This window comes from Protopterus annectens, chromosome 6.part0 (genome assembly GCF_019279795.1).
Source record: "Protopterus annectens isolate FY-2018-M chromosome 6.part0, PAN1.0, whole genome shotgun sequence".
In the NCBI taxonomy this organism is placed as follows: Eukaryota; Metazoa; Chordata; order Ceratodontiformes; family Protopteridae; genus Protopterus; species Protopterus annectens.
This window is the reverse complement of record NC_056737.1, coordinates 1,075,290,226-1,075,362,314: the sequence shown is the minus strand read 5'-3', so window position 1 is coordinate 1,075,362,314 and position 72,089 is coordinate 1,075,290,226. Positions and strand designations below refer to the sequence as shown.

The 72,089-nt window shown below is 38.1% G+C and overlaps 1 protein-coding gene across 1 annotated transcript; it reads right to left on the bottom strand.

Annotated features, from left to right (window-relative positions):
- Nucleotides 1–34,502: 34,502 nt before the first annotated feature.
- KCNK13 (potassium two pore domain channel subfamily K member 13) lies at nucleotides 34,503–69,558 on the bottom strand. Its single transcript, XM_044073618.1, has 3 exons — nucleotides 69,472–69,558; nucleotides 36,754–36,763; nucleotides 34,503–35,423 (listed from the first exon to the last, which is right to left on the bottom strand). Exons 1-3 carry the CDS (start codon nucleotides 69,556–69,558, stop codon nucleotides 34,531–34,533), a joined length of 990 nt encoding a protein of 329 aa, XP_043929553.1. The 3' UTR covers nucleotides 34,503–34,530.
- Between the last annotated feature and the right edge of the window lie 2,531 nt (nucleotides 69,559–72,089).

The window sequence follows — 72,089 nt, the reverse complement described above, 5'->3', positions numbered from 1 at the left end:
TAAGAATTCATTATAAGGCAGTATCTTGACCAAATGTTTAGGGTGACAACTACTCCCATATAAAAATACATTTCTATGTTCAAATTTCCTATGGAGACTAGTTGTAAAGCCATATAAGCTAATATCCAAAAAATTCACTTGTGGGCCAAGCTATATACCATCAAAGCTTAAGCCCATAGTATTCGATTGTAAGTCATCGACAAACCTAAGGACTTATGTCTGGCTTCCTTGACATAAAAAAATAAGATCATCCATAAATCTAAAATATAAAATAATTTTTGATCTAAAAAAATCATGTCTATAAACAAAATCATCTTCAAGTTTAGCCATAACTAAATTAGCATACATGGGGGCGAAAGCCACCCCCATAGCAGTGCCCTGTAATTGCTGAAAAATGTCTCCATTAAACATAAAAAAATATTTTTCAAACAACACATAAAAAAAATGAGACATGGGAGAGTCCCCCAGGAAATGAAATAAGGCCTGAATCCCTATTTCATGCTTAATGTTAGTATAAAGACTTTTGACATCCAGGTAGAGCCATAACATGTTCATATTCCAAATTTTCCCTTTTATTTTGCTCAAAAAATCCTGGCTATCCCTAATATAAGAGGCTGTACTCATTACATATTTCTTTAAGATGTTCATGTAGCAGCACACTTACGTTTTTCAAAAAGTACCTCTGTGCAGACACTATAGGTCGACCGCTAAGGTTAGGTCCTTGTACATAGCCTGCACTCATTTTACCAATGTTTCCAGGACTTTGAACCATTGGAGTACTTCCCAAATCAGCTTTCTTGGGACCTTGTGATATGCTTTCTCAAAGTCTAGGAATGCCCAGTTGGACTCTTTCCTCATCTCTAGCTTCTTGTCAACTATCTGTCTCACTGCAAACATCAGGTCATTTGTGCTGCATCCTGATCTGAACCTGAACTGCCCATCTCCCATCTTACATTCTATTATTCTGAGTATCCATTTATCAATCACCCACTCCAGACCTTTCATGCAATGTGAGAGGAGTTTGATGCCTCTCTACTGCCCACTGTTGTGAATGTCCCCTTTGCTCTTGCACATTGGCATGAGTATGCTTATTCTCCAGCCATCTGGGACATGTCTTTCTCTCCACACTGCTATGAGTACCTTCAGGAGCCGTTTTACCATAACTCATACAGTATCTTTATCATATCTGCTGCTCATCTGATCCTGCTGCTTTTCCTGACTTCATCTTCCTTAGTGCAGTTCTTACTTCTTCTAGGGTGGGCTCCTCTTCTTCTCTCATCGTAGGCTGTTTCTGGAGCAGTTCAGCTTCTGTGGGGTTTTCTTCATTTAGAAGCTGCTGGAAGTACTCCTGCCATCTGCCTTTGATGTCCTGTGGACTGGTTAGCAGGTTGTTGCTGGCATCCCTTATGAAGGGTGTCTGACTATCTTCTTTATATTTCTGTCTTTGCCTTGCAACCTGATATTGTTTCTTTGTGCCACCTACTGTATCACTTTCCAGAAGCTGATAGAGTGCCTCCAATGCCCTATTCATCGCTATTGCAACTACTTTCTTAGCTTCTTTGTTAGCCAACCAGTATTCCTTCTTAGCCTGGTCTGTCTTTTCTATCTCCACTTTTTCCTGCACTCCTTCTTTCTTTTACTGACTTTCGGGACTTCTGCATTCCACCACCTACTTTCCTTATGTACCTTATTTCCATACTTGGCTTGGCAACATATCTGTTCTGTAGTCCACACACTTGTTGTTTTGACTTCCAAAATTTCGAAACTAAAGGTTTTGTTTTGTCTGATTGTAACAAGATGGCTAAAAAGGGAATTGTGTTTATGTCAGTTTCCAAAGCATAAATGTAATTGCACATCCTATTAGCAAACTTTCTTCAGGTTTTCCCAATGTAGAACCTTTTACATCCTTTGTACTTCATTTTGTACTAGGTTATTTGCTGCCCTGAGCAGTTCCCTGAATTGGAGGAGCCCATCTCAACCCAAAGCTGAAGAGCAAAAAAAAAAAAAAACTTCCATTCTGGTACCTGCTACAAATGTAACAAGCAGTTATGACCACATCACGTACCTGCTACAAATGTAACAAGCAGCATTTTAATATAAAAATGACCACATCACTTACCTGCTACAAATGTAACAAGCAGAGTTTTACTATTAAAATGACCACATCACATACCTGCTACAAATGTAACAAGCAGCGTTTTACTATTAAAATGACCACATCATGTATCTGCTACAAATGTAACAAGCAGCGTTTTACTATTAAAATGACCACATCATGTACCTGCTACAAATGTAACAAGCAGTTATGACCACATCACTTACCTGCTACAAATGTAACAAGCAGCGTTTTACTATTAAAATGACCACATCATGTACCTGCTACAAATGTAACAAGCAGCGTTTTACTATTAAAATGACTGCATCACACAAACTGAGCACTTCAGTGCATCAGTCATGACTGCAAATGCAGTATTAGCATTCCTTTTTGAATGACATGCTGCACTCCCAGACCTGTGCTACCTGCTAATTGTGTCCCCTTCCAGGCTGCACGCAGGGCAGCCATCACCTTCACCTGACTCAAATTAAGATCTGCACTAAAGATAAAGTTTCAGAATTGCTAAAACATTTGAAGTAATATTTATTTTTGTAGGAAGAGGTGAAGTGGTCAGAACCACCGACAAGCCCTTAATAATTCTGTAAACCAAAGGAAAATGTGTCTTTTTTTATTGGAAGTCAGTCACTAGTTGTATGAGTTTCTTTATAAAAATCCCTTGATGTTCTGTGACATCTTGTTTCAAAATACTGGTCTATGCTTAAGGATGTTCTAATAAATGCTACTTCTAGTTATTCCTGATAATGTTCTTGATGGGACATCTAGTTTGAATGGGACTGCCATGGGGACTTGTACATCAGTTTCGGCTTATGTCTCTAAACCATTCCCTAGTGTACTAAAAGTCTCCTTGGTCTAATGTGAGTAATCCATTCTCTGTTTCTAAGGCTAGACTTGCCTTCCCTTACTGTAAGATGAGGTCCACAATTTTCAGTTTTGCAGGCAGATATGCTGCTGTATCTGTTGTGTAGAAATTTTTGTTTAAACTGATGGAGTTTTTTCAGTTTTGTCACAGTTGTTATGTCCGGTGGTTATGACGGCAAGCATAAATGCATTTGTCAGCATTTCTTTTCTGGTTGTCCTGGCTGCTTGTTCATTCCCTGGAGGGAGCTTTTGATCCTACTGGGTTTATGGCTAAGTTCCATGAATAATTGTGAAAATCTCACTGTCGTGCATATTTTTATATCCATGAAGTTGGTCTTATTGAAAATGGAGTTCAGGCGGAATCTGAGGAAAGCAATTTGCCTAATGATGAGCTTTGTGCGTTTCATTTTCTATACCAGCAGAATATCATCAGTGAAATTCAAATAGCCTCCCAGAAAGGGTTTGTACGTAAAGTCAAAGAAAATTTTGCTTTTTCAAGCACTTAATACTGTGTTAACAAATCCTGGGGCCATGTCTGTTAACATGGCTATTCTTCTGGTTTACTAATCTCACATTCTATTGAAGGAAAATAAATTGCTGTCTAAAAAAATGAATTTGGGGAGATTGTATTTATATTGTAAAAGAGTTATCTGATAATCTTATCAAAGAGGATTATGATCAGTTCTCCGATCGTAACATGCTTATTACGTGTTTGAGAGATGGATGCCAAGAAATTCACCTCTCGAGAACACGTAATATTAGCTTACAATTGGAGAGCTGATCATAATTCTTTGTAGTGCATTGAGATTTATTTGCTCATGGACTATTCATTACAGGAAAAAAGCACAAAGTGTTTTACTGTTTTTTAAAGCTGTTAAAGTACTTAGTGAGCACTGTCAAACAGACAGGTATACATATCAGTGAAAAGAAGTCAGGGGCAGGTTGTAGAAATCGAAAGCAGGCAGAAAATAAGTCATTTTGACTTCTGCCACTGCTGTTTGCTGGGTGGCACTGCCTGTTCTTTATGTGAGGCCTGAACTTAACAGCATTTGAAGGGTGCTTAAATATTAAGATTGGGTCTTGCTTTAATGAAGCACTTAACTGTTTTGTTTTTTTCCCAGTATTGGAGTGTAATCATGGTGCTCCATGCACTACATGGTGGTTGTAAGGTAGGACTGTGCAAAGGTAATCAACATCCATTGTCTGTAGGATACAGTCATTATCTTCTTGAACCTGATCAAGTCTCCTTTTAAAATTGAGATAGTCCAAACTGAAAGATTTAAACCGAGATGCAATGGGATTGAAAATGTGAATATATAGTGGCGGGATCACTAATCAAACCCCTCCCCTCCAGTTTAACCTTTGCATTGGCTAAAAAAGCTCACCAAACCAAATGACTATTGGCAGGCAGACTTCTTAATTAATTACTATCAGCCACATCTGCTAGGCAGGTTAGTGTCAAACTTAGGTACTAAATGGAACAGTATTCCCTTGCAATACCAAAATGCCAGAAAATGTGTATTGGGACATCTATTTTAACCTTAGCTATGTGTTTCATTTAATCTGTAGCCTGAGAAAGTTCCAAGCAGAGATGAAACAGCAGACTTGTATTCAGCTGTAAGAACAACAGATAAATTGACTTAATTTCCATGATATTTTCTAATGTTATAGTTTATTGTTCTGTAGCATTTCAGGGCTATACACAGCCAAGGAATGAGGCCATTGCCTCCTTTTTGACAAAATGTAAATAAATACCTGCACATTAATACACTTTATCTATTATTGCCCTCAATTGCAGTAAGTCTAGTCTAACATTCTTAAGTGAGTTAATAGAAACTACCATTTGTGATTGCGCACCAAAACAATCTTCTCCTCTTAACTAATACTTGCCTGTAATTCTTATTAATATTATGTTTGAAAGATTTTAAGAATATGCTGGGGCACAATAAAGTCTTAATATGTTACACTAAAGTATAAATGAAAATAGTACTGAAGCAAATTTAATTTATCATCCTAAATAATACCTCAGCTCTTATTTTATTCTGTAAATAATATAGAGCTTGTATAGGAAACTGCATATTCTGTTAATTTGATAAATTGTTCCTAGTACCCTTAAAGCTCACTAAGAAATGATTAATGGTACATTTGTATGTGAATTCAGAATTATCATTGTTACAGTATAGGTTCATAGGTTTATAGGTTGGTACTGGGCTATCTGCCCGAAGGCATATATTAGCCCAGCCATGTTGTGCAGTATTCACCTCCCCTTTAGTAGTTCCCTAGACCCTTGTACTAGCAGCTAGTACCCTTGGCCCCTATCTAGTAGTGCTGTTGGTGTGATCCCCGGTGTGAACTTTCTGTTACCCATCCACTCATCAAGGTTCCTCTTATAGAGTGATAGTGAGGGGCTCTGTCTTATGTAGATCGGGACCCTGTTCCATAGTAAGGGAAGTCTCTGCAAAGGGAATCTATCCCTCCAGCATGTTCTATTCATTGTTGTGTTGAGGTTTATATCCCTAGAGCATGTAGCTTGAGTAGATTTGGTTTTGCTAAGGTGGAGCATGTTCAACAATTCTGGGTTGGATATGGCTCTGTACATTAGACAGAGATTGCCTCTGAAAAGGCAGTATGCAACAGAGAACAGTTTTAGCTTTTTCAATCGCGCTGCATAGTGCAACTGTTTGAGGCTAGTAATCCTCTTGGTTAGGTACCACTGTGGTCTCTCCAGCTGCTGGAGATGTCTAGCCAGGTACATTCCAATTGCTGCATTGTACTCAATAATGGGTCTGATGAGGGAAGAGTAGAGGGCCACCATTACATCCTTAGATCTTGATGTGAACCCTTTCGTGATCAGATGGGTCACATAGAAGGATTTTCTAACCACTTTGGCAACATGGTTATCAAAGGAAAGCTGACTATCTACTTGGGTCCCTAGATCCCTTATTTCTTCTTCAGATTTCAGGGGATTACCTCCTATGTTGTAGTTTGTGGGTACTCCGTTTTTTTTCCAAAGGGGATTACTACGCATTTTTTGCATTTAGCTTGAGACCATAGCTTTGACACCATGCATCAGTCTTATTTAGGCCCTTCTGGAGGATCTCTATGTCAGCCGAAGACTCTGTTATAGCACCCAGTTTGCAGTCGTCCGCAAACTTAGTCAGCCACAGCCATCCATGCTTGCCTGTACTTCTGAGAAGTATATGCCAAACAGGAGGGTCCCCAGGACAGAGCCCTGAGGCACACCGCTCGTTACTGGTCTGGATTCGGATATAGATCCCGCTACTCTTACTTTATGGGTATCAACCCTCCCCGTGGTAAAAACACACATGCAGCAAAGGGTGGGTATCCGTATCCTATAACTCAGTCCCAGTACCACACTACATTCTGCACACTGTACCACTTCTGTACACAACGTTATTTTCTGTCCTAGTCTCACAAAGCACACTGTGTCCTGTCCCACTCCCACACTACTTCCTGTGTTCTGTACACTTCAACACATAACACTATGTTCTTTCATAATCCCACAAAGCACTTGTGCTCTCTCTCAGTTCCATACACCACACTATGTCCTGTCCCACTCATACTAAGCACAATATGCCATGTCCCAGTCACACATGCTGCACTAGGTTCTGTCATTGTCTCACACTGTTCACTGTACCCTCTCTCAGTTTCACACACTGCAGTATGTCCTGTTCCACTCCAAGCAATCAGTGTGTCATGCCACGGGCCCACATATCACTCTATGTCCAGTCATACTCCCACAAAGTACACTGTGTCCTGTCTCAGTCCCACATACCACATTAGGTCCTGTCATTGTCTCACAAAGCACGCTATCTCCTGTACTGTCCAACATGCCACACTATGGGTCATTGTAGTCCCATGAAGCATCTTGTGCTCTCTTTTAGTGTTCCCACACCAAACTGTGTGCCACGGTAATCCCATGGAGAACCTTGTGCTCTCTGTTAGTCCCTCCACACCACACTGTATGCCATCATAGTCCCATGCAACACACTGTGCCCTCCTTTAGTTCCACACATCTCACTATGTCCTGTCCCACTCCCAAACAAATCACTGTGTCCTGTCCCAGTCCTGTATACCACCCTAAGTCCTGTCATTGCTCCATAGTTTCATTTCCCAGTCCCACCCACCACACTATGTCTTGTCTTAGCCCCACACAACACATTATGGTCAGTCTCCGCCCCAGACAACAGACATATCTATGTCCTTTCCCAATCCCACACACCACATTATGCCCTGCTGTTATTCCACAGAGCACAATGTACCCTGCTGCAGTCCCACATACCATACTGTGTTCTGTTCCAGATCCACAAACCTATCATTGCCGCCCAAGAACACCAGATCCTGTACCAGTTCCACACAGCACACTGTGTCTTGCCCCATGCCCACACAGCATACTGTGTCCTGCCTCACTACCAAAAATGATACTGTGCCCTGTCAGCACCCAAACAGCACACTGTGCCCTATCCACACCCAAACAGCACACTATGCCCTGTTCCACTCCCACAAATCACACTGTGCCCTGTCCCACTCCCACAAGGTACTTAATGCCCTGCCCAACACCCACAAGGCATACAATGTCCCAACCTTATCCCACACACCACACTGTGCCCTGCCCCATGCTCATGCAGCACACTATGCCCTACCCATGCCCATAAGTACACTGTACCCTGCTCCATGCTCATGCAGCACACTATACCCTACACATGCCGCTACAGCACACTGTACCCTGTCCCAAGCTCATGCAGCACACTATGCCCTACCCATGCCCATACAGCACACTGTACCCTGCCTCATGCTCATGCAGCACACTATGCCCTACCCATGCCCATACAGTACACTGTACCCTGCCCCATGCTCCTGCAGCACACTATACCCTACCCATGCCCATACAGTGCACTGTACCCTGCCCCAAGCTCATGCAGCACATTATGCCCTACACATGTCCATACAGTACACTGTGCCCTGCCCCAAGCTCATGTAGCACACTATGCCCTACCCATGCCCATACAGTACACTGTGCCCTGCCCCATGCTCATGCAGCACACTATGCCCTACCCATGCCCATACAGTACACTGTACCCTGCCCCATGCTCATGCAGCACACTATGCCCTACCCATGCCCATACAGTACACTGTACCCTGCCCCAAGCTCATGCAGCACACTATGCCCTACCCATGCCCATACAGTACACTGTACCCTGCCCTAAACCCATGCAGCATGCTATGTCCTACCCATTCCCATACAGTACACTGTACCCTGCCCCATGCTCATGCAGCACACTATGCCCTACCCATGCCCATACAGTACACTGTGCCCTGCCCCAAGCTCATGCAGCACACTATGCCCTACCCATGCCCATACAGTGCACTGTACCCTGCCCCATGCTCATGCAGCACACTATGCCCTACCCATGCCCATACAGTACACTGTACCCTGCCTCATGCTCATGCAGCACACTATGCCCTACCCATGCCCATACAGTACACTGTACCCTGCCCCATGCTCATGCAGCACACTGTGCCCTACCCATGCCCATACAGTACACTGTACCCTGCCCCAAGCTCATGCAGCACATTATGCCCTACACATGTCCATACAGTACACTGTGCCCTGCCCCATGCTCATGTAGCACACTATGCCCTACCCATGCCCATACAGTACACTGTACCCTGCTCCATGCTCATGCAGCACATTATGCCCTACATATGTCCATACAGTACACTGTGCCCTGCCCCATGCTCATGCAGCACACTATGCCCTACCCATGCCCATACAGTACACTGTACCCTGCCCTAAACCCATGCAGCATGCTATGTCCTACCCATTCCCATACAGTACACTGTGCCCTGCCCCATGCTCATGCAGCACACTATGTCCTACCCATGCCCATACAGTACACTGTGCCCTGCCCCATGCTCATGCAGCACACTATGCCCTACCCATGCCCATACAGTGCACTGTACCCTGCCCCAAGCTCATGCAGCACACTGTGCCCTACCCATGCCCATACAGTACACTGTGCCCTGCCCCAAGCTCATGCAGCACACTATGCCCTACCCATGCCCATACAGTACACTGTGCCCTGCCCCAAGCTCATGCAGCACACTATGCCCTACCCATGCCCATACAGTACACTGTGCCCTGCCCCAAGCTCATGCAGCACACTATGCCCTACCCATGCCCATACAGTACACTGTGCCCTGCCCCAAGCTCATGCAGCACACTATGCCCTACCCATGCCCATACAGTACACTGTACCCTGCCCCAAGCTCATGCAGCACATTATGCCCTACACATGCCCATACAGCACACATATGTGATATGTATAGAGTCTCAGCATGTATCTAGGGAAACAGTGAAAAGACTAAGTATTTTAAACATCTAATAAACAAGGAAAATGGTGTGATGTAAAGTGAATAACCTTCTTAACTATCACTCTCTAATACTGCATAATAGATGCACTTTTACTGAAACTACGTGACCTTTGGTATGTCACTGCTTTCATGCAAAATGGCAGTTTTCAGTCAGGTTACCTTGCAGTAATGCAAGTCAGTCAGTATCCCTTTTGAGAATTAATCTCTTTTTCTTTCATGAGACCATATACAGTTATGTTACAAGATATAATGCTTCAAGCAAATCAACAGATTTTGTCACAAAACACAGTTAAAGAATTACAGAAGGAATATGCTACATGCATGAAATAAGGTAAAGAATACAAAGAATGCAAATTGGCATGAAAACATTTATTTTTGATCTCATATGGGACTTCTAATTATTTGCATAAAATAATAGTTATGTGATGCAGAAAACACTTTTAAAATTTAAGTAATTTGTGTTGAGATAAAAATTAGGTGACCCAAGTTAGTCAGATTGTTTTATACTCCATGTTACTAGCTTCCATCACAGGGAGAATTTTTCCAACTAAATTAAAGAATTACAAAACAAGCGAAGAGAACACTGGTGTATTGCTGCCTGTTTTACAACAGCCAGCACACTGAGGCTAAGTTAATGGAAGTCTATAAGGGAGCCTGAACTAAGTTATGTAGCTGCATTTTAATGCAATATGTATATAGACTAATTAACACCAACCACTGTACATGTGAGGATGAAAACTCTAGTAGTAGTAGTAGAGGTATATTTTTTGTTTAAATTCTATGTGAAGCTGTCTGAACAACTAACCCAGCTAATCCAGTCAACTAAGAACAACTATGGATTGAAAGGAAAGTGGTGGGTGTGTATGTGTGAGAGTATGCATGTCTATCCACGTGAGTGTGTGTGTGTGTGTGTGTGTGTGTGTGTGTGTGTGTGTGTGTGTGTGTGTGTGTGTGTCTGTGAGTACATATATGTACATGTGCATTGCATGCATGTGTGCGTTGTGCTGTTTGTGAACACACATTGCCAAATATTTAAATATCTTAAGTTGTTAGAGTTGTTAAACTGCTACATTTTCATATCTCAGTATTGGGTATCTCGTTACTTTGTTAACTATTCAGCCCTAGATAGTATATAGCTGACATCTGAAATACTAAGCTATGGAATTTCAGGAAGCAATATAGGACATGCTATGTTCTTAAAATGACATCTTATCCACAAAATCAGTTGTGATGTCATGTGATGTCATGTCACGCAGATGCAGGGTGTAGAAATCCTCTCATTGAACTTCAAGACCTCCTTAAAACATATTAAATTCCATGAAATGAACCAGTGAAATACATTTTTTTGACTCAAGTGCAGTAGCTGAACAGATATTTTTTTATGTTCACCATACAGAGATATTGTTTAACACAAGGCAATAGGTATCCCAACAAGACAAAGGCCTGGAGTGAATGTGAAGTCAATGCAGTAAAAAAAAACCACCCCAAATCCACTGTTCAAAATACAATTTAATGTAGTAGTCAGGACAATTTAATGTAGTAGTCAGGACAATTTAATGTAGTAGTCAGTATGTGAACAGCATAAATATCAGCAGACAACAAAGATTTCAAAATGTTTGATAAAATCATCCAGCCATGATATATATATATATATATATATATATACAACAGCACAACCAATCAAAATTCAAATTTACTAATAACAATTAATAAATCTTCCCGGTGCAGGTGATAAGCAAGAATAAAATTGCCAAAGATTCCAAAGACAACCACAAGGCATTCTATAACTATGTCAAGTATCTAAATGGCAAAGCTCAGATCTGCTCTGAACTACAACAGAATGACATTAAATATACTGATCACAAGGATATTGCCAGTATCCTGGCAGATCGATTCAGTGCCAACTTCACCCCCTAAATGGCCCATCTCAATACTGGAAGATTGCCAAATTCTGGTAATAACGGCCACACAGGTAAAAAAATGCACTCTCCAAAGCTAAGAATACAGCATCCATGGGACCAGATAACATCCCGGGCTGTGTACTACATGAACTACAAAATGAACTGGCACCTCACCTAAGTGTCATATTTAATCATACCATCACCTCAGGCTTCATGCCCACTGAGTGATGCACATCTACAGTTATCGTACTCCACAAGGGGGGATCCACCTTGGATCCTGGGAACTACCACCCCATCAGTCTGACGAGCCTGATCTGCAAGGCCATGGAACGTATTATCATGATACTTATAAACAAAGACATTGGCAACCTTAAAACATTGGACCCCACCCAGTTTGGGTTCGTGAAGGGCCAATCTTGTCTCCTGAACCTGATTGACTTCTTCGAATCAATCTCCAGAGCCGTGGACAAGGGTAAGGCAGTCCACACAGCCTATCTGGACCTCGCCAAGGCATTTGACACCACCACCCACTCTGGAATCATAGATAAACTTACTAAGCTGAGCATTAATCCCTACATCACTTGATGGGTTGCCAGCTGGCTTACTGACAGAACCCACACTGTGAAAGTAGCTGACTCCAAATACAGCTCCAGACAAGTGACAAGTGGAGTACCTCAGGGTTCAGTCCTGGGACCTCTCTTGTTTGGCATCTACTTCACTGAAGTACAGGCCAACACTAAAGGACTCTGACTAACAAAGTTCGCAGATGACTGCAAACTGGGAGCCATTACTGAATCCCCAAATGATGTGGATACTCTACAAAAGGGCCTTACAGAAACAGATGTTTGGTGTCAGAGCCATGGGCTCAAGCTCAATGCCAAGAAATGTATAGTTATCCCCTTTGGGAAAAAACATGTACCTGTGAATTACCACATAGGTGGCAGTACACTAAACACTGAATGTGTGATAAGAGACTTAGGAACACAGGTGGACAGTGGTCTCACCTTCAATAACCACATTGCCACAACAGTCAGGAAATCCTTCTATGTGGCACACCTCATCACTAAGGGCTTTTCATCCAGAGAAAAGGAGGTCATTGTCCCACTGTACTCATCACTCATTAGACCCATTATAGAATACAACGCCTCATTTGGTATGTACCTCTCAAGACATCTGCAACAACTGGAAAGGCCACAGAAATACCTCACTAAAAGAATCACAGGCCTAAAGCAGATGCCCTATGCTGACCACCTTAAAAAACTCCAGCTATACTCTGTCGCATATCGTCTACTCCGAGGTGATCTCTGCTTAACATACAAGGCCATCTCAGACCCAGAACTGTTGGACATGCTACACTTAAAGAAATCCCAATCCCTCAGAGCCACATGCTCCAGGGATCTAAACTTTGTCATCACAATAAACAAAACATGCTGGAGGGATAGGTTCCTGACCCAGAGACTCCCCAGACTCTGGAATAGACTGCCCATACATCAAGCAGAGCAACTCTTTGGCCCTCTTCAAAAGGAACCTTGATGACTGGATGGGAGAAAGGAAATTCACCCCAGGGATCACGTCAGTCACCCTGCTAGACAGGGGTCCAGGGAAGTAAATAGTGTGGGAAGAAATAGCCAGGGAATTGTTATGGCTAGGCTTGTATAGGCCCTAGGGCCGATAGCCTAGTACCAACCTATGAACCTATGAGATTAATAAATAAAACTGAATTAGCCAAGTATAAATGGATTAATTTTTTTAGAGCAGACAATGCACCAGGTTTGAATATTAATAACAGTATAAAAGCTACTTTGAAAGATAAACATGATTTAATATAAGTATGTGTTGTTTTTATGAGATCTTGTTTTAAGTAAGTTGCTATAAGTTAATTGTCTTATTAGACATGGTGCACTTTAAAGAGCTAATTGATATTAGTAAATTTGAATTTTGATTGGTTGTGCTGTTGTATGTATGTATATGTCATGGCTGGATGATTTTATCAAATACTGAAGAAGAGTTTTACTCGAAAGCTTTGTTGTCTGCTGATATTTATGCTGCTCACGTACTGACTACTACATTAAATCGTCCTGACTACATTAAATTGTATATTGAATGGTGGTTTTGGTCTGTTTTTTTTTTATTGCATAGCTGCTTTATAATGGATGTTGGTATTATGCATGAGTGTTTGCTAATGCTACTATACACCTTAAGAAAAAAATGTAAATTATGTTCTTAAATTTTCATTTCCTATTGCATTTAATTCAATTCCAGGTTGCTTAAAGATTATTTGTAGATCTATCTTACTTGTACACCTAACCCAGTGTGATAATTTAGAGTATTACAGTTAAATATAATATTCCTCATGTTCTGTTGCCAATTTGCATTTTGCACTGCAGTGTCTTTAGAAACTATAGTACAATGACATATTTTGTAAGTAGACAGTGATTGACAGCAGAGTCTGTCTCATTATGCATTTAGTGCCATAATAAATGCAGTATATAAACGGCACAAAGCCATTAAAATGCACATTGTTACCATTATTGTTAACTTACTTTAAATGAAGAATTACTTATTCAGCTTGCCTTCAGCTTCTTTAAGTGTCTACATACATTTAAGATCTGAAAATATACCTGTAGATTACAGGCTGAGACAGTCTGGCAATTCATATTTTGTATGTGTCAAACATGTAGTGTAAATAGTCTTATAAATTCATTATAAACCCTGAACATGGAAATCATTTTTGCAAAATGAGCCTTGAAAGTCTTACGAAGTCATGTTTGAAAATATACTAAGAAGTAAACACACTTGTGGTGATGAAGATAGAAATACACAAGCCTGCAATAAATTCCAAAATGTGATCATATGTTTGAAAATATAGGTTAAGAGTTTGGCATACTTTTGCCATATTCAACAGGTGTTGGGTCCCTTTTAATATACATATGATTTCAAACAGCTGTTGGATATGTATTTTGTAAAAGGAATGACAAGAAATATAATCAGCTTTATAATTCTGAATTCATAAACTGAATCAACCTACGAAAAGTCACAACAAGTTGCATCAGAAATTAGGTTTTTTTTTTTTTGTTATTGTTCTCATTACTTAGAGGGTTTGGTTGGGACCACTTTCTCAGTTCATGAGTCTTAAAGTGTTGCTGATGTAAACAAAGAGCATTATTTATGCATGTCATGTTGAGAAGCATGGTACCATGACATTTTTCTTGGAGACAAAAACAATTGCCTTGGCATCACTGAAGACTTTGGCCATGATGCCTCACTACCTAAACAAGTGTACAGGCTACTATATGTCCATGTTAATTGGAGCAATATGAGTCTTACTTCCTAGCAAGACAAGTTTTAATGTACGCCTTGTATTTGGAATATTTTACATTGGAAATTAATATATATGCTGATGTAGAATTGAAACTGCAATGTAAATAAAACACCTATCTAGAGAATGTGGTTTTGTTTACCCAGAATGGCTTGCAAAGGTATGTAAATACTTGTCTAATACCTTCCATGACATCATTTTGTGGGTGTGTTCATAGACAAAAACTGAGCAAATTATGAAATGAACACATTAAAAACATACTATATATTTTTTCAAACACTGTGTAATGCTAACACTAGAAACAAAGCTGCATGGAAAGTATAGCAATAGTATGGTAAAAAAATAGTAATGGACTAACATCTTTTGTTCCACTTATGAGATGTGTTTCTTCTAATAAACACCAATATCCACAAGGACTGATTAGAGAAGACCACTGGAAAGTCATCTGCATGAGTGATTTACTTAACCCCTTTCACAACAGCAGCAAACAGTCTGCTCAAAACAGTACCTTTTTAGTTCTTCCATCACACTTAATGCACCTAGTGATGGCAATACTATACAGACGCTGACTGCATATTTACAGTACAGCTCTAAGAGAGAGGTGCTCAGCAGGGCAGCAAGTAAAGTATAACAGCATTTGTCATTTTAGCAGTAGCTGCACAGCAGGGACATGGTACTTTGCATAACTATATTGTGTGGTGCTGAGTTAAAATATTCAGAAATATGGTGTATCCATTATCTAATGTAAATGTTGCAACTAGTGTTACAGTTACAAAAGTTGTCTTACACAGACACAGTGACAGTAGATAACATATGTAGCCATGCACTATTCTCTCTTTTAAAAAGTTTTAACAACAGCAGTATAAATGCACAAGTGATTAAACCAGCCATGAAAAACATTTTGCAGATTTTTATAACCAGTTAGGGAAAAACCCTCTGAACAGTACTAAGGGTTTTAAAGGGTCTTTATTTAATGCTTTGTATGATAAGGTAAATGTTTATCACTTACCTGCAGAAGTTGATGCAAAAATGAAGCATTAATTTTATCTCCAGAGAGGGTGTTATCCATTTCATGTACAAATTGGAGACTGCAAGTGTTTGTACCTTACATGATATAGCAGTCAACAATGTGTCAGCTGAGAGCAGTTAGTTTAGTCCAACAGAAGTTTCATTATATAGAGGACATGGTCAAGATGGCTAAATGAAAGAAGCAAATGGTGAAAGCTCTGTGACGGAAAACATTTCTATGAAAATATAATCAAAAAATTAAATTTGGAGATAGTAATTAGCTAATTTTATTAACTAATAGTCAAAGAAAAGATTTATAGCTTTAAGGCCTTTAAAAGCTATAACTTTCCTGAATTTCAACTGCTTGGTTAAGACAGAAGAGACTTCAACATGAGCTATTCAAGAAATGGTACTCAGGGTTCTTGTATTAAGAAATACATTCAGTAATTAAAATCTAGTATGCAGGGTGTATTACTTAAAATGGACAAACTGGATATCAATAAAGAACGTTTCAAAGAAGAGACAAGAAAGAAGAAGGAACATTTAGAATATTTCTGAAATAACAAAGTACACAAATCAGCAGTATGGAAGAAGCTTTAAATGATCACAAAGGGAGAATAACTGAAGGTGAGTCTCAGGCTGAATTTCTTTTAAAATAAAATAACTGTCTCACAGATAAACTTGATTATTTAGAAAATAGACTAAGACAAAACAACATTAGAATTTATGGTATACCTGAAAAGTATCTGTTGAATTCTAATAAAGTTCCTGCTGCAAGTAGAAATGAAAATGCTCAATGTATTTACTAAATAAAGTTATTTCTGGAATTTTTATTTATTGAAGTTTTCAGCCTCTGAATTTTGGAATTGTGTCCAGCTAAGGCATTACACACATGTGTGTGTCAATTTGTTTTTACTGTGGTTCCAGTTTGTTTTACTTGTATACCATATAATAAACTTCATACCAATCTGCCTGGCTACATAAAACATTAAATCTACCTGAAACGTTCCACCATATTCAATTATAGTTAGGTTTATGTCTACATTAGAAAAAAGATCAAATATTAAAAACACAATGGCCCAGTACACCTATTAAAATAGGTGAAATGTAGTCAGCTTTGGCAATGATTATCTCAGTAAATTAATGAGTAAAAGAAAATCCTGCTTACCACTGATCAAGGGACTTAAATATATCAATATTAAAGCCACTTTGATGTTTCCTGCAAAGATCAAATTATTTCTTTCTGAAGGAACTAAAATATTTGACACAATGCAGGAGGCATCCACTTTTGTTAACAAAAGGGAACACCTTAATAATACTGAAAAATAGACTGGAACAGTATTTCCCTCAAGTGTCAAAGCGAGCTGAATTCCTGGAAAAATGTTAAAATTTAAAAAAAAACTTAAACAAGTGACTTTTATTCTCTGATTGCAGGACTTTTATTTTCTAAAATAATGGATTTACCCTTTAAGTAGAAGATTTATTTTGGGTTATAAGCTTCAAAACAAAGGAAAGTCTGTATTTATATTTAAAGCTAAAAAATATTTCATGATAAGAAATATGAATAACTGGCAGCACCAGTTAGCTAGGGTATAACTATCCCCGGTTCCACAAAGTCTTCTCTTCAATTTTTCCCTTGGAACTACACAAACTTTCAACTTAAGCACTCAAGCCATTCATTTCTCAGCCTGGCACTTGCTCAAAACTCATAGCAAGCACTTATAAACCCTAGCAGTACAGAAGGACAAGGCTCTCTATTCGACATTACCAGCTATTGAGTAAAACAGTTTACTGTACCTATCCAGGCATGTCCAAAGGGCAGTTTTAGGTGTACTCTCTAGTCCAACCAGTGAATCTCAGCATTTTGAGGCAATGTTTTAACTGCCTCATGTACACAGACAACCCTCTTCTCCTACCACCAAACACTAATACATGTGAGAGGTGCAATTATACAGCCAAACTGGAGGCTAAGCTCTCTCAACCCAAGACTGGATCAGACAGTCAAGAGGAGAAGGGAAATACTGGCATCACACCACCAGTCTCACATAGACCCATTAAACCAGCACCGGCAAAAAACACACATAAATACACGAAAACATACCCAGGGGCTCTAAATAAAAATCTGCAAAAGCAACAGAGCCCTCCAAAGCAGACTTCCAAGCAATCTCCACCCCCTCAACACAAACCATTAAACACATACTTTACAAAACCAGTATCCCACACAATCACAGCTCTCAAGGCAAAATAACATACCCAACATACTAGTATAAGGTGACTCTATAGTCAGGCACACTGATGTCCCACTCACTAGGCTGAATAAAGAGAAGGTTGCTGTTAGCTGCCTGTTGGGTGCCAGGATCCACCACATAACACAAGCACTCAGGTCACTCCAAAACAAGTACAAATATGACTCTGTCATTGTCCATATTGGTGTGAATGACCTGAGCTGTACCTCCCTGGACTACATGAAAAGAGACATGGAAGAGCTCTCTGATCTCATAGCCCAGGCTGTTATGACCCTGACCCTGAGTAGCACCCTGCCCTCTCCAAGAATGATACCACTGTATAAAGAAAAAATTATCAGTTTCAACAATTGGCTAAGTTTCTGGTGTCATTCAAAAGGGATCCAGTGTCTGTCTGCCTGGGATGACATGCTTCACTAGAAACGGCTTGCACCTGTCACCCTTAGGCTTTTGAATACTGGCCAAGGCTCTTGACAACCACTCAAAAGACAAACCCACCACCGTAAATAACACAAGTAACAAAAATCTGAGGGTAATACTACTCAATGCCAGAAGTTTAAACCTCAAAATGCATGCATTCGAGGCACTCCTCAGTATGAAGAAAATTAAAACCTGGTTTAAGGCTCCAAAGAGCACCCCAGCACTACCAGGCTACAACTAATAACATACATTTTGGCCACAGAACCCAGACCAAAATACAAAAGGAGGGGAGTATCCATATTCATCATGGATACCCACATCTCCAGGTAAGTGGCACAGCACAATGCTTCAGAGAGTATCCACGTGCAACTAACAACAGGCAAAACTGCAATTCAAATTGTAGCTTGCTACAGATCACCTACCATGTCCCAGAGCCCCCATTCCACATTTCTGGAAACACTGGGTAACATAACGGTCCTATCAAACACCCTAATATTGGGTGATTTCAACTATCCAAACATTAACTGGGAGAACTACTCAAGTACTAACTCCTTTGACCAACATTTCCTAGAATTTATAAACTCAAACACCCTGGAACAACTGGTCAACACTCCCACCAGAGGTGACAACATATTGGACCTGGTCATCACCAGAGTGGGTCCCCACACCCAGACAAGTAAACCACCATGAAACACTTTTCAAAAGCAAACTTCACATTACTTAAGATGGAGGTTGAACGTTTCAAAACCCCCATGCTAAAGGATAACGCTGTCCAAGCTGCAAAATCCTTTACTAATGCATTCTTCGGGCACCTACAAGAATGCATGGATCATGCTATCCCAAGCAAAACCAAGACTCACTCCTCTAAGAAAAGGAAATCAGTCTGGTGGACCCCTGCCATAAACAAGCTATACAATAGAAGGAGGCAACTAGTACAGAAAAGAGTAAAATTCCAAGAAGGGAAGACATCCCTGGATCAGTATCAGCAAGAAACTACGATTCCTCATAAAATCGTCTAAGGCGAGCTTTGAAAGAAAACTTGCCAAGGACTCCAAAGATAACCACAAGGCATTCTTTAGCTATGTCAAGAATCTAAGTGGCAATGCTCAGATCTGCTCGGAGTTAGTGCAGAATGGCACAAAATACACTGAACCAATCGATATTGCAAACATCCTGGCAGACAAGTTCAGTGCAAACTTCACCCCCCTCACCCCCAAAAGGGCCATAACCATACCAGAAGAATGCAGAGCCCCAGAAATCACAGACACTCAGGTTAAAATAACCCTTTCCAAATCCAAAAATGCAGCATCAATGGGACCGGACAGTGTCCCAGGCTATGTCCTACATGAGATCAAAGACAAACTAACCCCTCACCTAAACACACTGTTCAAACTCAGCCTCTCCACAGGCTACTTACCCATAGAGTGGTGCACAGCAATGTTTATTCCACTCCACAAAGGTGGAGCCACAACAGACCCCAGGAACTATCCCCCTTTAAGCCTGACTAGCTTGGTCTGCAAGACTATGGAGCGCATCATCATGGAACTCATTAACAGAGACATTGGGAACCGCTAAACACTGGACCCTACCCAGTTCAGCTTTGTTAAGGGCAGATCATGCCTCCTAAACCTGGTGGATGTCTTTGAGACAGTTACCAAGGCTATAGATGAGGGAAAGGTGGTACACACAGCCTACCTTGACCTCGCAAAGGCCTTCGACACCATTCCCCATTCTGGTATTATAGAGAAGCTCACCAGCCTGAACATAAACCCCTATGCCACAAGATGCATTGCCAATTGGCTCACAGACAGAACCCACATGGTGAAAGTTGTGGGAACTAGGTCTGACTCTAAACTGGTTACTGGTGGCATTCCCCAGGGCTCAGTCTTAGGACCCCTCCTTTTCGGCATATACTTCTCAAACACATGTATTTTCAGTACACTATAACAGGTTGTTCACCCAGTTTGTTAAAAATGTCATGGTCACATTTGAAAATTCCCCAAAACTTTCTGACAATGTGATTAATTTCCATAAATTGTAAATTAAAAGGTAAAATAAGGGCCTTACTGTATAAAGTCCTAGAAGAATCACATCCCAAATTAAAATTTTGGACTGTGTGGTTACCCAATAAAGGGGTATAAAAAACATTCAACCTCTTTGTCTGAACTTCAGAAAAACAAAACTTCCTGTTAAAAAATCTTGTGGGTAGTCCCTCTTTAAAAACATGTCCAGTAATTTGCAAAATTCATCAAAGAACTGATGTTCATTGCTAACCATTCTGGCTAGTTGGACACATTGGCCCTTTACAATAGCCTTCTTTTGATGAATGAGATGCCAACTTTGAAAATGAAGATAGGAATTTGAATGAGTAGGCTTCCTAAATAAGGTAGACTCAAACCTGTGTAGTAAAGTATTTTTGACCAAAGTGACTTCAAGGAAGTTGATTTGTACATTATCACATGACATAGTAAACTGTAAAAATTATGTTGATTTATTAATAAATTCAAGGAATTCCTCTAATCATTCCATACTGTCATGCCAAAAAATAATGTCATCAATAAAGCGCCTATAAAGACAACAACTGTCTTTGTATTCAGAAATAAAAATAGTATTAATTTCCCAGAATGCCATTACGACATTGGCAAAAACAGTTGCACAAGTAGAACCCATGGCAACTCCATGAGTTTGCTTAAATAGGTGTCCCTCAAAACTAATGAAATTGTTTTGTAAAACAATTTCCATAAGGCTACTCAATAAAACACTTTTCTCATGACCCAAACCTGAATGAAGGGCTAAAAATTGAAAAAAACAATCAATATCAATGTCATGGGGAATACTGGAATACAAATCCTTGACATCAATGCATACAAAAATAATGTCATCCCTGTACAAAGTGTCACTGACAGAAAGAAAATCCCATGAATCTTTAAGTAAAATAGAATAGTTTTTAAACACATCTTTTGTCTCCTGATCAATATATTTGGCAAAATAAAAAAGGTCTTAGAACCTTTAGCATCAACAATTTGCCTCAATGGGTGGTCCTCAAGACATTTATGGACTTTAGGAAGTCCAAAAATTGTGGGTGTTCTAGGTAATTGAACTGTGAAATACTCTAAAACAGCAAGAGAAATCTGGTTGTTGAGAACCAGATCCTCCAAAAACAAATCAATCCAGTGTAGTGCACCATTAAGCTCATTTAAAGAAATGTCCACATAAACATCAGTAAACAAAATAACTACAATTTTGTTGATGTATCATTTTGACTCATAATGACCAGACCACCACCTTTATCTAGTTGTATGATACGTATCGAAGTGTCACATCTAATCTCTTGTAATAAATGAAACTCATCATAAGTCAAATTGACAGGGCATTTCAGGTGGCCAGACATGGTTCTCCTAATTTCATCCTCACACAATTTCTCAAAAGCCAGAATAAAGGGATGTAGTGGAGGGTTAAAAACACTGGGTCTCTTGTTACTCTGTGTCAATGAAGTTGTTGTTCATTACCAAACATAATATTAAAATTAAGCTTCCTTAAATACAATTTAAGTTGAACAAGGATTTGATCAATTTTGCCCTTTTGTGCAGAGACGAATGTCAAGCCCTTTTGAAAAAGATTGGCCCAGGCTTCAGTAACAACATGACTATAATTAAATATTTTAAAGTCAGCCAAGGTGTTATAAATAATCTTGACCTCGGAATCTGTATTTAGTTCCAATACTCCTGTCTCCACCCTGATCTCCCCTGGCCTCTTCCCTTCCCCTTCCCTCTGTACCAAGATTGGTGGGGATGGGAATAATTGGCATGATATGTTGATTGTTGTTGACCTGCAGTCTGGTTGTCGTCCCCCCCCCCGATTCATTAATCTCTCCGATTATTTTACCTTTTAATTTACAATTTATGGAAATGAATCACATTGTCAGAAAGTTTTGGAGAATTTTCAAATGTGACCATGACATTTTTAGCAAACTGGGTGAACAACCTGTTATAGTGTACCGAAAATACATGTGCTTGAAAAATCTTATTGAAAGGCCCTTGTCATCATTACCCACTGGCAGAATGTCCAAATGTGGACGTTGTTCACAGTGTAGATTTATTCTTGAAGGTACTGATTGTTTTGTACATGGTTTTGGGCAAATTAAACACAGAAGTAGATTCAATCGTGACAGTAAAGGTATTGTTTATGTTGCTTTATGTCAGTGTTGTAATTGTTTTTACACTGGCAAAACCATTAGGCAATTTAGATATAGGATCTATCAACATAATTATGACATCGCTAACAAGGATGAACGTAATGCACTTTATAGGCACATAAAAAAAATTTCTACTCATACTTTTAAATTTTCTGTCATTGACAATGTAGTTGTAGATCCCAGAAGGGGTCCCCGTGATATTATTCTTGAATTTTTGGAACTCAGATGGCAGTTAAAATGTAATGCTTCTTGTTATCCTGGGCTTTATGATGTTATTTCCATTGCTAGTTTACTGAAACTCAAATCTATGTATGCTATCTGAATTTACACATGCTATTTAATTTGTTCCCTTTTACACGAGTTCTTTATTATTTTAATGTTTATGCATTATATGTATTGTTTTTACTTTTTATACATAAATTTGTACATATATATATATATTTTTTTTAATATATACATTTTGTACATTTTTATATCTTTCACTTTAACTGACCAATTGGTCAATTAATTTATGTGATGTTTTTGGTTTTATGGGTATTTATGCTGACTGTTTGATTGATTTCGTGTTCTGATGAAGTCCTGCTATATCAGCGGGTGAAAGCGCTCAACGATTAAATTGCTTGGTTCATCGCTGTTGTTGTCTTTCTCTATATATATAGAAATACAAATAACATAGAACAAGGTAGATTATTAGTGGAAAAAATGAGCCAGAAAACATATATTTAAATAACAAACTACTTATAAGAAAGATATGTATTACTATACCTGCATAGGGCAGAAGTGTGAATGTATAAGATCTCATATAATTTACATAGAAATTCATATACAGATATTTGAACATATCCTGAAAGCTGAAATTTGAAGCTTGGTCATGTGAACTTTAAGTTTTTTGCATATTATATGTTATTAGATTTACCAAAACTATCTGAAATAACTCAGTTCATAACTCAGAGCTGAAATCTGAGTGCTATATTGTTTAATTAGTACATCCATTTTGAAATATATAGTAATGTAGATTTTTTAGATGTTTGAACCTGGTAAGGGAGAATGGGATTTGAATTAAGCACAGTGTAACTTCTGAATACAATATAGACAGCAAGTGTTTTTTTTTTTTTTTTACTCCATAGAAATAGCAAGACTACAAATTAGTTTAATAAGCTAAATGATTTTTAACTATTTTGATATTTATCATTGCAAGAGTGTTACACAATTTTGGATATAGACACTTGTACTTTTAAAATTAATTCAGAGGTTTTGTTAGATCTATAAATATATGTATATATTTTAGTATGAGGAATGTATATGTGCATTGGTTTTCCTTTTGCATAATAGTTTAGTATGATAAGATTGCCTATGACCTATAAGTTTACAGATATTATCTCTTTGAGTCCCACTTTGTTCTACTTATATGTTTAGAGATTTACTTGTAATAATGTTGAACAAATGAATAATTGAGGAATATTTAATGGATACTTTATACTAGGATCATAGGAAGTTGCTAGGCTATTGGTTACAAGCCTAGCCAAGAATTTACCCCATGTTCCAACAAGTCAGCACCCTATGTTGCTGTCCAGCAGGGACATAGATGGAATCCCAGGAGTGTATTTTCTCTTCCCTATCCAGTTATCCAGGTTGTGCTTAAAAAGGTTTGATGAAGTACTCTGCTTTACGTGGAGTCTATTCCACAAAAGGAGCAGTCTCTGGGACACAAATCTGTCCTGCCAGCAAGTCTTATTGATGTCACAGACCAGGTTGAGGTCTTGCATATGGGTTACTTGAGTGGAGCTTGACTTGCAGATATGCATAGTACCATCAGGGCAGGGTCTGAGATTGGTTTGTATGCCAGACAGAGGTCACCTCTGAGGAGTCTGTAGGAGACTGAGTAGAGGGACAGGGTTTTTAGTCTGTGTAGGGTAGCTGTTTGAGGCCCTGGATTCCCCAGGCGAGGAATCTCTGTGGTCTCTCCAGCTGCTGCATGTGTTTTGTGAGCTCCGTGCTGAAAGGGGAATTGTATTCAATAATCGGTCGTATAAGGGAAGAATACAGGGATGTTATGATCACCTTGTCCCTGGATGAAATACCCTTACTAATGAAGTGGGCCATATAGAAAGCTTTCTGTACAATGTCAGTAATATGGTGGTCAAAAGTATGTTTGCTATCAACCTGGGTTCCAAAGTACCTCACAACTGATTGTGGGCGTAGTGCTTTATTATCAATGTGATAATTTGTGGGGACATCATTCTCCCCAAAAGGGAAAATGATGCATTTTTTTGGCATTCAGTTAGAGGCCATGTTTCTGGCACCAGTCATTTGTTTGGGTGAGGCCCTCTTGGAGGATGTCCACATCACTAGGGGAATTGATGACAGCATCCAGCTTGCAGTCATCTGCAATCTCGGTCAGCCATAACCCACCAGATTTGGTCTGCAGCTCTAAGAACTATATCTCAAACAGCAGAGGCCCCAAGACTGATCGCTGGGGTACACCGCTTGTTATGGGTCTACTACTTGAGGTGGCTTCCCCTACTTTGACTAGATGGGTTCTATCAGTGAGACAGTTTGCTACCCATCTGGTAACATATGGATTGATGACTAGTTGAGAGAGTTTATCTATTATACCTGAGTGGGGAATAGTATCAAAGGCCTTGGCCAGGTCAAGGTAGGTGGTACACACTGTATTCCCCTCATCTATGGCCTTGATGACTTTCTCAAAGAAGTCAACCAAATTTAAAAGGCATGACCTCCCCTTGACAAAAACCAAACTGTGTGGGATCAAGTGTCTGGAGGTTGCCAATGTCCTTGTTAATGAGGTCCATGACAATCCACTCCATGGCCTTGCAGAACAGGCTAGTTAGACTGATAGGTCTATAATTTTCTGGATCGGTGGATGCTCCACGTTTGTGTAAAGGGATTACAGTAGCTGTCTTCCACTCACCTGGGATGAAGCTGGTACTCAGGCTTTTGTTGAATAGGGTGCCTAATGGTGCTGCAAGTCCCTGCCTGCATTCATGCAGGATGCAGCCTGGGATGTTATCTGGTCCCATGAAGGCTCTATTTTTTGCCTTTGAGAGTTCACTGATGACATGCTCTTTAGAGATAAGGGGAAGGGGGCAGGTACTGGGGATATCCTGTTTTACTGAAGGGGGACAGAGGAGTGAAGTTTTCACTGAACTTGTCTGCCAGCAGGTTGTCTATATCTACAGGGTTTGTGTATCTGGTGTCCTTGACCACAAGTTCTGAGCAGATCTGGGTGCTTCCCTTGAGACTGCAGACATATGTGAAGAAAGCCTTATGATTATCTTTCGTAGATGTGGCCAGTTTTGACTCAAAGTTTGCTTTGGAGGATTTCATTAGTGCTCTTATTTGCTTGTTCACACTAAGGAGAGACTGTTTCCAATTAGACACCTGCTCCTTCTTGGTCCTGGACAGCAATTTGTTTTCTTTTATTATAGAGTTTATTTATTGTAGATGTCCACCAGACATGTTTACTCTTCCGTGAGGAGGAGAATTTTCTCCTGTCTGGCATTCCTGTTTCCATGCAGCTATACAAATGCTCATTTAGCACTTTGGTGTAAGGTTGGACATATTTGCCAGATTCTGTGGAGGAGGAGGGGGCTGTGAAGCTGTTTATACCTTCTCTCAGGAGATTGTAATCAGCTAGTGCTATTACATAGATAGGTATATAATACACTATTTGTTGGATTATTTAATATTTGTGATCAATAGAAGAGGATTATTAAATGTTTATGTAATGATGGGGAATAGCTTTAAATGGCAAAATATATAACTAAATTAAGTCTCTTATTATTTTTAGCTTGCATATAATATTATATTAATTATTGGTAAGTCACGATAGCTTTTGGCTAGTTTTTTGATGCATTTTTAGGTGTTGGTAGGTAGTAATAAACTATAGTAGTTTGTCTATTGTATAGGCAAACAAGACAATTTGGTATCTGTGGTAGGTTGTGTTTCATTAGTATTATATACAATTACAATTGTAAACTTGGTTTTGTTTCTGTTATTTATGAGTTTTAGTATAGTTTGTAGAAAGGAAGAATTCCAAAAAATGTGGAATGTTAAGATAGTGCTGGAGGACTGCATTACAGTCTTATATACAATTAAGATAATATGGTAGATAAATGTGTCACATTATCGTTAAAGGAAATATTTTTAAATACACAGTATGGATAGTTTTAAGCTATTATCTATTAATGTAAATGGATTAAATAATGGCAGCAAAGGAAATCATTAATGAGATATCTACAATTAAATAGAAGAGCCATTATATTCTTGCAAGAGACTCACTTTATAGATAAAAATATATAATATTTAAATACCTTAGGTTACAAAATGTTATCTGCTGCTTTTAGTTTAATTTTAGTAGGGAATTTAACTGCATATATAGTATAGAGGGTTCCTATCAGTTCACCGACAGTTCAGAACATTGACACTCACATCCTCAACGCCAAATCATCGACAGTTCATAACATCGACGTTTCAGGTAAGCGACCTTCCCCCTTACAGGACCCATGGTAGCACTCGTTTCACTATTACGAAGGTAAGGACAACGCTGTCAGGGTAAATTGTAAAGAATCACGTAAACCTTACGCGTTGTAACAGAGAAACGAGTGCTACCATGGATCCTGTAAGGGGGAAGATCGCTTACCTGAAACGTCGATGTTATGAACTGTCGATGATTTGGCATCGAAGATGTTAGTGTCGATGTTCTGAACTGTCGGTGAACTGATAGGAACCCAGTATAGAATATACAAATGAACAGAAGGAAGCTAAAATTCTGGCATCAGCTAAAGCACTAAACAGATGGATTAGAATAATAACTTAGTTGATTTAATAGCAAAAGTAGAGGATGACTCATCATTCTTCACTCATTATTCTTATGCACATCTGAAACAAACTAGAATTGATAGGATTCATGCCTCTACAGATATACTTAATAAAGTGAATTGTTTTAAAACTATTTTTTGTCCTTTATCAGATCATAAGGCACTATTAATATATTAATAGATATAAGAACATTTCAGATTATTTATGAAATCTCAGTATAAATGTAAGTATTATCTTAATGAACAAATTGATAATATGTTTATCTGTGAATGATAATTATCAGGTGAGTAAGGTCATACTATGGGACACCTTAAAATGTATATTAAAGATAGAATGGGAAGATGGGCTAGTAATAAAAAGAATGAGTAGGATAAACGGTTGTTAAAAATACAAGATGAAATATACAAAGTGAGTTTTAAACAACAAATAAAGAAATGAGATAATACTGAAGTCATTAAAATAATGACAAAATATCAAACAGCTTTAACACATAAAGTGGAGATAGCTTTTGAAAAAATGAATTTCACAGTTATGCAATGACTTCAAAAATCTACATAGATTAACTAGTAGAAGTAAGATGTTAAGCAAAAATGCATAAATAAATAATACCTGAAATTCTCACACTAATACACTTACTTTGGTCATAGAGGAAATCCTTAATATTATTCAAAAATTCCATGAGGATCTTAATAAAGATAAAATAATAATCCTGATGATTACAAAATTGATAGGTATTTAAAGAAAAACATTGCTAATAAACTAACAAATATCTCTGTTTAATAAGCCTATTACCCTAATGGAAGTTAGAAAAGCTTAAGAAAGGGTAAAATGGTAAAGTTCCAGGGTTAGATAGTTTAAGTTTGGAATTATATAATCTGCTTCCATTAAGTATTTTAGAATTACTGAGTGATATTTTCAGGATAATTCAGAGTGACAAAATAATTCCTTTCTAATGGAAATTTTCTGTAATCTCACCTATACAGAAACAAGGAAAGGATAATAAGTTAGTTTCCTCTTATAGACCTAATTCATTATTAAATATAGACTACAAAATGTTTACTTCCAGTTTCACTACAGGATTAAGTGATAGAGTAGATAAATTATTTAACAATGATCAAACATGATTTATAGTCAACGGATTAACATATGATAATATAGAAAGGGTAGTAACTATCTTAGATTTAGCAAAAGGAATGAACAAACATTGGCCCTTTTAGCATAGCTATCGAGAGAGATTTTGATTCTGTAGATTAGAACTACCTGTTTAGAACATTAGAAACATCTGCATTTCCAGAGCAATTTATTCGAATATTAAAAAAAAACTAAGACCAGCCTACAAAGCATATGTTAAAATTGGGTCTTACATTTCTCAAGGATTCACTTTAAACAAAGGCACAGCACCAGGGATTCCCTTGCCCCTCTACTATTTGTATTAGTTATCATACTCTTAGGCAATAGTATAAGAAGCAATGAAAAATGATGGATTCTCAATTAGCAAGGGTTATCAATCTAAAATACAGCTTTTTGCAAATGATATATTACTAACTATAGGAGATTTAAATTATTCAATTGAAGAAATACATGAGGAAATTGAAAAGTTTCAAGAAGTATTGCTGCTGAAATTTAATAATGATAAAACTGAAACTTCAGTGTTAAATCAATTACTGGATAGGAAGTTTAAAGATAAATATAAATATAACTGGCAGGGAAAAGAACAAAAATATTTAGGAATAAATATCAAGATGTGAGTAAGATTATTAATAAAAATTAAAAAAAATTACTGAAAAAGTGTTACTTCTTATTAAAAATGGAATGATTTTTTTTTAACTTTCAAGTATGGGTTTGTACTTATTAAAATTATTATATTACTCAAGATTATCTACATATTGCATTCAATAGTTTTAATACTTGAGAAAAAACTTTTAAAGAAAATGGAAACAATGTTAACTTTACTCTTATGATATCCTACAAAGCAGAGAATTGCTTACATAAATCATATAAGATTATGTGAGTATAATGGTATTAGTTTCCCAGATGTAGAATCTTATTCTATTGTTGCAAATTTTAACTCTATTATACTCTGGACAGACTCAGCTTATACTAGTCAGTGGAAAACCATTCAGGAACAAAGTTTACTAAATTTTATTTTATTTATTATTAATTTATTTATTTCAGTTTGCTCACCGGGGAAGTTCACTGGGCCAAAAAGAGCCCATTTTCAGTGGAGGCCCAGGTAGAAAAGCTCCAAAAACATATTATAGACATACATAACATAGCAGAAATATTATTATCAGGCACAGAATACAGCATAATACATAAAACATAGAAAAGTGTAAATTCAGCAAACTAATATACAAAGCAGTATTGCATAATTGTAAGGCATGGCATCCAGTATGCAACAGTATGGGTAAACTATAGACATCAGAGTAGATGAATGTTTTTTTTTTTTTTATGCACAGAAATTTGTTTCATAATATGAAATATGTCATTCAAAGTGCAGTAGGAGAATTGCCCAGGGGTGTTGAGGTGGAACTAGTAAGGAATGATAAATAAGTGTTGCATAGGATGGAAAAAGAGAATGAGAGTGGAAGGGAAAGAGAGAATATAGAGGGAGAGTTAAGTTGGAGAGTGACATGGGCATTCCCATTTGGAAGATAGATGGGAGAACAAGTGAGATTTGAAGTTGTTATGGTTAGACATATTGCGAAGGGGGGAGTTTCAATGTTTAGCTATGGAGAAGGATAGTAGCCGGTGGCCAGGAGGACATGAGGGTTTGTAGATTTGTAGGATATTTTGGTTTTCAGATCTGAGTGAGTGGTTAGGTATGTAGGGAGTTACAGCCATAGTAAGAGATGGGCAGTTTGAAGGTTTGAAGATGAGTTTGTGGGCAGTGGTAAGCTAGAGGAATTTCAGGTAGTTGGGAAGTTCAAGCCATGGAAGGGTATGGAGGGAGAGGCAATTGTGGGTTGAGATTTTTGAACTGGTCACGAATTTGCAAATTTGAAAATTTTGTAGTGACAGGACTCGAATTTGGATTGTAGGCCACACTGCAGGAGCGCAGTACATAAGAGAGGGGAGAAGGTAGGAGGAGGCTAAGATTTGTCTGGTGGAGAGGCTCTGGTTGTGGTTGTGTCTGTATAGGAGTCCAAGTTTTTGGTGGGTTTTTACTGATGGTGGAATGGATGTGAGTGTCAAATTTTAGGATTTTATTAATGGTGATGCCAAACAGTTTGACACTGGGTACAATTTGGGGGGGGGGGTTATTCTGGCTAAATATGGAGAATGAGTTTTCTCGATAGTGGAGTTTCTAGTAGGACTAAAGATCATCAGTTTAGTTTTATTAGCATTTAGGGCCAGGTGATTGGTTTGCATCCAGGTTTCTGTTTAGAGAAGGCTAATTGGGTTTTTAATAGAAGTTCAGTGGGGGAGTAAGCTGAGCAGATGACTGTAGAGTCATCAGCATACTGGATGAGTGAGGATTCAGGGATGGTGTGGTGGAAGTTGTTGATAAATATGTTGAAGAGTAGAGGACCTAGAACAGAACCTTGGGGGACCGTGGTGGGGTTTTTAAAATGTTATTTATTTAACATTTGTTTACTGGGAAAGTCCAACTTGGAACAAAGCCAATTTTCAGCAGATGCCTGGGGAGAAATGCTCCAGATGCATGCCTTTGAAATGTGGGAGGAAACTGGAACACCTGGAGAAAACTCACACGAATGCATGGAGGACATGCAGACTCCACACAGAAGGCACTCTGGCCAAGAATCGAACCAGAGAACCACTTGCAGTCAGGCGACAATGCTACTGCTGCACCACTGAGCTGTCCAAAGTCTTAGAAGTTTAGAAAATATGATAAATTAGAAATATGTAACAATCCTTTCATCTGGTTAATAAGATTTACCTTAGAAGGAAATTTATTTCAGTCTTTAGACTCTGCATATATGAAATAAATTCTGAAAATAGTTAAGAAATATGTTTTTAAAACTCCATTAATATCAAAATTGAAATTTGTGTGCTCTCCCATTGCGTACACCTCTTGATTTAAGTAAACTCAGAACAATGTTAAAATCAGTTTACTAAAAAGGAATGGATTTGTACTAGAGTGTGATTGCTTTGAAAAAGGAACATTTAAGTTGCCAGAATATTTAATGAAATATTATAAGTTGGATGATTCTGTTAACCAGTTAATGTCATTCATCAGTAAGAAATTAAATTAATTTTTGATAAAATGAGTAGATAGGAACAGAACACTATTCCCCCATTATATGACTATATGAATGCTATCTTCAAACGCAAATGTAACCAAAAAATAAGCTTGTATAAGTTATATAAATTAATTACAAATAATAATAATAATTTTGATGCAATAAAATGTTGTTACTTAACTCAGTTAGTCAAACTTCTTCAAGTTTATGCTGGAAAGTTTTTATGTGGAAATATATATACAGAATGTTCTGTACTCCCTATAAAATCTCTAAGTTTGATAAAATGAGTTCTTCAGTCTGTTGGAGATTTATAAAAGATGTAAAAGCTGATTGAACACACATGTTTATGGATTGTGAAAAATAAAATGTATATTGGGAAGAGATGAATATGTTTTTAAGGGGTTATGATCTGACAATTGTTCATTAACTAGATCAATAACACTAATGAATGTTCCACTTCCTTTATCTATAAAAGCCAAACTACAAAATTATTTTGTGGAGTTTCCTGGCAGCAGCTAGAAAAGTTATTACAAAAAATTGGAAATCAAATTCAGTTCCTACAGTCAAATAATTTTAAAATTTAACAGCAATACTATATAAACGTGAAAAAGAAGTGATCAGAATGAGATCTATAAATCATACTGAACTTTTAGTGGTTGGGATAGCCTTGAAATGTTGCTATTGAAATACCAAGACTCAGTATGTTAATTGTGTAAGATTACCTTGATGATTCAATGTATTTCTAACATTGTATAACAATGTGTGATGCTGACTTTCTTTGTTACTGTGTATATACTGTAAATATTTTAAACTGATAAAAAACTCTTAAAAAAAAGGAATTTCATTATAAATAAAGAGATGCAGTTTACATCTGGAAAAGGATAATAAGAAATGAAAGCAGAGTGCTTTGCTTCATAACATCACGTCAGCTGCAGCTGAAGAAGTGGTCCATCATCCCTCTTCATTGCAATGATGAGACAAGAAAGTCATTTCAGGACCCATTCAGAAAATGAAACAATGTTTCAAAAGCAGGTTCAAAACTGTTTTTCTTACTTCTCTAACAACATTTGATATATTGCCTCATCACTAATTGTTAACATAGAAAATTCTAGTTAGGTATTAGCTGTTTTTTTTAAAGAATATCAGAGGCAAAAAGCTTTGGTGATGAAATAAGAAATAACAGAAGACAGTATAAATTTAGTCAACATTCATTTGCAATGGAATTTGCACATTAAGCCTAATGATTAAAATAGCTAATGATGTATTTTCTTTAAAATGTAAGAAAAAATATTTAAAAACAGCACACCAAACAACTTCCAGTTTACCACAAAAGGTGAAGGCTAGGAGATAATAATTAGTTTTAGTCTGTAGTTGTAATTTCAAGTCTGTCAGTTTCAATTGCTATTTGTGTAATTCTGAGCAAAAAGTCACTTAATGGGTCAGGAATTCTGGATCTTCCCAAAATATAGACAGTTGTGTCTAGTTGGGCTAATCTACGCCATGCAATGACAATGAGCACCGATGTTGCTGTTACATTGAGTCTTATATCAAACATCTGTGCTGGCTCAACTGAGGAACCAGGTGGACAGACAGTGGAGAGAATGAAATGTAGAGCTGATGGACTGTCTGCCCATCTCAGGAGAAGAACAATGCCCTGCTTTGTGATATACAACAAATGGACTATGAAACACCACAACCCATGTGCTGATATTTGGCATGGAGAGACCAAAGCCTCTTTAAAAAATCTGCTATATGCTGTAATATCTTATTCTGTACTTGCTGTCTTAGACATAAATTTGTAATAAATTGATGAAACAAAGATTAGACGAAATTAATTGTACAAGGAAAATTTCAGTTACATGCAAAAATGAATGTACAGCCACAATTTCCTCCTGATCCAAATAAATTAATCACCAGGCATAGTTTTATTTAAAAAAAAGGTAGCAATTCATCTCTAACTTCATTGCCAGTAAATATTAAAGCACTTAGATATGAAAATACGCTTTTACAGGTTTATGTTTATAATTAGTAATTGAAGTCATTAAAGCCGATTTATCATTTACATTTACAAAAATATTCTGCTACGCAGACTTGTTATTGTGCCCGTTATGTTCATACTGTGGGTACAACAAGGCAAGGTTACAGTTGTAGAAACACAAAGACAATCAGGTAATGCAGTGATTACTTCCACAGATGACATGGTATAGTAATGAGGGGTTTTGCCAAGTTGGAATCTTGCATTCCAGGTCACCCCCCCCCCAAAAAAAAACAGTAATGTAAAATACCAGTATTGCAAGAAATATACTGCTGCTGAAAATACTGTATGAGAACAGACACTGCTGCTTCATAAATATTAATTCAAATAAAACTGAGACTATCAATCAAAATCTTTGTGCTAGTAAGGCAGATGATTTATTATGTTCAACTTCAATTAAGTCAAACTCAAAAATAAATCTCACCGCAAAGTGAAAAAACAAACAAACTGTGGATATAAAACAAGGAAAACTAGGGCTTTCTAATGGAGTGAATATGCAGAGTTAGAAAAGCTTACTCATCTATAAAATAATGTTTTATAAAACTATACTGCCGGGAAGCATTATACAAATTTGTATTATACTGGCTCAGAACAATTAATTTTAGAGAAAACTGCCTTCAGGAAAAATTAACATTTAAATGTGAATAAAAATAAAAAGAAGGAATGGCAGAAATTTCATGTTATATTTCATACCCTTTTAATGTGCATTCCCACATTTGCATTACACACACACACACACACACACACACACACACACACACACACACACACACACACACACACACACACACACACCTATGCATACGTAATAATTCTTAAATTGTGACTGCATGTATGAAGACAAAAGTAAAGTTAGTGAATGATGACAAATATCAACTACCAACCAAAAAGTGGTCTAAGAGCCTTTTAGTAGTACTTGGTTTAGTAAAATAGAACTATATTCATGGCACTTGTTTTTTTTTTCATTATTTTAATTTTACTGCATCTTTCTGCTATCTGTCAACACTTGTTTCAGCGAGTCTGTTATTCATAATTGCTAAAGCCCCAACTCCCTCAGAGAAGCCATTATGCCTTGAGCTGTTGCCCATTTGCCTCGGGCAACCATTAGCAGTCTCTGACAACTGTTTCTGCATAATAGCCAATGAAACTTTGTTGGATGCCAAGAAATCTCTCATTGAGATCATCTCTCCAGACATGCGGCGTCCATCTGTCTCACTTTCATTTACTCCGTCTGTCTCAATGGAAATATTTCTTTTGTTTCGAATATTACCTGGCATAACAGCATTCCTCCTGGCTCTAAACATTTTTCTTTGGCATCTATAACAGCACTTACACTCCAGCTTTTGTAATATCCAGTTTAAAAGTTGTTTTATGACTATGGATATGACATTAAATAAGGAATAAATGCAACAAACTCCCATGAGGATGAAGATAAAATTACCAAATCTATAAATCTCTTGATTTTCATAGTTTGCACGCTGGCTGCTGACCAAATCACCAAAACCGATAGTGCTGAAGGCTACAAAACAAAAGTAAAGGGAGTCAAAGTAATTCCAACCTTCGACTGGGGTATACATGGCCGATGCACAACAAGAAATAATGACAGATGCAATACATAAGATGAGCATGACATAGTACACTGAAGGCTTCCATCCTGCTAAGCTGTCAACTTCTGCTGAGATCCCAGAGCATCGCTTGATGTTACTAGGCATGGCTTTCCTTCTGAGCTGTCGCTCATAGCAGGATTTGAGTATATATGCCAGAACTGTAATCAGACGCTCCAGGAAAAGATTGAAGAACAATATTGTGCCTGCGCATCCAACAAGGCCATAGAATATCAGAAATATTTTTCCTCCTACAGTTGCTGGTGTTGTCATTCCGAATCCTAAAAGAAAGAACAAGTTTTAATAAATTCTTCAAAATGCAGGTCAAAATTAGAAATTGTAAACTAAATATCCAGTCACATGCTGTACAACTTATTAAAAATTATTATATTTTAAATTTCAAGCTCCTCTGCCAAGCAACTATAACAAAGCCTTTTTTCACTTCTAGTTTTTTATTTACTGCAGTTACTGTGTGTTCTGGAAGTACTACAGCAGTTGTAATATAGTTACTAGTCTATCACACCTTCCTCTGATTTGCACTTTCCCAGATGATTGTTCCCTGTGACTGAAATAGTTCAACATAACAAACCACACACTTGCCTGATTCTGGACTTTTCAGATTACAGTTAATCAGCACAGAGCCTTATAGGTCTACAATATAATTCTCATATATTTTCCATTGTACTTGGCTCATGTGGCACAGACAGGAAATGTCCCTGCTGCTGAAAACACTAACGCGGTCTTCTGCTTCAGTTACAGTACCTGTAGTCATCACATCTGTCTGTTGATGTTATTACTCTAATACCTGTAATCATCACAGCTGTCTCTACAGTCAAGCCATGCAGATAATATCAACCATCAGAAATCCAATCTGTTTAAGAACTCACTGTAAATTAATATTTACCTAAGAACATTAAGGGATAAGTGCAATCTAATTTCACAAAAGCATCACTAAAAAGCAGACTAGCAGTTAAATGCTGTTTGGCTTATTATCACAGTGGAAAATTATAGAACTCACATTTGAGTTTGGCAAATAAATTAGAGAACTGCACATTAAAGAAAGTAAAACTTTTTCCAAGACCTTTCATGACAACGAATACAATAGCAACCTGATGATGTAATAGTGGGTTCAATACTGGTAATCTTAGCAATGTGCCACTCTGTAGAAAGGGGGGGTGTAATGTTTGACAAAAGAAGAGTAGAAAAAGGTGGGTTACCACCAGTGTGCCTCAGTGGTCATGGCTATGTACATTTCTTATTGGCTAAGTAAAACTAAACTTGAAATGGAAATAGTTACTTGATAGTAGTAGCAACTGGCAACAAAGTATCAACTGCAGCTGAGAGTCTAAGCATGGGTGACCATATTTTGCAAATATTTGACAAAACATGATAACAAGTTATGGCAGATTAAGTTTACTCCCAAGTTAGTGCAAATACCTCCGTGGTACTGAAACTTAGAATAGCAACATGTTCCATACTATCAAGTAGGTAAAAGAACTTTAGAAAATCATATATAACACCTCATCCTCTAATTGCAATCTTATTATGTATGAGAGGCCTGTGTGGTTTTGAGCTATGTGGTCTGCACCTTTGTGGTCCTTGTGGGTTTACCTTTGGCAAACTGATTTAAGAGAAAGAAGCAAACAAAACAAGGTCCAGAAAAGTCTGAGCCCCATGATGGTCATTCAATGAATAACAGAAACAGAGATACCAAGAGCCACTCACAGATGCAGGACTGAAATAGTTTTCCCTGGTATCTGATAGTGGCTAGATGGTGGCTCACTCATAAATGATGCACCGAGATGGGTGAAGGGTAGGAGTCAAGTACAAAACCCAAGAAATGAAAGACATGAGTGGAACAGATTATAATAGACTAGATAATAGCAATGGAATTTGGGTCCTGAGGAATGAACTGTTACCTCGCTGTTTAGGAAGAGACACACAGCTTGAGCAAGAGGTTTAAGAGCCAGGCAGGATAGTTCATCTTACCTTTGCACACACACAGGTATTTCCAGAACAACATTTCTTGATCTTAGGTGGTTCTCTCCTATTCTTGATTTCTTCCTTGGAAGAAACCCCAGGTATGCAGAGAAATACAACCTCCACCAATGATGACTTTCAGCTGGAGTTTTACCAATAGAAAAAGGGTTACCTAATTGCAATTATGAGCATAAGAAAGGAAATCTCTGCTGTTTGTGGATATGCACCTAATAGCTAGAGAGTGGGTGTGCTGCTTGATACATTACCACCTAATGATGCTGTATTTCACCTGAAGAAAGTTCACTTCTCACCTTAGGATTAATGGAGATACCACAAGAGGCATGACTGAGAAGAACTCACCTTTAATGCATTAATGCAAATTGGTAATAGAGTTTTGAGTTACACCTGGATTGTTCTTAACAAACATCATATGCACAAACATTAGGGGTTTCATACATATAATTTGATAGATCCCTTAAGTTTAATTAAAAAAGGCTGAAAAATAGAAAATTAAAAACATAAACTGCTTTTCTGAGTGGGGGGGACAACAGTTCCTACATTCCTCCTATTTATAGGGTCATAGTCATATAATTGTGAAAAAAAACCTTTGGCTGACCACCAGTGAACAAACAGAAACTGCTTAAGCTGTAATTGCCTCTGGGAAGCAGTGACTGGGGAGTTGCACATTGTGGACCAGGAAGCAATAATCTTACATTTATCTACTCTACATTCTTCTGACTATAAGGCAACTGTATGTATTTACCTATTAACAGAACAACTTCAGCCAAATATCTATGACTGATTTTATAGTCATGTGATAAGACCTAAAATCATAAGCTCTGGACACACGTCAGGGGAAGTGATAAGCTCTTATCTGATCACCACCTAGCAGTGAGGTAGGTCAGACTGCTGAGGTAACAGTTGAGCATACCTAAGTAGGCCAAACATATAGAGAGGTTGCACTGGGAGTGACTAGTGGATGATTTTTTTATGGGATAAGTTAAGCTCCAACCTATGGAAGAGCTTCTCTTGTATACTGGATGACATGAAGTCTTAGTGGAATCTTTTCAATACCTTAGTTAGCTAAAATGGCAATAAGGAGCTGTGGTCACATGTGATCAGTGCTTATTATGGAAGTAGCCCTAAGGTCAGCTGATTGAGATCAGCCATGAGAAAGAAAAGGGTCTTCCGTTCAATGCTCCAGATTTGACATACAGCCTAGAAAGGCAGCAGCTACAGCAGTCAACAAAGGGAAAGCCTGGATGTGGATGGAATTTGGCAAGACCATGAAGAATGTCTTTCAGATGGCTTCAGAAAGGTTCGGGCAAGCATTACTCAAGCCCTTCTCAGCAAAGGTTGAGAAACATTGACCTCATCTAGGGACACTGTATGAAAATGTCAGGGGCAATGGGTATAACTACTGAACCAGATGGACACAGCTACCTTTGAGGAGGCAGCTCCAGCAGCAACTGGTATTACTGGGCCACTTCTACAGATAAAGTCACTGCAGCAATCAAACAGTGCTTAGAAGTGACAAGTGGTTGTTGAAATAGACAAGATCAGTGGAGATGTTGACAACACTAGATGTTACTAGTGTGTTATACTTAGCATGCCTTTTTAATGCTACATTGAAAATGGAAACATTATTTTTGCATGGCGTGCAACCTGAAGCAATGGTCACCAATTTCAAACAGAACGACAGTAGGATGTATGCTTTTTCAGTTATAAAGATCTCATTCTTATCAGTCTGTCTGAGAAAGCCTATACCAGGGTTCTGGAAATGACACTTCATCAAAAGGACGGGTTTCTGTTGCAGGAACAGGAATGCAGGTTCTATCCTAGCTGTGGAAGAGTGAACAAATTCACTGAATTTGCTGAAGTGCTGTGCTGCCTAGAATGTCGTGAGGGAGATGCCACAATAGCGTGGTGCTGAAGTGCTGTGCTGCCTAGAATGTTGTGAGGGAGATGCCACAATAGTGTGGTGCTGAAGTGCTGTGCTGCCTAGAATGTCATGAGGGAGATGTCACAATAGCGTGGTGCTGAAGTGCTGTGCTGCCTAGAATGTTGTGAGGGAGATGCCACAATAGCGTGGTGCTGAAGTGCTGTGCATTTGTTCATTTATTTTCACAAATTAAAATTGTGCTCATATTTTCAGTCTTAAGCTGCACACATTTAAAGTGCTTGTAGGACTCCACTAAAGCTGTGTCGTTCTGCCCTCATTTTCATTAATTTTGTGGGCAGGATGCCAAAGCATAGCAGCACTATGGTAAGTATTTAATCAGACGATAAGGGAACGTATCCTTTTAGGGTGCAAGTGATGCTGTCGACTTGGCCTAAATGTGACTGTCATCTCCAACATGCACTGGATTGGTTTTTGATAAATGCAAAATGCAAGGGATGAAAAAATCAGCACATTAAAACATTAAAACAATAGTGTAACTACAGATTTTTGTGCCCAATGCTGTCCCCCAAACTGGCAACCCTCCTCAACTTTAAATCATGATAATTCTTTAAAATATGGAATGCTTCCATAGCTCAGTTTATAAATGAAGTACGTTGCATGCCTCTCAACTGAACAGATCTTCACCAAATATCCAGATTTTTTTAATCATATTTTTAGTCTGTTCTTCATAAAATTTGTGATTTAGGGAAATCCTTTAAATTAAATGCTTGGTCAAATCAAAGTGAAGAGGGTTGTGGGTTCAAGACTCGCTAGAGTTGTATTTTTTTTTCATAACATTTGTATTATAGCACAGGTACAGTGATCAGCCTCTGCTGATGTGATAATTACTTTTCATTGATATATCTTGTCATTTTTCAGAAATACAACCATCTTATTTTTTTTACCTTTTTCAATTTTACATAATTGAATTTGTTGTGTGTGTGTGTGTGTGTGTGTGTGTGTGTGTGTGTGTGTGTGTGTGTGTGTGTGTGTGTGTGTATGACTCATACCCCTTCTCTATAAAGTCTTGTCTATGTTATGTTTGCTTCTGTGGCCTTACTGCCTCCTTTGCCCTCTTACCTTAATTATGCTTCCACTACTACCTTCCACAAGTACAACCTCTGCATATATGTATCCTTATGTTAACAAACAGATCTGCACATGAGCATTATGATCAAATGAGCATGAAGATTCATGCAAAGTACCATCAAGACCCATGCTCAATGAATTAGTACTATGGAGGCTCATTCTCCCCTGTGGCTGCAACATAGTCTAACATAAGCTTTTTGCAGATTTCTGCTGCGACCACAGTAATGAGCTACTCACTGCATACATATTCCTGATGAGACTCTGGACTCATCACACATTCATAGTAATTAGAGTCAGGTGGGCCTCTATTGTGGATGCAATATTTCCAAATCCCAATTTAAGTCTGTAACTGTTTATGTATTGTCAAATAATAGTGAAACTGAAATAAACATGAAAATGAGAAATAATAATGTCTGACACAATGCAGTGGATGTAATATGTTAACAAGCTTCATTTTGTTCTGAGACTGATTTCCTTAGCCTCCATTTGTCTGATGTGTAACCAAGCAAATCAGTTTACCACACAGAGTTCCTGGGTTGTGGCTAAAATGGGCCCCAGCAGGTCAGTCCACTATCCTGGTAAATAAACAAATAAAATAAAATGAAAGAGTTCACAACATCAAAATTAATAAAATGTCAACACCTTAAATAAAAAAAAATATAAAAAAAACATGCAATACAAGTGTGCTGTAGTGCTTGAACTTTCAAAGTAGGTGGCCTCAGGCTCATACTATCTACTTTGTGAATTTTAACCTCCATGGTCACTTTGCAATCTGCAGAGCAACATTATTTTTTTAATTATTCACTTTATTTAGAGCCTGCTTTTGGTGGTGGTGGGGGATAACAGATCCAATCCTATTTGAATTCCTTTTCCTTCACAGAACTAATGATGCATTGTATACTTGGTTAAAGGATCTAAACCTTCTCATCAGCAGATAAATAAGACAGGTTGGCATGATAGATTACTATCCCACTGTATCCTTCACCCCCTGGAACAAACTACTACATATCAGAGTAGCACCTTTGCAACCTTCAATGCAAATCTAGATAATTGGACGGGCAGTCTCAAATTCTTTCCTAGTCTATCCTGAATTGCCCTTCTTAAGGCAAGAAGTAAATTCTGAGTAGGGTATTTTAACTATAGTTACAAAGGTCTGAAGACAGATTGTCTAATGAACCTATGTTTTATCTGTAAAGTTTTACAATTACTTAATGTTTCATTATACTCTCTTACTTCAAATGTCAGTGTTTTCAGAATCCTGTATTTTGGATTCAGTTTCAAGCTATTAATTTCACTGGCATTGTACCTTATGTTATATATTCGATTATTAGCACAAAATTCAGTTCAAACCTAGCTGTCCTTGCAGGCCATTTTAAGTCTAGCCAATTTCCCTTCAAAAGTGAGAATGAAACCTTGTACTTTGAGTCTGTGAGGTAAACACCTTAACCATTATGCCAACTACAGCTCTTCTCTTTTTAATGTAAACTTTATTACACATTAATGAATTACATTAATGAAATTAACTTGAGCACTTGTTCCTATATAAAATCTTTAATAATGTTCCTTTTAAAGTAATAATTACATATGAACTTCACTGCATTTTAATCACTGTATTACTCAACAATTAAGTAGGTGAACACTAAAGCAATTGTCAATAAAAAAGGCTTGGCAAACTAATGTCTGGAACTCACATCTCACTGCAAAAGTCAAAAAATGTTGAAACTATTTTTAATAATGTACAACCACTTCTAGTCTGCTCATTAAGTTCCTCTACAGGTGGTCAGGGTGAACGTTGCCTGTAAAAAAAGAAGAGATGCTGAGGAACATAATGTTGATAATCGTTTTCCATAAGAACTCATTGCCAGAGCTAATGCTAAGTGCACATCAACGATTCCCTTCTTTTGGGAGATTTCTCCCTTTTTCAAGTAGCTACAACCATGGAGTTGACATATATAGGTTTGGGAGGAGGGGTTGCAGGGGGCTTGCTGCCCTGCAAAAAACACTTAAAAGTTAACTTTTCATTACACTGGGTTTTGGACGTTACCTTATGGCATTTCTGATGCTTAGTGTTGTGCAGTTTGATGATGTATGTTAGAGTAAATACCTTTGAAAGCCTTTTTTATTATGCACAATTATAGCCTCTTTTCTGTTATTTTTCTCAGACAACATTCTAGTCTGCTGCGATGGTCATGATATTGTTATCCTTCACCCACTGTGCCATAAATGTTTACTCAGCTATCAAGAAAATAAACAAATTTCATTCTATCACGCAATCTGTCTTTATACTCACACATACACTGTTATTTTTTAATGTATTAGTTTCTCTGCACCTGCACACAGATAACCCAAAATCTAAAAATATTGCACAGAAAAATTATTTAATTTTTGTGTTGACTTTCATGCATGTGCAAGCAAATGTTTACCATGCCAGCAGATGGCACTCATGCTAAATCTTACCCTAAGCCAGCAATTCTCCATTAACAGTTTTAATTCAGGGGGTCAGCTCATTTAGTCAATATACAGCAGATAAATTGCTAGCTCAATGACTATTTGTTATGTCATTTTGGATGCAACAATTGTTTAGACTTCAGTAGTGCAAGCTGCTCATAATGAGTGATAAGTTGGTTGTTCCTTTTGAAGACAAATGAACTGCACTCCTACCAGCCAGGGTGGAAGCCCTAACTCTGAAGTTTCAGGGAAGTCATACCTTTCACCTTGTCTGCGGTTGCAAGTGACATGACATAACAACTTAATCAAGCCTCAACAGGATATAGAGTAGCTGTAGGGAGGTTACACTGCAAGCTCAGTGATCTAGTACACAAGGATTAAGGCAATGCACTGTTAATGTGCTCTATCTTCTTATTCTGGGTTTGATTCCCGTCATCTTCATTTGCCTGCTGTAACTCTAAGTAAGTCACTTAATTAGGCAGCTCTTCTGGGTCACTTTTCAAATAAGACAATTGTGCCTAGTTTGTCAAGTTGGTTAATAAGTCAAATAATTGACGGAAAAGTGATAACTGACATTTTGGTAAGAACTGCAACGTATCTTCCCATTCTAAGAAACCTACAAAAGATTATTAATCACAATATATCCTTTAAATTTCCTTTTTTATAAATATTGCTTAGTGCTTTCATACACAATGCACTTTCACAAACATTGTATGATATTAATGAGAATCACTGTATACCTTAAAATACGTCATCTACAACCAAACTTAAGCTAATACTTGTCTTTTGGGCCTTTTTTATTACAATGGACTTGTAGTGATTTGTCCAATGGACTTGTAGTGATTTGTCCATTTATGCCAAGTGTCTCGTTAACCTCAGGTTCAACCTGCCAGTGACATTCTTTCATCTCTTGATTGTTTATATCTTTGCATCTTACACTGTCAGTCATAATATCTAAACCTTCAAACATAAACCCCTTAAATGTCCACACAAAATAGAGCATTTGCATAAAGCCTTATCATTATTGCAGTTCTTCAAAGCATATACATGTTAACAGATTATTTTTGTTATTACCTAATTGTTTTTCCTACATGGATACTTACATACAGGGCAACTTGTTACACAGTCAAACCTCCACATGTTATACTCTGCATATTATCAATATATGCTGATGGCATGGTGGCTAGACCATGCTGCTTTGCCAGAGATGGACTTCACCTAGGACCTTTAGGCTTTCAGTTGCTGGCTAAGGCACTTGCCTCCCCCATAATGCCTTTTTTAGTCAAGGTGATAAAAACAAAATTTCTGATGTGAAAATATTAAACACAAAGAAACTAAGGGTCATGCTGCTAAATGCTAAGAGCTTAAATCAGAAACTGCACTCTCTGGAAGCACTCCTCTACCTGGAAGATGTTGACATCTGTGCAGTCACAGAAAACTGGTTCAAGACTGCAGAAACTACCCCATTTTTGCAAGGCTACAATGCCTTCCACACTTTCAGAGCACAATTGAAAGTGTCAGACCCAAAGGATGTGGAGTATCTATCTTTAGACTGGTTAGACAAGATAACTCTATGAAGTTACTCCAAGTCCAAATTACCATGGCTAAGCTGCCCCTTCATGTCATCTTCAGTTCCAGGTCCCCTTCCATGAACCAAGAAGCCCACACAGCTTATTTGGGCAAACCAAGTACAACCTAGCACAATAGTCATGGGCGATTTCAACTATCCCTCCATTAGTTGGTAATCTTATACGATCCCAAACTCACTCACACAAAAATTCATGGACTTTGTTAACTCAAATGCCCTGGAACAAATACAGCACCACCCCACATGGGGCTCTAATATTCTAGGTCTGGTCCTCACCAATATGATTGACCGATGGAACGCCTCAAGTGTAGGGCCCGCACTGCCTAAATCCAAGCATAAATCAGTAATTTTTGAAGGAACAGTAGCACCAGAACTCTCCAAAGGAGAAGTTAGGCTAAAAAACTTCACCAAAGCTAACTCTACCCTCCCTAATGGATGGTATAATAGACTTCTAAGCTCTAGTTTCCAAAGATGGCATTGACAGCTATACTAAGATATATACAGATGCCCTGTATAAACATCTACACAAATGTATAGCCACAAGTGTGATTGACAGGATTAAAGCAAGATCCTCAAGAAAAAAACAAACCATCCTGGTGGACAGCTAGCATTAATAGAGTATACAATAAGTGAAAGAAGCTGCTGTCTAAAAATGCAAACGTGAGAACTCAGAATTGAAAGAGCACCCTCCTTGGCCTAAATAAGCAAATAAGATAACTTATAAAATCCTCAAACAGCAACTACGAGAAAATTTAGCAACCATAGCCATGGATAACCATAAGGCCTTCTTCAGCTATGTATGCAACCTAAAAGGTAGAAATCAGACGTCGGCTGAACTAATTGTGGATGCCTAAAAGGTAGGAATCAGACGTCGGCTGAACTAATTGTGGATGCCTAAAAGGTAGGAATCAGACATCTGCTGAACTAATTGTGGATGCCTAAAAGGTAGGAATTAGACGTTTGCTGAACTAATTGTGGATGCCTAAAAGGTAAGAATCAGACGTCGACTGAACTAATTGTGGATGCCTAAAAGGTAGGAATCAGACATCGGCTGAACTAATTGTGGATGCCTAAAAGGTAGGAATCAGATGTCGGCTGAACTAATTGTGGATGCCTAAAAGGTAGGAATCAGACGTCGGCTGAACTAATTGTGGATGCCTAAAAGGTAGGAATCAGATGTCGGCTGAACTAATTGTGGATGCCTAAAAGGTAGGAATCAGACGTCGGCTGAACTAATTGTGGATGCCTAAAAGGTAGGAATCAGACGTCGGCTGAACTAATTGTGGATGCCTAAAAGGTAGGAATCAAACGTCGGTTGAACTAATTGTGGATGCCTAAAAGGTAGGAATCAGACGTCAGCTGAACTAATTGTGGATGTCTAAAAGGTAGGAATCAGACATCGGTTGAACTAATTGTGGATGCCTAAAAGGTAGGAATCAGACGTCGGCTGAACTAATTGTGGATGCCTAAAAGGTAGGAATCAGACATCTGCTGAACTAATTGTAGATGTCTAAAAGGTAGGAATCAGACGTCGGCTAAACTAATTGTGGATGGTATCGCACACACTGACCTTGAGAAAATTGCAAACCTGCTATCAGACAGCCTTGGTGTAAATTTCACCCCTTATCACCCCCAAGCATACCACAAACCATGTATTCAACATCACCTTCTCCTTGCACCTTCTAAGAGCAAGTCATCAATGCTCTCTCCAAGACTAAGAACACAGCCTCCATGGGACCAGATGGCATTCCAGGCTGCATTCTTAATGCTCTTAAACAAGAGCTAGCTACTTCTCTAGGCACCCTATTCAACCACAGCCTGCATACTGGCTTTGTTCCCACTGAATGGAAAACAGCAACTGCTATTCCCCTCCACAATGGCAGCTCAGCAACAGACCTAGGTAACTATAGACCCATAAATTTAACCAGCCTCATCTGTAAGGCAATGGAACGGATCATCATGGATCTCATAAATAAGGATATAAGTGACCTCCAAACCCTAGATCTGTCCCAGTTTGGTTTTATCAAGGGTAGGTTGTGCCTGTTAAACCTGGTGGACTTCTTTGAGAATGTCACCATTGCCATAGATGAAGACAAAGCTGTGCACACAGCCCATCTTGACTTGGCCAAGGCCTTTGACACAACCCCACATTCAGGCATCATTGACAAACTAACTCAGTTGAATATCAACTCCTATGTTGTCAGGTGGGTTGCAAACTGGCTCACAGATCGACAACACTCAGTTAAGGTGCAAGAATTCACCTCTACCAGCAGACCTGTCACCAGTGAGGTCCCATAAGGGTCAGTGCTGGGACACCTCTTGTTTGGCAAATACTTCTCTGAAGTCCAGGCCAAAACAGAGGGGCTGTGGTTAACAAAGTTTGCAAATTAGGTGCTATCATTGAATCCCCTAGTGATGCCAGCATTCTTCAAAAGGGGCATACACAGACCAGTGATTGGTGCCAAAGCCATGGTCTTAAACTAAATGCTAAAAAATGCATTTTTATTCCTTTTGAAAACAATGTCCCTGATGATTATAAAATAAATAATACCATAAGTACCAATTCTTTAGTGAGAGACCTGGAAACACAAGTTAACTGTGACCTCAGCTTTGACCACCATGTGTCTACTGTTGTGAGGAAGGCATTCTACGTCAATCACCTGATTAGCAAAGGCATCGCCTCAAGAGAAAAACAGGTAACAACTCCCCTGTAATCGTTCCTCATCAGGCCTATTATTGAATATAATGCTCTCTTTGGTATGGACCATACCAGACACTTGCATCAGCTTGAGAGACCTTAGAGATTTCTAACTAAGAAAATTCTGGGTTTCCAGTACATGTCTTATGCGGACAGGCTGAAGTTGCTGTCACTGTATTCAGCAGTGTATAGACTATTTAGAGGCGACTTGTGTCTGGCTTACAGGGCTATCTCTAACCCAAATCTAATGAAAATGGCGCACATGCATAAGTCAAATGGGACGACAGTCACCCTTTCGAGGGACCTCAATCTAGCCTGTGATATAAATAGGACCTGCTGGAGAGACAGGAACATCTCTCAGAGGTTGCCACTCCTCTGGAATAGGCTTCCAATCCATGTCAAGCAGAGCACCTCCATGACCCTGTTTACATGCAACCTGGACGACTGGATGAGAAATTGTAAATTTCTGCTAGGGTTTGACCCTGCTTCTCTCCTGGACATGAGTAATCCTTGCTAGAAAAATCTTGGGCATAGAAGACATCTCTAATCTAGTTTTATACTGGGATTTTATGTCTAGGCTTGTGAAGACCCTTGGGTCAACAGCCCAGTGACATCCTATGAACCAATAAACCTATGAAAAACAAATTAATATTTATTTCCTTGACTGTAATACAGGTGTAAATGCAAAGCTTGGTGTGGTTATACTTTTGTTTCAGTATGACATTATTTTTTAATTATTTTATTCCAGTAGAAATACTCGATCCTGCTTCTCACCTGTTTTTGCTTTCTTTTTCTCGTTGACAAGTATTCCCACATTAATCCTGGCAATTTATTACAAAAGAATTAAGATAAAGAAAATGCTTGGTTCAATCTTTTGATTACTGACACAGTCTTTGTGTATTACAAACTAGTAAAACTCAGTTATTTTTATAGAATGTTTCATCTATTGTATGCTGCTGTATATTCATCTGTCCTCCCTTCCTCCAGTCAGGTTGTTGCAATTAATCAACAGTAGAGATTGGTACTAAGCACTGACAAATGCATAATACCATGATCCTCATGTCTGCCCTGCTCAAACTGTACCGTTAAAGGTAAAACATAAGCCCCGTCATAACTGGGGTTAAACACTGTTAATGTGCTTCATCCTGTCATATTAAGTTTCATTTCCTTCGTCTTCAACTGTCTACTGTAACTCGGAGTTTGGTATCTTGAAAGTAAATACATTGACCTCAAAATTGATAAGCCTTTTGAGGGTTGCCTTCTAGCTAGTTATATGGCTTTCGCCACCCTTTAGTTTGAATAAAATCTGTAGCAGTGACACTGAAGTAATCTAGGGGTATATCTGCGATCTCCCATCCATTGGTCAAATCTAGATTTTTTTGAAAGCATTATATTCATCAAATCTGTGACATGCCTTATATATGCTCAGGGCACAGGTCACCTCTGAGCAAGCGGTATGAGACTGAAGTTCTTTCAGTCGGCGGCAGCATAATTTTTTTGACCCTTTATCCTTTTTTGGTGAGAACTTTTGGGGCCTTTCAAGCTGCATCAGGTGTAGCTAGGGTAACCTTTTGTTTTTCGAAGGTATGACTATGCATTTTGGCTGCTTAACTTCAGGCCATGGCGTTCCCTATGTCTTTATTTATGAGTTCGTCCTATGTTGAGTCTGCTCTCGGTTTTGCACACAGAGAATCTCTCGTTTACGTGTGTTTGTTGGAGAGAGAGAGAAGGATGTGTAGGTACATGAGGCAATTGTAACATTGCCAATATTCCCAGGTTTCACAGTTGAGCTGAGAGGACACTAGCAACTGATCCCTCGACATACTAGAAGTAGTAGATAACTGAAGGGAGCTAGAATTTGGCCAAAACGCTAGTTTCTGGCAAAGCTTCACAAAAAACAAAAAGGTTGCCCAGTGACTTCCACTCCCACTGGTAAGCAAAGAAACTTCCTCCTTCCTAATACAGTAACAGGAACTAAAACAAAAGCCAGGGATCATTTAATTTTGTTTTGAGTTCTTTGTTGGTGTTTTTGAGTTCACCTCTGGAGATTTGTGTATTAAGTTTGCTCTTATGTGGTATGAGGTATGAGTTTATTCTTATTGTATAGTTTGTTTATGCTAGAATTCCACCATTGAGGTTTATTCCTGAACTTGGCATTGGCACTGTATTTGTGTTTGCTGGGGACTGATACCTCAATGCATGCATTATGGTACGTATAGAAATTATCCACAAATGTGGTGATATGCCAGATGTGGTCATCAAGGTGAGGATGGTGCTTAAATTTCATCAGGTCCTCAATAAGCTGGAGTAGGTTTGTCTTAGAATACTCATTAAAGATAGAAGGATTGTGTGGTAAATCAGATTTACCCTCATAGGGATTGTTACTGAACAGTGGTCAGGTTTGACCAGTGATGTGGTCATTGTAGGCATTGAGCATGGGAGGGTCATACTGGTAATAACTAGATCCAATAGCCTTTGAACCCCTAGTTAGTCTAAAGAGTTGCCATTTATAGAGTCAAGGAATCTGTGTGCATATTATTTCTGATAGTGAGCTTTCCCCATTAAGGGAAGGATCGTTGAAGTCTCTCATGAGAAGAGTGTTCGGTTTGAAAGGGAGGGACAGTTTGTTTACATTTGCCTCACAGACTGCAAGTAATGCAGAGGGGGTATGGTATTTGGCTGTGATGTGGTATTGAGTTTTATTTACTGTAATAAGTATGTGGAGGAGGCCAAGGTCAGTGTACTGTTTAATCCTGAGCAAACAAGAGTATGCCTACATAGGGCATTATCGGTGCTTTTTTTCTTTATAGTGTAATAATGTTCCTTAATTCTTGCAAATCATTTTACAGTAGTCATACCTGTATAGAAATTGTTGCAGAAAACACAAAACACTAAATAAATAACACCAACAGAATTATAAGTACAATGAGTTTTATATGTATAGGATTTAAGAAAAAGGTTTATGTCTATGGTTACAGAGCACAAACTGTGTGACTACGGGGGTTATGAAATAAATTAGAAATGAAGGAGGGAAGTTTGTAATTAAGTTTGCATTTGGATAAATATCCAGGTGTAATGATATAATTAATATTAAATATTTTAGAAAGATATACATGTTTGCAAAGGTTATTAAAACTGTATTTATTAGATATTTATTATTTGTTTGAATTATTGATGTAATGTATATATTTTTTTGTGTATATATTTGGTAGAAATGGATTAATTAATTTATCACATTTGTTTATATTTGAGATTAAGTGAACCAGTCAGATTTTATAAAACTGGTCACATGTTTTTATGCTGGTTATTAAAATAGTTTTATATATGCATCCCCTCAGGGTGTATATTGCTATTGGTGTGGTAAAATGCAACTTCATGATATATAGTGACTGGTGAAATAGGGAGTAGTAATGTGTGCTAATGAAGTGTATGTAGGGATTACTAATGAAGTACAAGTAGGGAGTACTAAGTACTAGTGAGGAAGTTTATACAAGTAGTACTAATTAGTAATGAAGTGTATATAGGGAGTACTAATTAATACTAATGAAGTGTATGTAGAGAGTACTAATGACTAGTAATGGAGTGTATGTAGGGAGTACTTATGACTACTAATGAAGTGTATGTAGGGAGTACTAATGAGTAGTAATGAAGTGTAGGTAGGGAGTACTAATAAGTATTAATGTATTATTTGTAGGCAGTACTAATGAGGAAGTTTATACAAGGAGTACTAATCAGTACTAATGAAGTGTATATAGGATGTACTGAGTATTAATGAAGTGTTTTACAGAGTACTAACAAATACTAATGAAGGGGAATTGTGTGAAGGGATTTATACACCAGAATATAAGGTGGAGCAATAACTCAAAGCACCAGAGTTATGAATATATTAAATACAGTAGCAGCAGTTGAAGTATACAAAAGCCAGTAAGGGTGAAAGCAACAACTTATGGCATACTTAAACCAACAGCTATCATTTTGGTTCAGGTGCCACAACACCAGTTTGGTACAAGTGAATGAATGACCTGTAGATTACATACTTAAACCAGCAGCAGTCATTTTGGTTCAGGTACCACAACAACAGTTTGGTACAAGTGAATGAATGACCTGTAGATTACGTACTTAAACCAGCAGCTATCATTCTGGCTCAGGTGCCACAACAACAGTTTAGTGCAAGTGAGTGAACAACCTGTAGATTACAGCAATGACTGCTTGTAGGCTTGGAATGCCCAAAGCAGACAAAAGCAATTGATGAGTACAAAAAGCAGCCGGGGCAAGAATGAGAGCTGAAAGATACTTAAAGCAATGACTATCAATTTGGTTCAGGTATCACAACAGCAGTTTAATGCATGTAATGGGCCAATTTATAGATTTCAGTGATGAGTAGAATTATGCTCAGAATGCACCCACCTGACAAAAACAATAAAATGAGACAGTAAGCACTATGCCTTCAGCAAGAGCAGAACTCGACCCTAAATTTATATGGTTTCAGCACATGTACTCAGGGGTTCATAGCTGCACTTAGTTGTCTTCAAGACTGCATGACTGTGCCCAACTGAAAGGTGTTGTCCACTCAGATCAGTGCTCATTGAGTAAGTGCCAGAGCTGACAAAGCTTCATAGAGTTGTTAAAGAAGCAGATGCTGCAAATGCTTGGAACTGTTGAAATAGTTCTTAATAATGCGCAAGCACCCTGTGAACGGTGTAGCACTTCCAGATGTTACAAGATTTGGTTATGAGGTCAGGTCTGAGTAGAAGCATGGTCACAGCCCAGCTGGGCAGAGCAATGATACCTGCAGATACACTGAGTTTGAACAAACAGACAAAGCACAGAGCACATTGGCCAATTAAAAACGCATGGCCCCTCAAGCTAATAGGAAAAGATATACTGGGGTTTGGCTATGAGGTCAAGTTTGACTAGGTCTACACAGGCTTGACCACCTCCCCCAGCAGAACAAAATCCATTCTTCTGCAGTTCTACACCATTGTCTTTGACTTTTTACTTTTTATACATCAACCTTGCTCTAAACCATTCTCTGGGATTATCATTGTTTGGTAAAGGTATCTTAATCTGGATGCCTATAACACTTTATGTATTGGTTAGGACCATGTCCAAAATTCTATCCTTTCTGGTGCATTTCTGCACCAATTAGTTGAATTAGTTGAATCATTTCTCATAGTTCAAAACCTTAATAAATATCTACATAAATTTTTTATTTTCTTGGGAACTGCATGACAAATAAATATAACAGGCTTTTTTAAAATGCAACACTGTTCACAGTAAGGTAATTTTAGATCACAATTTTAGGAGACAGAAGAATGCATGTGACTAAAACTCACATGTGTAGAATTATTTCCCAGAAAACCAACTACCTGAACATTAAGCTCAAAAATCTTACCCTTAAACTTTCTGTGCATGCTTTTCATTAGGGACTACATACTTTTCAGTTATCAGTAATCAAACAAAAGACAAATTACCCAGACATCAGTTACAGCATACACAACTACATGTAGTGTTAACAAAATTTAGAGTTGCAGAGTCAAAAAGTACAAAACTGCATCCTCCAGTAGGAACTAAACCCAGGTTGCTAGAATACTGTTCTGGCATACTACATTCGTATCCCATGGAGTTACATAGCTTCTGACCAGCTTCAGTTTCCCAATATTTTATTTAGTAATTTAGTGAATTTTGATCTTAAATATATCATTTTTGTAATACTTAAAAATACACCACCCATACTAGTTTTTTTTCTTAGACTTTGTTGTTGTGTCTTTCGGCTTTTCCCAGTTAGGGGTTGCCACAGCGGAACTCCGGTCCGCTAATGATTGGCAGTAGATTTTTACGTGCCGAGTTGCCAGCTCTGATGCACAACCTTCAACGAAGGTACGCCCATTCACGCTCCACACAGAAGATGCTTTAGCTGAGGATCGAACAGGACAACATCTTACTGTGAGGCGACAACGCTACCGCAGCACTACCGCCGCAGTATGTTTTTCTTAGACTATCATTCTTAAATCTTACTGTACTATCATATATCTCTCCTTTCACTATCACACTTCCTGATCTCCCGTTCTTGTTTCTGATACCTTGCTCTGTTCCTCTTAATTTCTACTTTGTGTTCATGAGCTTCACTCACAGCAGCTGCTTTATGATATACCCTTACATTAGCTGACATTTTGCCCACCAAACTAACTTATCATTGATACCCGTTTGATTTCAAAATGTTCCTGCTTTTAAGCTACAGGTATCTCTGTTTTCTGTGTTGTGAAGTGGGATAAAACACTCAGTTATGTATAAATGCATACTCAGACAAAAGACAGAAGTCAGTTAGTGAGGTGTAAAGAGAGCTGAAACAGAGAGCAGCCAGAGTTGAGGGGTGCAGAGCTGTTTGAAATCACAGTGAATTCCTTAAAAGTCATTTTATCCACCAGGACCTTGAAAGGGAATGTAACCCAGAAAGACTGATAAAAATACACTAGCATTTATAAGTGAAATCTGTTCAGACAGCAGAATGCATGATATTTACCAAAACCTTATTGTCTGATAAACGTGTCGACATCACTACAGTCAATTTCTCAACTGCTATCAATACTGAATGTCAATGCAACTGTGCCAATGAATGTTGTCAACAGCAACAATAAATTCTGCAAAAATAAAACACATGCATATACACACAGACACACACACACACATATGCACTTCTGCAGAGACAAGCACACACTTGTTAATTTAAGATGAAAGCCCCACACCACCATCAGGTAGGGATTTTTACCCTTGTAGTTTACATTCTGCTTAAGAAACCAGAAAAGTCCAGCTTGCAGAAAGTTGCCTTGCATTATTTTCAGTTATTAGAAGGATAGAGTTATGGGTAGGAGAAGATCTGGAAGTTATGCACATGATTAATGATGAGGTTGCATGTGTATATGAGGTGGATGTCACTATTTACTCATTATGAAAGCCTGCACTGTGAAAATGACAAGAGAAGTACAAAAGTTTGTAGATTTAGAAGGAGGAGCTTTAGCAATCTGCACAGAGGTTCATACGAGGCTAACTGCCCTTGTGGGCCATTTTAACCCTAGCCAATTACCCCATGTCAGAATCAAACCCTTTATCTTGTGTATGTATGGTAAACACCTTAACCATTATGCCAACCTCCCACCCTAAAAGCTTTCTACCCTTTCCATAACAGAGGATGGTTTCGATCCATCAACCTCTTGGTTATGGGTCCAGCACACTTCTGCTGTGCCACTCTGCTGTTCTAGAACACTTTCCAAGATGTTGCCTTTTCAAAATTGGATGGGATAAAAATTTGTTACACCAGGGATTTCAGTATATGTTTGTATAAAGAGTGCATATTGTAGGGTTCTGGCTTTACTACAGATGCATTTTTATAGATAATGACCTTCACCACTGGGATGGTCTCCATTTGTTCCTGATTGAAAATGTTTATATTTTATTTATTTGTGCATTCATTTATTTATTTAACAAGGTAGATGGGCTGGTCCACGGTCCCTTTACAACTATGATCCAGGTCAGTAGATATATTTAAATACATAAAATACTTAGATTATATATCAGACAACTGTGCTACAGTGTTACAGGGAAGGAAAGTATACAGTAGTTCAAGAAGAAACTTTATTCGCTAGTTATTACCTGTAGTTCAACATAGAATACTTAGCACATGTAACATAAGCAAGATACACTGTAACACATGAGAAGCACTTATTACCAAAAATAAATTAATTCTGGAATGAGCATCTCCTTAGTTTGACTTTTCAGTTTGCTATCTGCAGTACGCTTATCATTCTCCATCAATCTGCAGTGTGATGAATAGTTACAGCAATGGCACCTGAAGGCCACGTATCGTACTATAGTGATATGAAAAAGATTTCCTGTACCCATATACAGGTGTGTGTGTGTGTGTGTGTGTGTGTGTGTGTGTGTGTGTGTGTGTGTGTGTGTGTGTGCGTGTGTTATATATTGTGTAACCAGTGGTAGTAATACAATTACATAAGATTATGAATGCATCATGAGGGCAACTTTTATACCTGTCACTCATTCTCGCTGGTATCGCACACAATCTGCAGTTTACATAACTGTATCCCAGTACACCAAGCTATATGGTATTTTTCCATAATTAAACACAACACACACACACACACACACACACACACACACACACACACACACACACACATAGAGAGGTGAGCACAAGTGCACATACACACAAAAACTGACACACACATAAAAACACACATACACTGACACACACACACACACACACACACACACACACACACACACACACACACACACATACATACACACAGCAACACACACATTCACATAGAGAGGTGAGCACAAGTGCACATACACACAAAAACTGACACACACATACAAACACACATACACTGACACACACACACACACACACACACACACACATACATACACACAGCAACACACACATTCACATAGAGAGGTGAGCACAAGTGCACATACACACAAAAACTGACACACACATACAAACACACATACACTGACACACACACACACACACACACACACACACACACACACACACACACACGCACACACAAAGTCAGGATCTGTGTTTTAAAGTGTTCTTTTTAGCTGACTACAATTTGCATTGCTTTATGGTAAACTATTAAATCATGGAAACAGCGGGTATTTAAATATTTAGGCTTAAAACTGATAGTACACAAAGCATGCATATTTTATTTATTTTATATTTGTTTACCGAGAAAGTCCAACTGGATGGTCACCCTTTTCAGCAGAGGCCTGGGGAGAAAAGCTCCACATACACAGAAGGATTTATAGTGTACTTAACATGTTAAATTATACAGTGACAATTACAATAGAGGGTTACAAAGTTCAGTGATCTGTAGAACAGTACAGGGAATAAACACAGTTATAATCATAGGTGCATCATTCAAGAAAAAGATATACACCGTAATAATTATAGCCATATCATTCGGGAAGAGCTAATATATTTCTATACTTTGCTACATAATAAAAAGAGTAACATTTTTTCTTCTTCTTCTCAGGGTGAGGGAAAGTTGTGGTTTGTGGTAGAGAGATAATAGGTGAGAAAGTAGGGTTATTAGTTTTAGAAAGGTGAGAGAAAACATAAGTGATACAAGATTGTGGCTAGTTGTGTGGATTTTATTAATCATTAGGGAACCTGGCATATTGTTGTGGAACTAGCTCCAGACAAGTGACAAGTGGAGTACCTCAGGATTCAATCCTGGGACCGCTCTTGTTTGGCATCTACTTCTCTGAAGTACAGGCCAGCACTAAGGGACTCTGGCTAACAACGTTCGCAGATGACTGCAAACTGGGAGCCATTATTGAATCTCCAAATGATGTGGTTATTCTACAAAAGGGCCTTAATGAAACAGATGCTTGGTGCCAGAGCCATGGGCTCAAGCTCAATGCCAAGAAATGTATAGTTATCCCCTTTGGGAAAAAAACATGTACCTGTGAATTACCACATAGGTGGCAGTACACTAAACACCAAAAGTGTGATAAGAGACTTAGGGACACAGGTGGACAGTGGCCTCACCTTCGATAACCACATCGCCACAACAGTCAGGAAATCCTTGTATGGGGCACACATCATCACTAAGGGCTTTTCATCAGGAAAAAATTAGGTTATTGTCCCACTGTACTCATCCCTCATTAGACCCATTATAGAATACAATGCCCCGTTTGGTATGTACCTCTCAAGACATCTGCAACAACTGGAAAGGCCACAGAAATACCTCACTAAAAGATTCACAGGCCTTAAGCAGATGCCCTATGCTGACCGTCTAAACAAACTCCACCTATACTGTGTCACATATTATCTACTCAGAGGCAATCTCTGCTTAACATACAAGGCCATGTCAAACCCAGAGCTGTTGGACATGCTACACTTAAAGAAATCCCAATCCCTCAGAGACACATGCTCCATGGATCTAAACCTTGTCATCACAATGAACAAAACATGCTGGAGAGATAGTTTCCTGACCCAGAGACTCCCCAGACTCTGGAATAGACTGCCCATACATGTCAAGCAGAGTGCCTCTTTGGCCCTTTTCAAAAGGAACCTCGATGATTGGATGGGAGATAGGAAATTCACCCTGGGGATCACGTCAGTCGCCCTGCTAGACAGGGGTCCAGGGAAGTAAATACTGTGGGAAGAAATAGCGAGGGAATTGTTATGGCTAGGCTTGTACAGGCCCTAGGGCCGATAGCCTAGTACCAAGCTATGAACCTATGAACTAGCCTGGGTTGTTACATGAACAAAGCCAGGAGTTCATTAAGTGCTTCTTAAGTTATTTTGTAAAATGAGTTGTGTTTGTTGTAAGTCTGATAGAGTGTGTGAGAGTTTTCCAGAGTTTTGTTACATGGCTAGAGTAAAATGTTTCTCCTGCAGTATTTGTAGCTCTGGTTGCTTTTAATAAGGACTTGTTGGTGGAGCAAGGTGTATGGTTATTGGAATAAAGTAATACAATGTTATGTATAGATGGTGTTTTTTCAGGTTGGTGAAGTATTTTGTGTGATATTGTCAGCTGACTGAAGCAGTTCTAATCAGGAGAGTTGTTTTAGAGTTAGGCAATGGTGTGATCTGTGGGGTGGGTCTGTGGCAAACTTTGCAATCCTGTTATAGCTTACTTCTAATTTTTCCAAGGTCTAACGTTTTGAGATTAATAAGTAATGAAGAGGCATAAAGGAGTGTAGGTAGGAGGTGGGTTCTAGCAATATCTATCCTGGTACAATTGATTAGGATTTTTTGTTTCTAAACACAGTACCCAATTGTGTACTTTCTTGACTGTTTGTGCTATGTGTAGGCTGAATCTCATGTTATTATCAATTACTTCTCCTAGTAGTTTTGTTTGGGTTTCTGGTAAAATGATTGTATTGTCAGTGGCTGTGATGGAAAAAGTTGTGGGGGTGGAAGATCATAAGCTTTGTTTTACTAGGGTTAAGGATGAGCTGAGAGTTTGAGAGCTATGATTCAATTGCATTTAAGAATTTTTCTGTAATATCTTGTAGTTGTTGTAGGGTAGGGGCAGCACATATAAGTGTGGAGTCATCTGCATATTGGTTTGTAGAAGCTAGAGCTGTGGCTGAGCTAAGATTATTGGTAAATATATGAAAAAGCAGAGGGCCGATCTTTGTGGGACTCCTAACATAACAGGGAGTGTGAGGAGAGGTCTTGCGACCATTTCACTGCTTGTTGGTGACCTGTTAGGTAGCCATGGAACACAGCAATAACTGGGGAGCTAAGGTTTAGGGTGCTGAGGCAGTAAGTAGCTTGGGATGGGATACAGTATCAATCACTTTGGACATATCGAGGAAGACTGAGGAGATTATGTTACCTTCATTTCTGTATTGATTGGTGGTGGTAGAAAAGCTCAGGAGGGCAGTAGTGGTGCTATGATGTGGTCTAAATCCATGTTGAGAAATAGCTAGGAGACTATTATTTGTGAGATATTAGAGGAGTTGTGAGTGGATGCACCTCTCTAGGATTTTAGATAGTGGGGATAGGATGGCAATTGGCCTGTAATTTGAAAGTTCAATTGAGTTGACACCTTTGTGGAGAGGGATTACGTGGGATATTTTCCAGATCTGGGGGACATACTGTTTTGAGTTGCAGTGATTGATAAGTAATCAGACAAGACATGCCACTGCTGGGGCTGATATTTTGAGAAATTTGGCTGGCAAGTTATCTGCTGCTAATGTAGTAAGTTTTAATTTAGTAAGTAGTTTTGGGATGGTCTTTGTGGGAATGGGTTGGAAGAAAAAGGTGTTCTCATTACTGTTGGTTACAGCGGGTATAGTTGTTTGATTAGGGCAATTATTTTTGATGAGAGCAAGAATGTTTAAGAGACATATGGTCTTTTTCATTGCTTAATGAGCAGAGAACAGTAAGAAGAAATGGCATCCCTATGAGGTGCTCCTAAATGGCTGTTTTGTGTTGATGAAAACAGTTGCTGCTGATACTGAGCCAGAAAGGAGAATGAAATGTTTTTTCCCTGTTGCCACATTAATTTCATGCCATGAGTTGGTGCATTCATTTCTCACTGGGCTCTCCTGCACATTAATTCATCCCCTTTGGAATACTAAATGACCAGTGGGGTTTATTGTTTCAGAAACGCACGTATAATATAGAACATTATGATCGAGTCTCTGATCGGAACCTTGTTGTTATGTGTTCAAGCCATGGATGACAAGAAATTTGCTCAAGAGATGAATTTCAGCATCCATATCGAGAACACATAATAACTTGCTATGATCGGTCAGACCCAATCAGAATTCTTTATACTACATGGAGTTTTATCTGCTCTATGTACTACCAGTCACAGATAAACAATCAGAAGAGTTTTTCCAGTTTTGAAAGACAGTAAATCACTTACCAAGTGCCGTCACATAAACAGATAATAAATATAATTGCAGGAAAAAGTCAGGGGCAGTTTTCAAATACTGCCTTATAGGTTCATAGGTTTATACTAGGCTATCTGCCCTGGGGCATTTACAAGCCTAGCCAGAGTGTGTTTGGTTTTCGCCACCCTTTTTAGATCAGTTTACTGTGCGTCTGTAGAGTAGATCACAGAATACAGCCCTTTTAAGGTTATAGTTTACTGTGCCCCTGTCTAGCAGGGACACAGAAGAGATCCCAGGGGTGAACTTACGATCTCCCATCCACTCATCAAGATTTCTCTTGAAGAGGGTCAGTGAGGGGCTCTGCCTAACATGGACTGGGATTCTGTTCCGGAGTGAGGGCAGCCTCTGGGATATGAATCTGTCCCTCCATCATGTCCTATTTATTTCTGTGCTGAGGTTTAAGTCCGTGGAGCATGTAGCTCTAAGGGATTTGGATTTCCTGAGGTGGAGCATGTCCATTAATTTTGGGTTGGACATGGCTTTATACGTCAGGCATAGATCACCTCAGAGTAGGCGGTAAGCAACTGAGTAGAGCTGGAGTTTCTTTAGCTGAACTGCATAGGGCATCTGTTTGAGTCCCTTGATCCTCTTGGTGAGGTACTTTTGGGGCCTCTCCAGTTGCTGCAGGTGTCAGGTAAGGTACATCCCAAATGGGGCATTGTATTCAATTATGGGCCTGATTAAATAAAATAAGTTATTTACAGACTGACAATTGTAAACTTCCACTGTTGTATGAAGAAAGATATTCAGGAACAGTTGAGAGTGAAGGAATATCCCTTCCTTGATACCATGATACCAGACTGTAATGGTGCTTAGGATGTGTAACAAATGTTACACACCTCGGAAACCACTGATGTGGTTGGGTCTTGCTCTACAGAATTATTCATGACTAATGTGAAAATGCTTTAAAAACTTCACTCACAATTCCACATGCTACTTTGCATTCTTCACCTAAGCAAAACATTGATTACAGATTGCAAGTAACAGTTTATTAAAGGATTTCACTACAGGCACAGTCCAAAGCATGACACTTCAAAGGATAGTTAAAGGTACTAATGTTCAGGTTTTGTGCTGGGAGGAGTCTAGTATCTCTGGTAGAGTAATTCAACAGTTGATGTTATCACCTGTCACCATTATTAACAGTAATTTTATTTTTTTGTAAAGACAATCAGTGATGCTTAAAATGATCTGAAATGGATATAAATCTATAAATCCTGCAAACAGCAGTATAAAGCAGGTTAGGATTGTAACAGAAGTGTAGCTAACATGATGGTATATTCCAGTTTAGGAATTAAGCGATTAATACCCAAGACTCCTCTAGCTTTTTCAAGATGGGGGGGTTAGTAAATATGTAACTTATCTGATACTGTCTCTCTGTATAGGGTCAACACAAGCTTTAATATGGTTCTTGAAAGATAGAGTTGGGTTTAACCATAATCCTACATATCTAACTTATTCCCACCAATGGATCTCTGGAAGTTTGCATTGTAACATCTGATGGGCGGAGCCTGAGCTTTTTGATAAAATCAAATTATGTACTCACATTTCAAACAAATGTTCATATCTCTGAAACCATAGAGGTTACTAAGGAAGTATAAATGGCAAACTCTTCAGCACAAACTATTTTTATAATGGCAGTATTCTTTAGGTTCTGGGTTTTAGACTGGGTTTATAAATTACAGTAAGCAAGTATTAGGTTTGTAATATTTTGTAAACAACATACAATATCTCAGCAACCATTCAAGTCATGCATATACTGCTAGTAGCACTTTGTTCATCTAGATGAGAGCTTTCATATGAGGCTAAGCAGTTCTGTCTGTGTTTCTTGGTTGTCAAGATATTTAGAAAAACATGGCATTTATGTACTAATCAGAGGTCAAATGTCAACACAGTTGTGTTTGCCATTATGAGTATTTTAATATGAAATATTTTAATACTTTGTATATAGCATGGTTTTGAAATTATTAATGCAAATTTGAACAAACAATGTTTGACACCTAGAGGCATCAGTAGGATGTAACTGCAGAAACACCTACAGGTGCCACCCGGCTGTAAGGAGCTAAACTGATAGATGTGACATGTGAGGTTACTCAGTGGGCTACAAACACCATAGCAATAGTTCTGAGGCAGTTAACCATTTGCATGTAATGTCCTAAGACCCAAAAATAATATCGGCAAACATTCAAACTAGGTGAATATGGAATTACAAGTACACCATCAAGGGAATCTCATACCCCCCAAAAGCAGTAAATTATAAAATCTAACAGAGCAAGAAACCAGACAAAATAATTAAGCGGTCTTGCTTCAATAAAAAGAATTAAGGTACAACTAGTGCAAAAGAAGCTAAAAGAAAATGTAGAGTAGCAGCCACTAGTCTATAATTTACATTAACTCTTCCCACAGCTGAAAGGTTTAATGGAGGACCATTGCCTGAAAATATTAGTAATTACAGAAGCAGGGTACATGGAAATGTGATTCTGCTTGCTAGGGAGGATGCTCCTTACTTATAATGAAGGAAGAACTTACTAATAGGCTTGCATGCAAATACTGGACTATCAGTCTGAAGACTATTACATTCCTAGTTAATAACCAGAGGTTAGAATCAAGCGTTGTGCAGTGTATCTGTGAGGTAAAGACCTTAATCATTACACCAACTCCACACACCAGTTTTAAATAAAATTTTGGAGGCATACTTTTTACTTTTTTCTTTACTCTGTATCTATGTAAAATGCTTAAATTAATACTTTTTGAAAATAAGCGATTAATATGTATTTTCAACAGATCTGGCAATCTCTAGTTTTGAATGTGTTCATAAATAAATACAAGTTATAAAAAAAACTTCACCACTCTCACTACTGAAAAACTAAATGTACAACAAAGAGTTTACAAAATTTGTTATGGTAAACTCGTAACTGCATACTTTCTGGAATATTTTCCTCAATAATACATCTAACATTTGAAACAAAAGTAAAACACTTTAGATAAAGCCTGTTTTCATGTCTATGTAATGACGCAATCAAAATAAAACTATTTTCAGAGCAAGTCAGGCAGCTCAGGCATGAGGAAATTTCCAAGGTCAAAGTGCATAATGACAAATAGATTTGACATTTTCATGTGATTACTACATATTCAAGATCTGTTACTAGAAAGATTTCATGTACCAAAGGCATGAAATATAGTAGAAGAATATCACAGTTATCATTGTTCTCCATAGTTTACAGAATGTTCTGGAGCACAGCAATTTTGACAACTGTTCCTTTAGAAGACTGAATTCTATTGAAAGCTTTACCTGTAAAACACTTTCCTATAATTTCTTCTATGTGGTTTCATAATTTGCTCATGTAAGTTTTTCTACCTTTTACTTCACCACGAACTGGAAACAGAACAGCTCACCAGCACACAAGAGAAGGAGCCAGTGATTACCTTTATGTTTTATAAAAATACCAGTCCAGTTGTTGATCCACAATGCAGTCCCACAATACTGGTAAAATTAGCACACACTGGATCCGATAAAATCTGGTTAGCAGCAAACACAGAACATTAAATGCAGACTCCTGTAGCGCCTCGGCTCTTCAGCCTTTACAGAATATATCCCTGCTTCACATATCCCATCTTTAAATAGTATAATTACAAACAATTAACCAATCACAGACTTAATTAAAGAAAGCATTTCCAATGACATTCTTGATTCATTCCATACAGAATTAAAGTGTTAAATTTCAAAATTAAAATAGATTCTAACTTTCAAAGTTGTCTTTTAATGTCAAAATCATACATTTGTTGTACTTGTCCCAAAATTGTAGTTTGCAAGCCTTATATATTTCCACTGTGACATTCTTTAAAATGTAATGCAACAGGACTTTCTTCTTTGCCCTTCTTAATATCCCTAACATGTTCCTTCAATTGTTGTTTGAAACTTCTTTTACTTCCCCCATGTATACCTTACCACAGGGACATTTCAAACCATAAACTATTCCAGAACTTTCACAGCAAAATTTTCCTTTGCATGTAAAATTCTTTTCATTAATTTTATCAAAACGTTTTGCAACATACTGGCAACAACTACACTTTCCACAAGGGAAAGTGCCTGTTGCATCTACCCCCAAACTCCTATAATTTACAGGCAGCTGCAACTTGCCGTGCACCACAAAATCTCTTATGCTTCTGCATTTCGAACAGGAAAACATGGGATACTCATTTGCTTTTATATTAAGAAATTTATTATTTTCTAAAATACCCCAATGATATTTAACCAGATTTACTAAAACTGTAAACACTGGGGCGGCCACGGTGATGCAGCGGTTAGCGTTGCCACCTCACAACAAGAGGTTCTCCGGTTCGATCATTGGCTGGGGTGCCTTCTGTGCAGAGTCTGCATGTCCTCCTTGTGGTCACGTGGGTTTCCTCCAGGTGCTCCAGTTTCCTCCCACATCCCAAAGACATGCTGCAGGTGGATTGGACACTCTACATTGGCCCTAGGTGTGAGTGTGTGCATGTGTGTGCCTTCTGTGGAAGATTGGGTGCCGGGCTGGCAACTCAACACCATAAAACTCCACTGCCAATCATGAGCAGACAAGTGATCTGCTGTGGCAACCCCTAACCAGGAAAAGCCAGAAGAAGAAGACTAAAACTGTAAACACTGTATATTTAGTCACATAGCATAATTTTTGTTTATCCTGTTGTGTTTTTCTACCTTTTGTTCATTATTGTCATATATTTTATGCTATAGGCTGATTTTTATTGGCTAGGTTGTTTTCTAGATATTATGTACATTTATAAATAATGTAGGCATTTCTGTAATGGCCAAGACAGCATGTTATAACTCCTTTTTACAGCAACTATTCTGCAATGTATGTGTCAAAGGTAATGTACTTTTTCTGCCTGTTCTGTACTGAAAATTATTTTGCTCAGATAGGCAGTTTGACAAATAGGATAAACCAACATTTTATATCAATATAAATAACACTAGAAATGGGATACAATTGTCCTCTAAAGAATCCCACTGATGAAAAATATTGCTTTATTTCATTCCCTAGTGGTCTTAAAACTTCATTGATGAGGTCAGTCACAATAATTTCCAAAAATCACAAAACCCATGAAACCCAGGTAGTGTTCTAAAGCAAGAAGCCTTTATTCATTGCAGACAAGTGATCCTCAGTAAAAAAAATCAGAAATATTTTAACAATGTTAAACATATCAGCTTTTATATGCTTAGAAGTAGGAGTGGAAAATATATGCATTGTTTAATTTTAAATCAGCCTGTTCATGGCAAACAATATAAACAGGGCTGTTAAACTGCATTTTAGAACAGCAAGTATCCACCCCCACACATTACTACTGATTACATCAAACTAAATCCTAGTAAAGGAAAACACTACCTATCTATTTGCAACCCACATTCCAAGATCAGGTATTAAGAAAGGCATAGCATATACATAAAAAGACTTTTAACTAAAATTGCTTTTGGCTAACTAATGCAATAAGGACTTCATCAGGTCTGTGACGAACTAAAATCGAGAAAAACACATAGCTATCTAACCATAAACATAACCAAACTAGAAGACTATAAATATAAAATACATCTGTCTAATAATATCTCCATCCATGTGTATTAGTATGCATAAAAAACTAAGTTATTAGCAGCTCAGAAACATTTCAGTGCTTAGCAAAAAAAAAAAAAAGGCTCAAATTCAATGCTAAAAACTGCAACATTGTTGCATTTGGCAGGAAATCCATCCCCACTAGCATACAGCATTGACAATACTGTACTTCAAAATGAAAATGTTAGAGACTTGGGAACCTGGATTGATAATTCCCTTTCTTTCATTGCTATGTAGCAACAGTTGGCAGGAAAAACTTCTATCTGGCAGGGCTGATTGCCAAGGGAATTCCATCTAGATCCAAAGATATTATTGTCCCCTTGTCTTCAACTTTGATCAGACCAATTTTATAACACTTCCTCCTTTTGGATGTTCCTCACCTGGCATATCAAACAGTTGGAAAGACCCAAGAGGTTCCTAACAAAGTAGATCACAGGTTTAAAATTCTTAAGCTACTATTAAAGACTAGAAGCACTGTCCCTCTTTTCTGTGTCTTACACGCTACTCTGAGGAGACCTATGCCTTTCCTTCTGAGTAATCAGAGACCTAGTAGTCCAAGATCTCTTGTACCTTCACAAATCAAGCAATCCCAGAAATACCTGAATAAGGGATCTACACCTGCTTCTGCAATTAATAAAGCAATTTGAGGAGACAGATTCATTAGCTGGCATCTCCCCCACCTCTGGAACAAGCTCCCCCTGCAGGTAAAGCAGTGTGATACACCATCTTGCTTCAAACAGCACCTGGATGATTGGATGGGTAGTCATGAATTCACCCTGTGCTTGACTTGCCTAGCCCTTCCTGAGAGGGTAGGTATAGTCTAGGGTGACAACTGGCAAGGCATGATGGTCACAGATTGAGTAGCCTTAAACATCCTATGCTACTATCAAAGAAGAGTGAAGACTCTTGCACATACTAAAGTTGCCATATTCCTTGGGAGATGTGGTAACAAAATAGTGGAGTTCACAATAAATACAGTCTCAGAATCTGGTCAGAGAGTCAAGCCACAACACAACAAGAGTATTAGCCTTTCAGCAGACTAACATTGAAACATAGTAGGTGGAAAGGAACCATCTGTTGCAGAAATCAAAAGTATATCATATTGTATCACCATATCAATAAAAGTTAGTGTAAAGAAAAATCAACAAAATAAAATATCAGAAGATGCTACTACAATTCTCAACCAAAACAGACTCTGGAATAGATTGCCCATACATGTCAAGCAGAGTGCCTCTTTGGACCTCTTCAAGAGGAACCTTGACGATTGGATGGGAGAAAGGAAATTCACCCCAGGGATCACGTCAGTCGCCCTGCTAGACAGGGGTCCAGGAAAGTAAATAGTGTGGGAAGAAATAGCCAGGGAATTGTTATGGCTAGGCTTGTATAGGCCCTAGGGCTGATAACCTAGTATCAACCTATGAACCTATGAACCTATGAACCTATGAACAGCAGTGAAGATTAAAAGGAAATGGATAGCACTCTAGAAGTATGAGAAGACAAACGTGGGAAAACAAAGACTTAACAATTACAGATAATGCAAAAAGAAGTGAGGAAAGCAATGCAAAGGGAGAATAGGCACAAATCAGAGCAGACCATGTTAGGTACAGAAATAAAACCATTAAAAGGTCCACGGTGGAGTAATGGGTCCATACCTAGACTTCATGCGTTGAAACACAAGTGACACTGAAAAAAATGGAAATAAACAACAGGTGTTTCAGTTTTTAAAACAAGATGGGAAGACACTTAAACCAACTGTGAGCTATATTTATCAAAAAAGGATACCAGTCCGTGTACACATGAATGAGCTCTAAAACTCTTTTGGAACTGATGGTAGACAGACAAATGAGCCTGTGAAAGAATACTGACCCAAAAACAGTGCTGATTATTTTTCTGATATGGTCAAGTTGGCACAATCCTTCCTGAAGCTCATGTATGGACTGTATTGGTTCTGTTTTAGCAAACCATTTCACACAATTATACACAAAATGAAAAAAAAAAAAGATTTATAACCAAGGTGTAAAAAGCTGGAACAAGTCTAGGGCAGTTTCCTGGTTTAAAAATGTCTGGACAACCCAATATGAAGGATAAAAGCAAGCAGAAACTGCAGTAAAGAAAGAAAGTTACAAGTGATACACTACTGAGTTCAAGCTCTAAGTGTGCACACCACAGATGTTGAGTTATGATAAAAAAAAATCATATAAACACACAGTAGCCACATTAAAGTTTGTCCTGAGAACATCACATAAGTACATAGTACTCCTGCAAAGATTAAAATGACTGTTTAAACTAAACAGAATGATCAGTTACTTCCCTCTACCAGCAGCCCCATACCCAGCATTAATAGCCACTTTGTCGATTAAATACAGATCCTCTATAATTAACAACTGTAGCCTTGTTCTTGATACAGCACACCACAGATCTTGAGCTATTACATAAAAACAACAAAAAAATTTCACACAATCTTGAGTATACACACATATACATATCTCTCTCTCTCTCTCTCTCTGTTTCCCTCTCTGTATATAGATATAAACATAGATATAAATATAGATACACACACACACACACACACACACACACACACACACACACACACACACACACACACATAACTTTATATAACTGTAGTCAGTCATCTTTTACATGCAGCAAATATTTTGGAAATAATGACTCTCTTACAAAATTACCATATTGCTAAATGATTTTCAGCCAATTCAGAACAATGCATATTTTAAAAGCATTCTATTTGTCATGTAATTATTCCTTAAGTAACAATTACTGCATAATTGTAGGTATATATATGCAAATACACAAAGTCATATATATGTACATATCTGTGTGTGTCTATCTATACAAACATATATATATATATATATATATATATATATATATATATATGGATTCACTACAATACATCGAATGGCGAAAATACCGACGCCCAATATACCGAGACCATAAGACCGAAGTTACATAATCCTGGAAATGCACAATACCGAACTGCAGAATCCCGAAAAAGGTGTAACTAGAGCGTACAAGAAGGTAGATAGTTTAATTCACATGTTGAAGCATAGGGAAATGTCTCAGCTGCTATAAAAGGTGCTCGTGCACTTTAAGGAGATGTACGACGGGAATGCAAAAAACATGTCAGAAGAGTGTTACAGCGTGCCTGGAGTTATTGGGCAATTATACGAAAAGCTGAAATCTCAACAAGGGAAAGATGTACCGGTTATTGAGGGCTACATATCGTATACCATCTAGAGAAAAAAAACAAGTATGAATCACTAGATAAGCAATACAGAATTGGAACACTAAAGTGTTGAGTTTTGTTGAAGTACTTGCACAATGTGTTGAACTTCTTTATATGCACAGTGGATGAGGTGTTGGTAGTTTGGTTACATTTGTTTGTTTCTGGCACTGTTGTGGTGTTTACATTCGTCACACTGGCATTTTTCGGTATTTTGGGTTGTCGAGATTCTGCAGTTCGGTATTTTGCATTTCCAGGTATTTGTAACTTCGGTCTTGTGGTCTCGGTATATCGGGCGTCGGTATTTTGGCTGTTCGATATATTGTAGTGATTCCATACACACACACACATATATATATATATATATATATATATATATATATATATATATATATATATATATCATTGTGTGTTTCTATAAATGTCATTATAGACCCCCTTTTCCCATTTTCTACATGGCTTTAGGGTGTAGTGTTCAGTGTCACCATCTCTCTCCATTTAATGCCTATTCCTACCTTCTTAGACAGTCACACCTGACTGTCACAGGTCTTCTGTCACACAATCCACCTGTCTTTGCTGGATGCCCATAGTTCCTCTTGCCTTATTTCCACATTTTCTTCACCAGATTGCCATCTTATTTCCTGCACATGTGCCTGAACCACTGTAATCTGTTTTCTTTGACACTTTCTGCAATTGGAACTACTTGGGCTTCTGCTCTGATGTCATAATTTCTTTATCTATTCCATAATGGGCATCCCACCATCCATCTCATGTACTTCTTCTCCATCACCTAACTGCTCTGCCTCACTACTCAGGTTTCTGTACCATACAGTAGTACTGGTCACACCACTGTTTGGTACTTTACGTTTGTGTTTCTTTGGCATTCCTCTGGCACACAATATCCCTGATATTATGTAACAGTTTGCAGTAGCCAACTGTCTTATCTTTACTCATTTTCATCCTATGTGGCTTCAGCTATACCGCAGCTTTTTGTTTATTTGTCTCCTCTGAGCTGTTTGCTTAAATAATCCATTATCAGTATGAACAGCAGTGGGCTAAGAGTGGATGAAACGTGATGCACAGCCACTCCAACTAGGAAGCCCTCTGTGAGTCGGGCTGTCTGCCTATTGATAGAACTTGTGTCTTTGTGTCATCGCATATAGCCTACACTAAGTCTGATAGTGTTTCTGGGACATACAGTCATTACAGGACTGCCCAAATCAGCTTTCGTTGGACCTTGCCATATGCTTTCCCCAAGTCTAGGTATGCCCAGTTGAACTCTTTACTCACCTCTGGCTTCTTCTTAAGTCTTGTTTCACTGTCAATATCAGGTCGGTTATGCTGCTTCCTGATATGAATCTGAGCTGCAGCCCCCATCTTTTGTTATACTACTCTGCATACTCATTTATCAGCCACCCTCTACAGAACTTTCATGCAGTGTGATGGGAATTTGATACCCCTATACTGCCCACAGTTGTGAATGTCCCCTTTGTACTTGTACAAAGACACCAGAATACTAATTATCCAGTCATTTGGGATATGTCTTTCTCGCCATACTGCTATGAAGTAATTTCTTCCCTAACTCATCCAAAATCTTGATAACATCCATATACATATTTATATATAGATAGATAGATATGTAAATACAAACATATTTTTATGTATATAAATTTACATTTGTGAACATATGAATGTGTGTTTACAAATATGTGTTTGTAAATATATGAATGTGTTTTTACACCTATATATATTATATATATATATATATATATATTACATATGTATGTGTGTGTATACTTATAACTTTTGACATATACATAACTCTCTGCTTTCACATGTATATTTCTAGTTTCAGTGAGCTGCATTTATGTAACATACCTCTTTACACTATTACCATGTCATTATTTTCAGACCTACACAAATTAAGAGAAAATGAAAAATGTTAAAATTATTTACTGTAAAACTCTGTTCTTCTCACCTGAACCTACAAAACTCACTCACTCAGAGGTTAACTTACATGTAGCACATGACATTTACTATCCAGTTGAACCCTCCAGTTTTACCCATCATGAAAGTGAACTAAGTGTGGATGGTAAATTACACAGCATTCAATATTCATTACTCTAGTGCCTCAGTAATAATGTAATCTAGTAATCCTTCACAGTATCAGTGGGAAAAACAAGAATTTCCACTGTATCAGCACAGGGGGAAGATGGCAACAGCAAAACAGCTGTTGATAATGATAACATAATTATATTTTTGAGACATCATCGGCTGGAGGCAGTGGTACAGACTCACGAAGTTTAATGACAGCATCACACACCCCATAGCAGGTATGTGAGTCTGCAAGAAGTGAAATGCAATCAAAAAATGTCAGGTCATGGTCATATTACTTTGCAGGTAGTACACTGACAGAATCCATATATCTCAACACTAGTGTTTCCTGAATCATAGGAACAACTCCTGGACAATTGCACAATCTCAGAGGTGACAATGTTTACTATATCACCTGTACAGAAGAGTGCAAAGCACAGGTACATGTCACAGCAGCTTCCAAAAGCACAAAAACATTGGCTGCCCAGCAACATATGTGTAGTGACATTGTTCAGACTCTAAGAGCATTAAGGGTGATTCATCAGCTTGAATTTCAAATAAGTAATGCTACAACTTACAGGTATACAACAGACAATTTAAAAACAAAATTATAAAAGGGGGGGCAGAAGAGCAGGACAATGGAATATAATACACTATTAAGAACATAATACATACACTGGAAAACAAATGATTGCATGAGTAATAGTCATCCTGCCATTGGCATTAGCACTGCTGCCACTTCACCCTCAGCACTACACAATGATGATTCCTACAAATGCTGATGGCACAGGGTTTGGTATCTATATCAAAATCAGTTCATCTGACCTGCAGTACCTGAACACAGAACAGGAAATTATTTTTGATTTATCAGAAATAAATGTGCAGGAATATTACAGCATAAAAAAAGAAATGTAATACAGTGTTCTTTTCATGTGCAAGTTAGCACCTCACAAAAAATACAAAGGTTGAATACAGCATAAGAACATCTTTAAATATGTATAATTTCTTTAACCCATTCAGTCAAGTAGAGCTATTGCAATTATTGTGTAATGAGCTTTCCAACAGAAGCAGTATTGGTATATTTCACTGAAGTCTTTAAACAAAACATATCAAGCAATACACAAAACGACATAGTCCATAAATGCTGCCAATGCCATTCACTAAACAGATATCAGTGAGCAGTCATTCATGACTATATGGTGGCAAGCAGTCAGTGAAGACTCTGACTATATGGTGGCAAGCAGTCAGTGAAGACTCTGACTATATGGTGGCAAGCAGTCATTCATGACTCTGACTATATGGTGGCAAGTAGTCATTCATCCCTCTGACTGTATGTGGCAAGTAGTCATTCATGACTCTGACTATATGGTGGCAATAAACAGAACAGATATATAAGCCATACGAGTAACTGTACTTTAGAAAAAAAATATTTAGAGATAAGAGGAACTGTCCGATGAACACCAACAGGTGGCTGTGCACCTCACAGCATAGGGCACAAACACTACTGCATGCATCAGTTATACTCTATGTGTTTTTATAATGAAGAAAACATTAACCTGAATGCCAAGGTCCATAGCTGTGGACTAGATTCTTCCCCTTTATCTGTGCAGCAGTATGTTATGGATAAGCCTGCTGCATGGGATCTCTGTGCAGCAGTATGTTATGGATAAGCCTGCTGCATGGGATCCCTTACTACTGCTGCTAGATGACCACCAACACTATCATCAGTCATGGTAGGAACTATGCCAGGAGCTGCAGTGACATCATGGGACACTTTACCGCCAGACTGACACATGATCATGTTGTGCAAAATT

Excerpts from the sequence above, each read along its gene's own strand:
- KCNK13 (XM_044073618.1), bottom strand. The coding sequence starts at position 69,558 with ATGGGGGCTGCAGCTCAGATTCATATCAGGAAGCAGCATAACCGACCT.